Below are 72089 nucleotides of genomic sequence, written 5' to 3' on the forward strand. Positions count from 1 at the left end.
AAAGAAACAAACAAAATGGAACAAATAAGGAGGTGAAAGGTATACAAACAGTGTTAAGAGTTACAAGGTCAGAAGTGGTGCCAATAGCAACTTAATAAAAATCCCAAAAGGACAGGAAAAAGAGGCTGTAGGAGAGGAAACAATTGAAGAGCTAATAACTGAGAAATTCCCTAGTAATTAAAAATAATTATAATACAGATTGAAAGGGATCATAGAATTCCTAGCAAAGATATACAATAATATTTTTAATAAATAGAAATAAATAAATATACAAACCCACACCTAGGTATATCAGAATTTACATCAAAACCAGAAAAGTCTAAAAGTTTACAGAAGGGGAAAAAGCAAAACAAGAATCAGATGAACATCTATCTTCTCAACAGATTACTTTTAGTGGAAAATAAAGAATAACTTATATTTTCACTTTACCTGTAGGGGATAAAATAAAGATATTTTCAGTCAAAACAGTACTTAAAAGTATTCAAGCAAAAATAAAAATTAACCCAAAGGGAAGCAATGGGATATATAAATAAGTATATTAAAAGAAGTATCTAAATAAATAAATACAAAAATATATATTGATTAACTACCTGGAAATAAAATCTTAAATAATACCTATAAGAGATCTAGAGCAGGAGAAGATACCAAAAGAGCTGAAAGTCTGGGAAGGTTCTTATTCTGTCTGAGGTGAAGACATTGTTAGTGATAAGCCTAAGACATTGATAGGGGAAAATGAGTGTATGAATGGTTCTTAGTGAGTAGGAAAGACTAGCAGAAAAAATAAAAATAGAATGTATGCTTCTCACCAGTAGAAAAGAGAAAAAACTAACAAAAATTCTTGTTCTTTCAAATAGGTGACAGCAAAATAGAAAAGTCAGCACAGGAAAAGAAAAATAAGTAAGCATAGAAAATAGAAAATGCACTCTCATGCTCATAAATGTCAGAAATAAGTTTTAATACATTAATAACTATAATAAGTAGAATAATTAAACTCAGTGACTAAAATAAGGAGATTATCAGATTTTATCTTTCAAAAAGATGCATCATTGTTGTCTATAGAAGACAAAGAGGGGGAGGTGGCAGAGAGAAGTTGAAAATGAAAAGATTTTTTAAAAGATACACAAGACAGGGCTTCCCTGGTGGCGCAGTGGTTAAGAATCCGCCTGCCAATGCAGGGGACACGGGTTCGTGCCCCGGTCCGGGAAGATCCCACATACCGCGGAGCGGCTAGGCCCGTGAGCCACAACTACTGAGCCTGCGCGTCTGGAGCCTGTGCTCCGCAACGGGAGAAGCCGCGACAGTGAGAGGCTCGCGCACCGCGATGAAGAGTGGCCCCCGCTTGCTGCAACTGGAGAAAACCCTCGCACAGAAACGAAGACCCAACACAGCCAAAAATAAATAAATAAATAAATAAATTTATTAAAAAAAAAAAAAAGATACACAAGACAAACATGAAACAAACAATAACCTAAAAAAATTGAGTGGCAGTATTTGAAGTAAAAATTCTAAAATAACTCAAAGTAAGTTTTCAAATGGTAAAAGGAAAAATATTATAAGAAGGTGTGCAATCATAAACAGATATATGCCTCTTTTCTTCTTTTTCTGTTATAATTATATAACATATCAATGCAACAATGGATAGAATTACAGAAGAAAGTAGCTGAGTCTATAGTACATTATGGTTGAAGGTTTTAACACATTCATATCCAAAAATTATAGATTGGGCAGAAAAAAACCAAACATGAATAGATATTTGAACAGTCACCTCACAAAAATACAGTATATGATCCTTCTAGAGTAGGTATGAAATATTTTTTTAAAAACATGTATTAAGTGACAAAGGAAATATAAATTAATTCCAAATGATCACTATAAGACAGATTATGTTCTCAGACTTTTTTTTTAAAAATTACAGACAGCTAATAAAAATATAGCTGGATTATTTCATATGTATGGAAACTAAATTATTTTTAGATCAGCCATTAGATAAAATGGATACTGTAAAGGAGTTGTGAAATACTAGAAATGAAAAATAATGAAAGCTATATTTGATGAAGAGTAATGAAATCAATCTAAGACAAGATTGAAAAAAAAACCGGGGAAAAATTGAAAGAACACCAAAAAATAATAATACTGATTAAAAAAGATTTGTTTTTTCCTGTGAAAAGTCTAATAACACAGATAATTTTCTGGAAGGACTAATAAAAGATACAAATGAAAGAATTGTAGGGAAAATGGGGATACACTGCAGATACAGAAGTAATAAAGGCCATAAAAGCATATATGAATAACTACATGCCCATCTTTTTGAAAACCTAGATGGAAAGACTGAATTACTAGACAAACGTAAAATGCACAAATCAGCACAATAAGAAATAGAATATTTGCAAAGGAAAATAATTTTAAAATAGAACGATAAATAAAATTATTTCTCTCCCACAATACAAAAAGCAGAAAAGAGGAAATAAAACAACAAAAATTAAAAGACCCATGCCTGGATGGTTTTAAAGGTGTTTACCATATTTTCAAGGAATAGATATTTTATACATTATAAATATATAACTTACATGGACAATGGAAAAAGACAACAAAGTTGCCCAGATTTTCCAAAGAGTTGATACAAAACCCAGAAAGCACATGAGACTTCTGCTTCCAACCAAGATGAAGTGAAAGGGACTGGATTTAACCTACCCACTTGAAACAATTTTTTAAAAAGAATAAAGACAATAGTTTTTACACATTGGGCACCAGGCAACAAAGGACAGTGATCCATGAGAGAGAGGAAACAAACAACATAAACCCTGTGATTGCCCCAGATTATTACCTGGAGGTAATTTCTAGACTGCTGTGTAAAAAGGAAGAACCCTGTTGGAGTCTGTTGATCTCCTTAAGTTGAGGAGACAGAGCTGGTAGTCTGAGAGACTAGACTTCACAGGGAAAAGTACCAGACAAGATAAAGGTACACAGAGAGAGAACTCAAGAGATTGGCAGAGGGTCCCTGTGAAGACTTCAGTTGAGTATGTAGTACTCATGTATAATTTTCCTCATGTATATGAGGAAATTACCTACTGCTGGGGAAAGAACTATCCAAAGAAGCAGAGGGAACAATTCTCGAAGCTCACACAAGTCCAGAAATAGCACTTATTCGCACCAGCCAGAGTGAAAGTCTTTGTAATGCACTGGACATTTCAGTACAGTACATAGTACTCAGAACTTGTATTGTTTCAGCCCTAGACGAAAAGCTTTTCTAGCCCTGCCTAACAAAAGTTAAAAGCAAAGCCTCAAAAGGAACAAACTGTTTCCAAGTAACTCATTTGCATCCTAGAACAAAGTTTAAATATTCTTATAATAATACAAAAACTTCCAGTACCCTATAAAGGTAAAATTCTGAATATATGACAACAAATAAAAAGTTACCAAGCATGCAAAGATATGGGTAAATATGGGCCATAATATGGTGTAATATCTATCAATGGAAACTGGTTCATAAATTACACAGAACTATAGAATTAGTAAACAAAAATTTTGAAACATGTAACTATATTCTATATGCTCAAGAATATAGTGGAAAGATTAAGCATGGTATGTAGAGACAGAGAAGATTTAAAAAAAAAAAGACCCAACTTGAAATTTTAGAGATGAAAAATATAATGACTGTGATGAAAAAATACCCTGGAAGAAATGAATGCTATTTTAGACACTAAAGAAGAAAAGATTAGTGAACGTGAAGACACAGCAATAGAAACTGTCCAAAATAAAACATCTGGAGAACAAAGATTGAAAAGAAAATGACCAGAGCACCAGTAAGCAGCCTAATATACATATGATTGAAGTCCTTAAAGGAGAGGGAAATATTTGAAGAAATTATGGCTGAAATTTTTCAAAATTTGATGAAGAAAATAAACCCACATACCTAAGAAGCTAAGCAAAATAAATAAATTTGTGTTATATATAAACATATATGTATTTATATGTATACAGACACACACACACACAATGTATGGTCAAGAGGGAGAAATGAAAATATGCTGTAATAAGGTTGTTGTGTCACATGTGCTATTGTACAATATTCCCTGAAGTCATTCGCAGGGTTCCTGTAAGCCATAAACCCAAACACTGCTGTTAAAAAAACAACAAAAAAAGAGGTACAGCTAACAAGACAATACAAGAGGCAAAATGGAACCATAAATTATGCTCAGTTAGCTCAGATAAAGACAAAGAGGAAAGAGGGAACAAATAACAAATGGGAAAAACAGACCATAAATAGCAAAATGGTAGGTTTAAGCCCAACCATACCAATAATAACATTCAATGTAAATGATCTAAAAACTCTAATGAAATGACAGATTGTCAGATTGGATAAAAAATTAAGACTCACGTCATGTAGTTAAAACTTGTTTACAATTATCTGAAGCTAGACTCTAATATACACAAAAACAAAGTACTTATGCTTGGTTGTCAGGAATGCAATGACCATGTAAATCAAAGGAAGATTGTACTTGGACATTAGTTCAGAACTTTATCATGAGATGGTTGACATTTTGCAAAATAACATTATCAATAGCAACACTCTCACAGCGTTTTGAGTCACATTTTCACATACCTAATCCGTCTGCATTTGTAGCTGTTATATTCACAGTAATTCTCCAAATAGGTGCAAACATCTGATTACTTTATTTCTCTTTTGTTATAGCCAATGACCAGTCATTTACATATTGAAAACGCATCATTCTATGATTAATTACTTCTTTTTTATTTCTCCTCTATATCACACTTAGGATTTTATACAGATGTTTTAAGATTATATATATTGGTGCCTTACGTTATATAGGAATTTTATTTCAGGACAACAAATATAACATTGAAGCTCAACCATACCAAGGAGAACTTCAAAATATTAACAACACTTAAAGGAGTTGTTCCATCTATTAGAACTGGAAACCACTAGCAGAGACCAACGTCCATAAATCACAGTTAAGGCACCTGAGGCCTGGGGAGAAAAATGACTTATCCAAAGTCACACAACTAGATTCATACTCACAGTGATCATATATACTGGATTTTTCAGGACAGTGTTCCTCATTGTCCCTACAAATCATTGAAATATCTTTACGATAACTCCTAGATTATCAATTATAACCCAAAGGACTGAAAATCAGGACACATGGTCACCAGTTCTTTTCAAAAAAACTCCACAGATAAGGTCTTAAATAGTAGCTAAAGCCAACAAAACTAAACACCGTAGGAGGACAGATATTCTCCTTTGTCAGCATTAAAAAATCGGGGGGGCGGGGTAGGGGAGGGAGGAGACAGTAAGTGGGGAAAATCTTCCATAAATAAATAAATGTTTTTACTAATATACTATTTTCTATTAAAAAATAAACTTGTTTTGAAACTACAGTTTCACCAAAATATTCTGGCTAGTGAAGATAGAGAATAATAAAAAATGCAATGATTCTCAACTAAAAGTATGCCCTGCCAGGGTGAATAAATCCAAAAAGCAGTACAGGGTGATAATGAGATTTTTATCAGATTTTTTTTTTAGCAGTTACAGAAATACCAGTATAAATTCTCTTTAGTGGTTCAGTTCCTGAGTGCCCAATTTGCCAGCAGCTGTCCCCAACCCTGTGACCCCAATATGGTACCATGTCCCCAGTGGTCAAGACTGCCACCTAGTGGCAGTTTTAGCACATTGACCCTCTGCCATCAAGAAGGGGAATTCTCCCTGGAATAGACACTTATTCTGGATTTATATACCCTGTGCTGTTCACCATGCTTCTGCCAACACCATCATCCTTGAACTCACTGAATGCCTATTCACCATCAATATATCCTTCAACATTGCTTCTGACCAAGGAACTAATTTATAGTAGATGTAAGGATATACTGGTCTTATCATAGATCTCATCTCCAGAAGCAACCAACCTTATAAAACAGAAGATTAGCCCTTTGAAAATACAGTTAGAACAGCATCTTGGAGACAATTCCTTGCAAGAATGAGGTACTGTCCTAAAGCATGTGGCTAGCAATCCATAAACGGTGCTCTTTCTCTCATTTTTCTCTAAACCTAGGCAGACCTAGGTTTAGAAACCAAAACGTGAACTTGGCAGTGGCATCTCTCTGTATTCTCCTATAGCTCTGATCGATGCTGGCTTAGTAGTAATCGCCCCCACGGGGAAAATGTTGCCACCCTGGGACATAGCAAATTGTTCCACTGAATTGGAAGCTGGCGGTCTTCCAGCGTCTGGGAAATTTTTGCTTTCTCTCTTATTTTGGGTTGTAGTTGCCTACTTTGGGAGGTGGCTTTGGCTTTGAAAAGTCAAGGTAGGGACCAGAGGAAAGTAAAGAAACTAGTCTCTGCTTAAGACAGAAGAGTACTCTAGAGTTAAGGAGGAAAGATCAAAAGAACAGTCAGAATCCTTCTAGGGTTTACAACGTGGCTCAACAGAGTGGATAAGAGAGTAGAGATTCAAAGTAGAAGCTAGTCCTGGAATAAATGGTGGGCATTAAACCTGAACTTTTCCTGTACAGTGAGTGTACATATGCCTTTCTCACTATACAGATGAGCAAACTTATGCTTAAAGAAGTTAAATAACTTGTCCAAGATCAATCAGGTTCAATGCAGATGTGTCTGACTCCAGAATCCAAGGTCTTAAGGAGTAAGACATACTATTTCTGACTCAAGAGCTCTCTGGGAAAACAAACAAGTAAACAAATAGATATCTCATAGAGAGGTGATCAGTGCTCCAGAGAAATGTTTTCAGCTGCTGTTTTGCTCCACTGGGGGTTGTAGGTGAAGACCAGGATGTTTTCAAGATAACAGCATCGCTTGAAGAATGTAGGGAACCCACTGGAGAGTTCCTCTGCCAGAATTTTGCCAGGGTCAGTCTTGGTTTTGAGGACAAGCCTGAATTAAAATCATAGCTCCCAGGAAAGCAGATGAGTTTCTCCCAGGAATTCAGTATCAACTCATCCCATCCCCCTCCCACTCCTCTTTGGTAACTTCTCTAAAGGAACAGCATGGTGAACCTGAACTACGGAAGCTTTGGAAGGTGTGGAAGTTGTGGCTCTCACAAGTCAGCTATGGAGTATTTGGGGTGGATGTGCTAAAGAAAGGGAGACCAGGGAACTAAGGGACCCAATTTTGCCATAAACCCCAGAAAACACAAACCAGACAGAAATGGCAAGCCTGTCCTTAATCCACGAGTGGGAAGAAAGATCAGTGATTCACTTGCAAACCTGCTCCAACGTGTTAGAACCTTGCTGTGTTGGAACCTTCAAGCCAGGGAACTGGATTGGGGCCCTTCCTTCATTTTCTGAAGATGGGGCCCTAACTGATTTCGCCTCCCCAAGACATATGTACACTGGGCCCAGCTCATTGGTCTGACCTGTTGCCTACATTTCCCATCTGCACTTCTAGTTTCCTGTCACCTCTGGCCACTATGTATTACTCAGCATATTTTATCTTAAACACCTGGATTCCCAACTCCTCTTCTTTAACTGTGGTGACTGAACATCTCCAAACTATTACCTGGTCCTCCAGACACACCTGCTTGACTGGAAAGTTCTTCATTACTCCTAAAGCCTGCAGGAAGTGGCCAAAGTGACACATTCATTGTAGCCAATGCCACCCACCCAATGGGGACAACATGGGTTAAGCCAGAGAAGACTCTCCTACTCTGAAAACAGATCCTCTCAATGAAGCGAAATAACAAATGGAAAAGTTCCTTAAGCAGTTACCGGTATGTAACAAGTGCAAAATAGATAATGGTTCCTTTTCCCCTTATCTGTTGGTGTTTAACCTTTCAAAACAATTATTTAGAATATGGTGATATTTCTATTCTATGTCTAAAATGAAATGCGCTTTTGATACGATCCTATGAAGCCCCAGGATTGGGACAACCCGGGCTCAAATTTTTCTATGTGCATCTGGAAGACAAACTCAGAAAAATGTAGTCTGGTGAACTGCAATTCACTCTGTAGCCAGACTGTTTACACTAGAATTTGCCTAACTTTGGGCTAAATCTAGGAAATAAATGAGTCACAGTCATAGTTAAGCATGCCTGGGTAGTTCCAGATGATCCAGACAAATCATATTTTGAGATACATTGATTAAGAATTTAATCATGCAGCAGCTAAAAAGAAGGAGGTAAATCTATACCTACTAATATGAAGAGATCTCCAAAGCACTTACTTGGCTGAGTAAAAAGAAGAGTTCTAGAATGAATAGCATAGGGGCATCTGCCATTATTCTGTCTGCTCAGTAATAACAACAAAAACTTCCTGTTTGGGAGGACTTTTCTACGTTAGGGGGATACTTGGGAGGCAAAGCTCTACCTTCCACTGCGAAACTGAGAGGGGCAGGTACTCCTTCTCCCCAACCCCAGCACTAGGAAATGAGTCAGGCCTGACCGACAGGAAGTTCCCGCTTGCTTCATTTCATCTCAAGGGAGCAATGGAACGGAGGAGGGAGGGTAGAGGTCATCTGGTCCACCTCTCATTGGACTGTTCCCACAGGTTGCTAACAGATCTCCCCTTCTGGTCAGACCCCTACTCCCTCAAATCTCTTGTCACAATAGCCAGAGTGATGTAGGGAGAAGGCAAATCCAGCTGTTCCCTCCCTAGAGCCCTGCACGGCTCACCTGCACATACAGAATGCAATCCAGGCTCCCTGTTATGTACTCCACCTGCATGACCTGGTCTCTGTCCAAGCCCCCAGACCCATCTCTTACCACCACCCAGCCCACCTTCACGTGAGACCCCACCCTTGCTGAACCCTCTGGGGTTCCTCAAGCCGTCCTGCTCTCTCACCTTCCCAGGCTTTTGTCTGACTAACTCTTACTGTTCTATTCTCAGCTCACTCAGAGCTGCTCCTCCAGGAAACGTCCCATAACCATCGTCAGGGCCTCCCTGTGCCCAGCCTGCCCAGCCTCTAGATGCCTCTCCTTTCTTCCATAGTCCACTCTGCATTCTTCTGTTTCGGCATTAATCACATTTAAATTATGTAGAACTTCCCTGGCGGTACAGTGGTTAAGACTCCACACTCCCGATGCCGGGGGCATGGGTTCCGCCCCTGGTCGGGGAACTAAGATCTCACATGTTACACTGCACAGCCAAAAAAAAAAATAATAATAATAATAATAAATTATGTACAGTGTCTGTGGCTGTGTCCCCAGTGAGCAACTTGAGGACAGGAAACATGTCTTATTCATCTTGGCCTATAATAGGAAGTCTTTGTACCAGTGAATGACAAGCAAAAGACTTGGGATTTTTTCTACACTGTCTCTGTAGTGAGTTTGCTCTCCCATCCCCCGCAATGATTATTTTACCCCTTCTTCACACCTCTCGTAATCCTGACAGATTTACCCAGCTCTTCTCGTCCAGAGACTCTCACCTCTCCCTTCATAAGCAAACCAACCAGAAGTCCACCAGAAGGAAATGCCTGCCCCCATCACTGCTGAACCCCTTCACCTGTCTGCATCTCCACCCACCATCTCCTGGCTTCCTCTTGTTATACAATCGCTCCAGCCTCAAAATCCCAGCTGGTGGCGGCACCGTGTATTCTGGATCCCTCTCCTTCTCACCTTGTTGGGAACCGATCGCATCTGAATTGCCTATCACTCCTTCAAGTATCTTCAACCTGCTTTCCATCGGCATTCAAACTGGCTCTATTCTCTCCAATCTTAAAATGAAAACAAAGAAGCCAACAATAGAACTGAGAAACTTGCCTTGACCCAGAGATTACACTACTTCTCTACTTCCCTTGACAGCCCAGCCCTCTCAGCAGCCATGTGTCCTTTCAGAAAAACTGTCTTCCCAGGGCTTCTGTGACTCCACACCCCACCTTCCCACCTCCCCTTCTGCCTTTCTGGCTCTTCCTCCCCCACCTGCTTTGCTGGCTCCTCTCTTTATCTGAACATGAGTGGAGTTAATCAGGGCTGGGACCTGGGCCCTCTTCACTCCTCACTCATCATTTTCTCCTTTAGCAATCTCAAACGTCCCACAGCCCTTTATGTGCCAAAGACTCTCAAATATGTATCTCCAGCCAAGGCCTCTCTTCTGGGCTTCAGATAGGACCATCAGCTGCCTATCTGCTATCTGCTATGAGATGCTCTGTCTCATGAACATCTCAAACTTATCATGTCCAAAACTAAAGTCTTGGTCCTCCCAGCCCTGAGCCCTCAAGCAGTCCCTCCTCTGGCTTTTTCCATCTTAGTGAATGGCCCTTTCATCCAGGCAGTGGCTCGTGCCAGAAAAGTGAGAGTCATCTTGACCCTTTCCTTTCCCTCAGTGCTTAAATCCAACCAATGACCAAATCCTGCAGGTTCTACTTCCAATATAAATTTCCAGTGCATCGATCTGCACTGCCGCTGCCCTAGTCTGATGGCCGTCAGCTCTGCCCTGGGCCTGGATTCCTAGAAACTCTCCTATCTGGTCTTCCTTCTCTGCAGTCTCCAGAAAGTTTCTTTTACCAACAAACATTGAATCTTAACATTTCCCCACTTAAAACACTTTAATCACTTTCTATTGTGCTTGAGATAAAATTTAAAAACCCTTAACAAGCCCCATCAGATGTTATATGACCTGGCCCTTGCCTCACTCAGCAGCCAAAACACGTCATCCACATCTCTGGTCATGATGTCCCAGCCACAGTGGCCTTTTTTCCTTTCCTGAAAATTACCATGCACATTTCTAATCCTGCCACTGGCATGTCTTAACATGCTAATCCTATATCCCTCTATCCTTCCCCTGGCTAGTGTCTGTGAATCCTTCAGGACGAGTCCTAAATGCTCCCTCACCAAAAAAAGACTTCCCTCCTCCCCCAAGTTAAACATGATCTTAATTTTTCCTTCATATAAGTTCCATACTTTACCATTATTTATTTATTCATGTGATTACTTGTTTTTTTTGTTTTTTTTGTTTTGTTTTGTTTTTTTTTAAATTTTTATTTATTTATTTATTTATTATTCATGGTTGTGTTGGGTCTTCGTTTCTGTGCGAGGGCTTTCTCTAGTTGCGGCAAGTGGGGGCCACTCCTCATCGCGGTGCGCGGGCCTCTCATTATCGCGGCCTCTCTTGTTGCGGAGCACAGGCTCCAGACGCGCAGGCTCAGTAATTGTGGCTCACGGGCCCAGATGCTCCGCGGCATGTGGGATCTTCCCAGACCAGGGCTCGAACCCGTGTCCCCTGCATTGGCAGGCAGATTCTCAACCACTGCGCCACCAGGGAAGCCCTGATTACTTGTTGAATGACCGTAAGCTTCAAGAAAACAGGGATGAATGCTACAGCATGCAAAAACCCACAAACTGTATGTTTCCATTTATTTGAAATTTCCAGAATAGGAAAATCCCTAGAGACAGAAAGCAGATGCGTGGTTGTAAGGGGCTGGAGAAAGGGGTAACGGGGAATGACTGCTAATAGGGTTTCTTTTGGGGTGATAAAAGTGTTCTGAAATTAACTAGTGGTGATGGTTGCACAACTCTATGAATATAATAAATACCACTGAAATGTACATGTTAAACGAGTGAACTATATGGTATATAAACCTTTATATCTCAATACAGGTTCTTAACAAAATAAAAAGAACTGCCCTTGTCTTGCCCTCAAAAGCTGCAGTAAAGATATTACATCAACGCAAAGCAAAATATGGTAAGTGCTTGGAGAGAGGGCACCACCAAGTCTTTCCAGGATGCTCTGACCCACGGCTCAATCAGGGTCATCTGGACTGCTGATGCCAGGAGGGATTTCTGACTTGATTTAATCGGCCCTCTAGGCCTGACGTGGAGATAAACCTTTACTTTGGGAGAAAGAAAAAGGGATGCAAGATAATGAAGAATTTTCTTTTCACTCCCTCCTCCATTCTTCCCCTGGTCACTCCACAAATCTAGAAACCGCTTTCCCTTAAATAGATAGACGTCTCCCTGCACACACACATTCCAATGAAGCATCAGCTCGTGAAAAAGACACACAGCCCAGTGCACTGCCTCCAACCTCGATTTTTATCCCAAAGTGAAGATTGACATAGACATCAGGGGAGGCCTGGAGACTGATATCAAACAGCCAGTAACCGGAAAGGTTTCATCTCAAATCAGTCTCTGAGGGCTTGACATAAAATTGTATATGATCTTTTCCCTTCATTATAAAACTATATGTCGTTCTAGCCTTTTTCCATGCAAAAATTTATTTTAATATAATCATTATGTATATAATTTAACATGTATAACATTATAGTATAAGTACTTAACATGTTTTTGCCTACCTTCTTAAGCAATTGTACAAGTTTATGCTGTTCCATCAAAAAGATATTTAACAGTTATCTTAACTAATCCCTCATGGTAAGACATTTAAGTGGCTCCATCTTTTGCTGTTATGAAAATGCAGCAATAAACACATTTATACATAAAGCTGTTTCCATACTTAGCTTTATTTCACTGAGATAGATTCCCCAAAGGGAAATTTCTATTCTAATGTCTTTCACTTTTTTTAGTCCCTTGGCAAAGACACATTACTTTGTTTATGTTGGGTTGAGTCCTTTGATCAGATTTTACAACTGCTTGTTTCTCAAAAATGCAAAGGCAAAACTCAAAACAGTGGAAGCAATATTCACACTTTCTTGATACATTTAATACAACTAAGTGCCATAGAGGAAAAACACCCCTTTGACACTGATGTTGGACCTACCATGTGCCAAACACAGAACTAACTATTTTGGAAATATTAACTCATTTAATTCTTTCAATAGCTCTAAGAAGTAGTCACTATCATCATCCCTGTTTTGCCAGTGAGGACACCTTGCCAAGGGCACACAGGTGGTAAGTGAGGGAGCCACAGTCATGGACACTGGTGGTCTGGCTCCAGAATCTGGGTTCTCAACCAGTATGCTGAACCCAAATTTGGAGTCAGAAGATCTGGTTGGTGTTCCAGCTCCACCACTCACTGACCTATGCACAGGTCAGTAAATCACTCCTAATAGTTATATTACCTCTTTTTCAAACATATGCACACATGACTTTACATGAATGCATATGTGTTACCAGATCATGCATTCCTTTTTTTAATATAAATTTATTTATTTATTTATTTATATATATTTGGCTGCATTGGGTCTTCGTTGCTGTGCGCGGGCTTTTTCTAGTTGCGGCGAGCAGGGGCTACTCTTGGTTGCGGTGTGCGGGCTTCTCATTGCAGTGGCTTCTCTTGTTGCGGAGCACGGGCTCTAGGTGTGCAGGCTTCAGTAGTTGTGGCATGTGGGCTCAGTAGTTGTGGCTTGCAGGGTCCAGAGCACAGGCTCAGTAGTTGTTGTGCACAGGCTTCGTTGCTCTGCAGCATGTGGGATCTTCCCGGACCAGGGCTAGAACCCATGTCCCCTGCATTAGCAGGCAGATTCTTAACCATTGTGCCACCAGGGAAGTCCCAGATCATGCATTCTGAATGCAGTCTTTTTTCCTTCTCTTTAGCTTAGTTTCATTCTTCCCCTCTCCATCCCCTCTACCCTCACAGGCACTCACCCCCATCCCCATAGTCCATGTTAACAACCTAGTACTTACCCTTTCATGGTATTCTCCATACTCACATAATCATGCACACACATATACTGCACACACACTTATTTTGCGTGGATTATCATTGTTTACACAGGTCATATTTGTTTCACTCAGGACCCAATCAAGAGAACAGAAACTACTACTCTAAGATAGTTCAGACAGAGAGAATTTAATGCAGGATACTGGTCACACTGGTGATGGGAGAGCTAAGAAGCCAGGCAGGAAATGGTGAGGCAGCCCAGAGGTTGGCAAGAGCAGTGAACCACTACCAGCTCTGGGCTATAGGTGCAAAGGAAAGAGGCAGTGTTATCCCATCCCAGCAGCTATGGTCACCTGGTGGGAGCTGGCACCAGGGCAAAGCTGTCCAGTGAGACCAGAGCCATGGAGGGGAGACATTGTTGTCACCATAGTGAGGTGGCATTCCCCCATTCATTTAAGTGAATGGACATGAAGCTACTTTGTAAACCAGAAAACTGAGTAGTAGAATGTAAGCTTTATTGGAAATAGTAGGTCACTGTAAGATGGCGTGTATTCAAGAGTGAGCCAGGGAGAGAGTGAGCAGAAGAGGTTGGGGAGGGTCAACACGTGTCAGGTCATGCAGGGGGCCTTGGAGAAATTCAGCTTGTAATAATCATCATCATAAAACAGAGAAGGGAGAGAAGAAGCCCTATGGAAAGCCATGTGGGGGCCAAGACTGCAGTTGGCTCTGTAAATGCTCTCCTGAGAAAGGAGCCAGAGACTTCCTTGCAGAGGTAACCTGTTTTAAAAACCAATATGAGGTGAGAGGGAGGAGCCTCCACAATGGCACCCGCCAGCACGGGCTTAATGTGGTAGAAGGAGCTCCACTGTATGTGCTGCAGTCACCCTCCACCTCTCCAGGAGACTCTCCAAGACCAGCAGGTAAAGGAACAATGGTTTCCAGGCTGCTTAGGGTGAAGGAGGACACACAGGAGACTGATACACAGACTTCCCACTGTTCCTGTGTTCAGCTCCATACTCCACCCTTACCTTCTGAGAGTTATCCTTAAAACTATCCAAAGCAGTACTAGGAGGACACGGAATTCACGTCTCCTCACAACTAGGGCACCTACCAGGCACCGGTGGGGGACCACGGACACCTAAGGGGATGGGAGGAACCCCGAGTGACCGGCTTGCGGGATCTTGGTACCCGGGCTGGAGGTCAGGCCTGAGCTCCTGTGGTATCAATCAGAGTGAGGCCTCCCAGAGGTCCTCATCTCAGCACCAAGACCCAGCTCTATCTAACTGCCTGCAAACTCCAGTGTTGGACATCTCAGGCCAAACAACCAGTAAGACAGGAATAGAGCACCACCCATCAAAAAAAAAAAAAAATGAAACGACAAAAAAATTGTTACAGACGAAGGAGCAAGGTAAAAACCTACAAGACCAAATAAATGAAGATGAAATAGGCAACCTACCTGAAAAAGAATTCAGAGTAATGATAGTAAAGATGATCCAAAATCTCAGAAACAGAATGGAGGAAATACAAGAAACATTTAACAAGGATCTAGAAGAATTAAAGAGCAAACAAACAGTGATGAACAACACAATTACTAAAATTAAAAATACTCTAGAAGGAATCAATAACAAAATGAAATAAATAAGGAAACACAAGATTTAAATGACACATTAAACAAGATGGACTTAATTGATATTTATAGGACATTCCATCCAAAAACAACAGAATACACTTTCTTCTCAAGGGCTCATGGAACATTCTCCAGGATAGACCAAACCTGGGTCCAAATCAAGCCTTGGTAAATTTAAGAAAATTGAAATTGTATCAAGTATCTTTTCCAACCACAAGGGTATGAGACTAGATATCAATTACAGGAAAAAAAGCTGTAAAAGAATACAAACACATGGAGGCTAAACAATACACTACTAAATAACCAAGAGATCAATGAAGAAATCAAAGAGGAAATCAAAAAATACCTAGAAACAAATGACAATGAAAACACGACGACCCAAAATCTATGGGATGCAGCAAAAGCAGTTCTAAGAGGGAAGTTTATAGCAATACAATCCTACCTCAAGAAACAAGAAAAATCTCAAATAAACAACCTAACCTTACACCTAAAGCAATTAGAGAAAGAAGGAAAAAAGAACCCCAAAGTTAGCAGAAGGAAAGAAATCATAAAGATCAGATCAGAAATAAATGAAAAAGAAAGGAAGGAAACAATAGCAAAGATCAATAAAACTAAAAGCTGGCTCTTTGAGAAGATAAACAAAATTGATAAACCTTTAGCCAGACTCATCAAGAAAAAAAGGGAGAAGACTCAAATCAATAGAATTACAAAGGAAAAAGGAGAAGTAACAACTGACACTGCAGAAATACAAAGGATCCTGAGAGATTACTACAAGCAACTATATGCCAATAAAATGGACAACCTGGAAGAAATGGACAAATTCTTAGAAAAGCACAACCTTCTGAGACTGAACCAGGAAGAAATAGAAAATATGAACAGACCAATCACAAGTAATGAAATTGAAACTCTGATTAAAAATCTTCCAACAAACAAAAGTCCAGGGCCGGATGGCTTCACAGGTGAATTCTATCAAACATTTAGAGAAGAGCTAACACCCATCCTTCTCAAACTCTTCCAAAAAATTGCAGAAGAAGGAACACTCCCAAACTCATTCTACGAGGCCACCATCATCCTGATACTAAAACGAGACAATGATACTGCAAAAAAAGAAAATTACAGACCAATATCACTGATGAATATAGATGCAAAAATCCTCAACAAAATACTAGCAAACAGAATCCAACAACACATTAAAAGGATCATACACCATGATCAAGTGGGATTTATCCCAGGGATGCAAGGATTCTTCAATATATGCAAATCAGTCAATGTGATACACCATATTAACAAATTGAAGAATAAAAACCATATGATCATTTCAATAGAGGCAGAAAAATCTTTTGACAAAATTCCACACCCATTCATGATAAAAACTCTCCAGAAAGTGGGCATAGAGGGAACCTACCTCAACATAATAAACGCCATATCCGACAAACCACAGCAAACATCATTCTCAATGATGAAATACTGAAAGCATTTCCTCTAAGATCAGGAACAAGACAAGGTTGCCCACTCTCACCACTATTATTCAACATAGTTTTGGAAGTCCTAGCCATGGCAATCTGAGAAGAAAAAGAAATAAAACGAATACAAATTGGAAAAGAGGAAGTAAAACTGTCACTGTTTGCAGGTGACATGATACTATACATAGATAATCCTAAAGACGCCACCAGAAAACTACTAGAGCTCATCAATGAATTTGGTAAAGTTGCAGGATACAAAATTAATGCACAGAAATCTCTTGCATTCCTATTCACTAACAACGAAAGATCAGAAAGAGAAATTAAGGAAACAATCCCATTCACCACTGCAACAAAAAGAATAAAATACCTAGGAATAAACCTACCTAAGGAGGTAAAAGACCTGTACTCAGAAAACTATAAGACACTGATGAAAGAAATCAAAGATGACACAAACAGATGGAGAGATATACCATGTTCTTGGATTGGAAGAATCAATATTGTGAAAATGACTACACTACACAAAACAATCTACAGATTCAATGAAATCCCTATCAAATTACCAATGGCATTTTTTACAGAACTAGAACAAAAAATCTTAAAATTTGTATAGAGACACAAAAGACCCCAAATAGCCAATCTTGAGGGAAAAAAACAGAGCTGGAGGAATCAGGCTCCCTGACTTCAGACTATACTACAAAGCTGTAGTAATCAAGACAATATGGTACTGGCACAAAAACAGAAATATGGATCAATGGAACAGGATAGAAAGCCCAGAGATAAACCCACACACATAAATCACATAAAGCAGGATACTATGCAGTGGATTTATTCAATAATCTGTGTAGCCTCATAGATTCAGAACGAGACATGGAGGGAGAATTACTCCTCTAGATTTTAAAAGGGCAGGTAGATTTGATTAAATGGAGAACTTTCTTAAAGAGATAGACCCAAGATAAGAAACTTCTCCCATTATTTGTTCCAGTACAGTCTGTTTAGGCCATATGATTTTGTGTGTGAGCATAGCTATCTTAGATTTGGTACTTGGAAATAAACTTTGAGACAGAGTTTCATGCAGAAAGTTTACTGCAAATGTATTCAGGAGAGACATCTCTAAGGCAGTAGGGAAGGCAGGACTCGGCTGAGGGGGAAACCTACCTGTAAAATTGATACAGCCATTATGGAGAACAGTATGGAGGTTCCTTAAAAACTAAAAATAGAACTACCATATGACCTAGCAATTCCACTACTGGGCATATACCCTGAGAAAACCATAATTCAGAAAGAGTCATGTACCACAATGTTCATTGCAGCACTATTTACAATAGCCAGGACATTGAAGCAACCTAAGTGTCCATCGACAGATGAATGGATAAAGAAGATGTGGCACATTTATACAATGGAATATTACTCAGCCATAAAAATAAATGAAATTGAGTTATTTGTAGTGAGCTGGATGGACCTAGAGTCTGTCATACAGAGTGAAGTAAGTCAGAAAGAGAAAAACAAATACCATATGCTACCACATATATATGGAATCTAAAAAAAAAAAAAAAGGTTCTGATGAACCTGGGGCAGAACAGGAATAAAGACACAGATGTAGAGAATGGACTTGAGGACACAGGGAGGGGGAAGGGTAAACTGGGACAAAGTGAGAGAGTAACATTGACATATATACACTGTCAAATGTAAAATAGATAGCTAGTGGGAAGCAGCTGCATGGCACAGGGAGATCAGCTCGGTGCTTTGCGACCACCTAGAGGGATGGGATAGGGAGTGTGGGAGGGAGACTCAAGAGGGAGGAGATATGGGGATATACGTATATGTATAGATGATTCACTTTGTTGTACAGCAGAAACTAACACAACACTGTAAAGCAATTTTACTCCAAAAAAGATGGCATGCGTTCTAATTGCTAAAAACCTGATGAAAACACAGCCAGGTTAGAAGTTACAGTCTAACCTGAGTGGACTGACATTCTGGGCACCAGGGAAATACCCACTGACCGGTGCTTTCCCACTCAGGGACAGTAGGTCCTAAGACCTCTGTCTGACTTTTCATCCTGCTCTGCTTCCCAAGGCACTGTTTCTCCACTTAGAATAAACAACAAACAATATTGAATTCATGCTTTATAGCAACACTGTCCTACAGAACTTTCCGTAATGAAAAGTTGTTGAATATGGTAGCCACTAACCACATGTGGCTTGAGCTTTGAAATGTGGCTAGTATGACTGAGGAACTATATTTTCAATTTTATTCAACTTTAATTCATTTAAGTTTAAATTGCCCCATGTGACAAGTGGCTATGGTATTCCAAGGTGCAGCTTTAGAAACTCTCAATCATTCTCTCACAAGAGTAGTATTTGTGACCTCTGAGAATCAACTGAACCTTTTTCAAGACACGTGTACTTAACCCCACTCCAGATTTACTGAATCAGAACTGCTCGTGCTTGGACCACAATGGTCTGTGACATTCCTCGAGGCTCTAAATTCTCTATGGGAAGAAGAGATGAAAAAAGGCGGCTTGCGTTGTGTTACCTTGAAAGTTTAATACATTAGCTCACCTACTCATGAGTGGAGATTAAAATTTTTTGGAGTCATTTCTTCCCTCTTCTGGTCACCTGGCTGAGAATAACACTCTACAGCAAAAGAAATTTAAAAAGGAGCGGTGGGTTTTAATAGGGCAGCAAGCAGCCAAGAAAGTCCCAACAATTTGTCAACACCCATGCTTCCAGGGTCATTGCGTTGGGCATCTCTGGGCAGCCCAGGGCCAGCATGATTGAATTAAAACGAGAAGCCCACTGCCAATGACTTTGATCGAGGGTCACCCTGGCTGTTTGGGGGAAGTGCCAGGAGATATGGAACTCAACAGGCCCACAGTATGAAAAGGGAAGGGAGACCATGCCAAGATGGATTCGTGGCTAATGAAGCAGTCAGCTGCCCTAATTGCACGGTGGGATGGATAACAGTGCCGCTGAAAAGACAAATGATGAGGTAAAGCACTTATTAAATAAAAACACCAGGGTGAAGGTGAGGTGTTAATTTTCAAGGCAATGGACAGCTGTCGAGTCCTGTCACATAATTCCATTTCATATTAAACTTATTATGGGCACTAATGTAATAATATCAATGACACTCCTATTCCTCAACAGCCAAGAAATTGATGGTGAGCTAAAAACTTTCCAGTCCTAGAGTTAATCCATGACTTGAGGGGATAAAACTGGAATGGGGAAGATATGAAAAATTCAGAATGAGTGCTTCTAATGCTGTCTTGGGCACAATTGTTCCATGTTGCTAAGAAAGCATTAGCATGCCCTCCTCTGCTCTGGATTCTGCCAGCAGCAAACTGGGAAAACTTCCTGCCCTTCATTACAATACCTTTAATAAGTGCCAGTGTGGATGGGTGGAGTCTTAGACACTCTGCCTTTCTCCATTCCCCTTGGAGAAAGGGTACACCTAATAAACAAATTAGGATTGACAGGAACTGAAGTGAAAAGCTCACATTTCAAAGATGAACTGAGGAATTTACAGCTGTCGGGTTAAAGCTTCCTAACTCACCTCTTTTATTGTATCATAAACCTCATTTCCCCAAGTCTGAAACTGAAAACTTTGAATGTCTTTCCATTGTCTCTAAGATGAGCCTCTCCTCCTTAGCCTGACATCAAAGCCTTTATAAAATGGCCCCAACATCCCTTCCTGTCTAATGTCACTGACTTGTCCCCCTTTGTGAGCCTTCACAGAATAATAAATGGGGAAACACACTGGCTACACAGCAATGACAAGTTAACTTTTATGAACAGCTGCCTCATCTGTAAAATGGATGAAGAGCATCAAGGACATAATGGAATTATTGTGAACATTCAGTAAAGCACCTGGCATAGTGCTTGGCTTATGAAATGCAGGTCCCCTTTCTCACAAGTCAGCCTTGTCTTCTCATTATTTCTAAAACCCACCTAGTAAGTCCCTTCTTCCCTTTAGCTCATCCCTATACCCCTCCCCCACCATCGCCTCCATGCTCCTGCTAGAATCAACACCATCTCCACCTCCCCGTTCTCCACTTAGCCAATTCCACTCTCCCTGTAAGGTCCAGGCCCACTGGCCCCCTTCCATGAAATCAGATTCAGTTTCCACATTAGGAGCAGGGCTTAGGCAAAATAGCCTTAAATAGCCTTAAATAGCCTCTCCAACTCTAACATTCCATGATGCAAAGAACACATAAATTTTGCTTTGAAGGTATGATCAATTGAAGCCTTAAACTCTCAAAAAAATAGAAGATGATTTCCCCAGTTGGTGGGCAATGGGGAGAAAATGAAAATGCTTCATAAGTTCTTTAAAAATCCATATTACTGTAAATGGTCATTATTTTAAAGTCTTCTGTAACTTGGGGCTTATTTCATGCCAGATAACAGGCTCTATCATGTATGGAATTTTAAGTTTTCCTACGAAGTCAGTGATATCACCCAGCTTCAGGATGATCAGAAAACTGAGATCCAAGGTCATTCACTTAGTAAGTAGATGACATGAGATCTAGACCATGGACGGTGACCATGATCTTGTATAGAATTCTGGAATCACTCTTTCCACTATGCTTAACTTCCACAAACCCACCCATTTATCAAGTGCTTTTGTTACATACAAAATCCTTGGTTAGCTATTGGGAAAGATGGGCACGTGTGTGTGTGTGTGTATGTATATATATTTATATATTTCCTTCTCTTAAAGAGTTCAGAATCTAAAAAGAAAAATAAAACGCAGATATAAAAAGAATATAGCGAGAAGTCACAGGATGTGTCAGACTGGCATAACATTTGAAGGAATTCAAGGATATGGGAATTCCTTTCAACTAATGTGATCAAAGAGCTGTGTCCAGTGATCTAACTTTCCAAAAACTGCATCTACCCTGCTCTAGAGAAAAGAATAAAACTCTGAAAATTCTAAATTCTTCAAAACAAAAAAAAAACATCTGAAATTCATTTTTATAATTCCTTCATATTCACCCTTTGGAAATCTTGAAATCTCCTCCCCAGCAATATTTCTTCTGTTATTTCTCACTGGAAACATGCTTAAGATAGAATATTAAATCAAAGCAATAAAGATGGAATATGTGACATCAGATTAAAGTGTAAAAGCTAATCATTCATCTTAAAATGACTACTAGATACAAGAGAAGATAAAACCTTTTCCTCAAATGGACGACAAAAATTCCTATTCACATTGAAAATTATTTTTGATCTTCTTTCTTGGCACCCAGAAACTAAGATAGTAATAATTTCCCATAAAACCCTGATTTAATTATCCTTCTTTTGTAAGTTTGAAGTCCATCTTTCAGAATCCACTGTGACTTGTCAGAGTTCTCCATATGAGCCACATCTACAAGACAGCCTTGTCGCTTTACACTCACAGGCTCTGTGCAAAAGTTGCTCTCGTAGACCAGAATTGTCTGTTACAGTTAACCGAAATTTTAGATTTATTCTTCACCTTGTTATCAAATATATCCTTAGAGCTGATCAACAGCAAAACATTTTGGGAGCTGGGCCCACCGGACAGTTTGGTTGATTTTGGAAAAGAATAATAAAAGTATATAACAGTAAAAAAAATAAGAATGGGTTATACTTGTTGAGTGCTCACTGGGTCCCAGGTATGTTATAAGAACTTTACATATTTTATATTATTTCATGTTTTACATTATTTAATAGTGTTTTACAGTAGTTAATCTTCATAAGTAACCCTATGATATCAGTCATAATATTTTACTCATTATGCAAATAATGATGTTGAGACCAAGGTCTCACAGAGATTAAGGACAAAAATAGGACTTGACCCTGGAGTCCAGCTATTAACCACTGGGCACCAGAGCCAATGTCAGAGCATGAACGGAGAAGCCTTATCTGCTCAAATGTATCAAACCACGAAGACGTTTCCTCCTCTACCTCCCACCCTCCCCACCTCAGCCACAGAAACAATTTCATAAACCTTCCTGCCCGCCCCCCAGCGGGGATGGGGGAGGAAAATGGTGAGCAGGAAGTGCTGATCTGGGTGAGGATGACTGTCTTGGGAAGTCAGGGACTTGCTGTGTATGAGGTAGACATGGGGGTGGGGGGCACACATTGACTAGGCCTAGAACAGTTCCTATTGCTGGTGGGGCCTCTCTAATCTGGTCTGAATTGGCTCAGGAAGTAGAGAGGATTCAGGAACGTAGGAGCTAAAAATCTAAGGGTGCCTAGATATTATAGCCAAGTGTCCATTACTGTTGATGAGACAGTCAGACAGACAGACAAGGATGGGAATGGGAGCGATAGTGGAGCAACAGCCACATTTGCCTCCTCTTCCTCCTGAGTTTTCTGTTTCTCAGACTTCATCTGTGAGCACATGTATTCCTGTACTGGTTCTTTGGCACCCATTGTGCTTCTCCATCTCCTTCATGTACTCAGATGGTCTCTCTTCCCTCCCCCCACAGCAGGCTCTCTTGCCACTGTACCACAATGCCTCATAATTCATACCCTTATGAAGTGCCCATCACTGTGGGAGATAAATGTAAGGGACCCAATTCCTGCTCTTAAAAAACTTACAGTCTAGTGGTAGAGGCCTTACAAACAGAGTATAGGGTAGTTATGTTATACGTCACCATATCAGCCAGAATTCTTTCCATTGCAAGTGGTAGAAACCCAACTCAACATGGCCTAAATCTGGACTTCTGACACAGAACTATGAGATAATAAATTTGTGTTATTTTAAGCTGCTAAATCTTCGGTCATTTATTATGGCAACAATAGGAAATTAATCCATGCACCCAGCCAGCTCTGGAGGGGAAAAAGGTAATTTCACAAAGTCTACAAGTTCTCTGAGGAATTGGGAGAAACTACGGTACAACTAGGCCTATAGCCACAGTAGTAACTCCAGCTCCTATCATTGGTGGGGCCTCCTGGACCTGATCTAAATTGGCTCAAGAAGGAGAGAAGTTCCAGAAAGGTAGAAGCTAACAGTCTGCGGTGGTGCCTGGAGATATCAGCCAGGTGTCCATTACTGTTAGTTAAATCAGGGATTGGCGAACCACAGGCCAAATTCAGCCCGCTATCTACATCCCAAGAGCTAAGTATAGTTTTTACATTTTTAAATAGTTTTTTAAAGCAAAAGATGAATATTTTATAACGTATCAAAATTACATAGAATTCAAATTTCTGTGCCCATAAATAAAGTTTTATGGGAACACAGCCAAACGCATTCATTTATGTATTCTCTATGGCTGCCTTCATGGGACAATGGTAGAATTGAGTAGTTGCAACAGAGACCATATGGCCTGCAAAACCTAAGGTATTTATTATCTGGCCCTTTAAGGAAAAAGTTTACCAACCCGTACACTAGAGAATACTAAAATATAAATATCCCTGAGAACCTTAACACAGCTGAGCATGCATTCATTCTGATGACTGGCATGGGGAGAGGTAAAGTGTTCAGGAATGTCCAATTCTCAAACAGGGCAAGGGCTCTGAGGAATACAGGGACAGACGGCCAAGGTCTCGCTCTCCTGACTCCATAGTTGTGTCCAGGGTAGACCCAGAGATAGACCCACGTGAAGAACTGTTCCCTCAGCTCCTGCCATGAATCCCCAGAGCTATGCACAAAGACCAGGCAGAATGAACCTTCCCTTCTGGGTGGACAGGTGGTCCTTCTGATTTTTGCCACAATTTCCCCTGTGCTGAACTAAGTGGGGAGTGATGAGGGAAGCTGACTTTGCAGGGCTCAGGTGAGTCCAAACATAGTCCATAAGCAGAGGAGCAAGAATGGCACAATTTAGAGTAACCAGAGTAGAAGGTAGAAACACAGGGCTCAAGACCAAGGGCTGAGATGACCGAGAAACACCCCCTCCCCTGTCACCACCCGGAAGTAAGAGCTGGACAATTAAATGGAGGCTCTGAATGCCATTCTGACATGACAAAGTTTTCCTGAACTGATGGCTTTTTGTCCTGGAGCTGTAGTCTGGTCAGCCAGGGTGGCTTCTGAGTGTTCAAGGCACAAACCCTACAATTAAGAATTCTGCCCTATTGAAAAACAGGTTTACCTTTATCTGTGCAGGGGTCTCTGGTATCTGTCACGTGGTAGAGTTAGGACTGATATGAGGCAGGCTGCAATAGGATGACCTACCAGGTGGATCCTAATAGATATTCCCTGGGTTTCCATGGGTTTGGATTGTCTAAACATGGCTTCACTTTCTACTGCTTCTCAGACTTTCTTTCCATTTCTCCCAAAGCTAGAACGGGGACTAGCTCCTTGACAATAACTGAAAGAAAAGGATTTGTTTCTTAAAGCCTTTGAAGAGAGTAGAGGATTTGTCAAATTAGCCAACAGTCCCCAAGCAGAACAGTAGTCATGCCCAGTTTAGCTGACCTCTTAATAAATATCACCATGAAAACTACGTGCTCTGCACCACTGATCATCTTGTGTTATAACTGGCGTAAGTAGAATAATTTGGCCATGATTCAGCAGGTCACCTGGGGGACACTTCAGAGAAGATGGTGTTATTGAAGAATAGCACCCAGGTCAAAGAAAGTCCCACTCTAATCTCTCCATCAAGCCAACCCCTATCTGAAGGGTTTGATCAATTCTGTTACTTGAGAGCAAAGGGTCTGGGTCTAGAAAGAATAGCACGTGAGAATGTTTAACCTATTGAGGAGAACCCTACAGGGAGAGGTAGACGCTGACTCCAATATTTTTTAAATCTGTGATAAGAAAGGTAGACCAGTCTTATATGTGGAATCTAATCTAATCTTTCTTATCTGTGATATCTTTTCTGTGATACCACAGATAAGAAAGACCAGAGCTACCTTTCTCACAGAAACCTGGACATGTGAGAGATGGAAAGACCGTATAGTCTAACTGGGGCCCAAGAGGGGGCATTTCCAGTGATCTGGAGGAATCCAGGTCTCTGGATTCTCAGCCTGTGTTCTTCACACAGTGCCACAAGCTCCACAAGGGTTTCTCCTGTTGAGCTTCTGAGCATGTCCCAGGGCCTTGCCCATGGAGAGTGAGGCAGAGCTACCCTCTTGGCTGACTTCCATCAGTCCCAGACATCCATGTCAGGTTGACCCAGCAACTTGCCTTCCAGGGCCAGTCTGGGTAAGTATTCCCCTCAGCCATTCTCTTCACCACAGAGGAGAACAATGCTGAACATTTCTGGAACAATTTTCCTAATGAACCCACAAATTCCCCCTCCAGCACTGCAGAGAGGTCAGGCAAGATGATGATGATCCCATAACTTAGTATTAAGCATCAACGCTGCCCACACACTGAGATCAGATGGCCTCTCCCTTGCTCATGTTTGTGTTAGAATAAGAAAGATTATGTCATTTCATCCCCAGAGAGTGAATGTCACAGCTGGTGATTTTAAAAAGTAGAATTTCTTATGGGAATCCAGGAAAAGGCAGAACAAAAAAAGCACTAGACATGGGAAGGCAGAGCCTTAGGAAGCATGGAAGACTTCAGAGCAGAGAGACCTCAGTTGAAATCCTGGCTCCTCAGCACTATTTACAATGGCCAAGACATGGAAACAACCTGAATGTTCATCGACATTCAGGAACGGATAAAGAAGATGTGGTACATATGTACAATGGAATGCTACTCAGTCCTAAAAAAAAGAATGAAATAATGCCATTTGCAGCAACAGGGATAGACCTAGAGATTATCATACTAAGTGAAGTAAGACAGAAAGAGAAAGACAAATATCATATGATATCACATGTGGAATCTAAAATATGACACGGATGAACTTATCTATGAAACAGGAATAGACTCACAGATATAGAGAACAGACTTGTGGTTGCCAAGGGGGAGGGGGGTGGGGGAGGGATGAACTAGGAGTTTGGGGTTAGCAGATGCAAACTATTACATGTAGACTGGATACACAACAAGATCTTACTGTATAGCATAGGGAACTGTATTCAATACCCTGGGATAAACCATAATGGAAAAGAATATAAAAAAGAATGTATGTACATGTATAACTGAATCCCTTTCTGTAGAGCAGAAATTAACACAACATTGTAAATTAACTATACTTCAAATAAATAAATAAGTAAATCATGGCTCCCCTTTACTAACAGTAACTTGATCCTTCTTCTAAGTCTCTGCCCTTATCTGCAAGATGGGGGATAATGCCTGTACCCCAGGCTGAGAACCGAATGAGGCAATGTGTCTGCAGCACTCATTACTCTGCTCCGTGAAGGACTGTTAGTTGTGTATACATATGAAGTAGGTGGGCATAACTAGGGAACACTAGAGGCTCAGTGGGCGCTAAAGGACCTAGAGCTGCTTGCTTCCCTACTCCTGAATCAACATCAACCACATCAGGAGTGGATCACTTTGCCAAGCAGCTGTCTTCTCCCTCTCGGCTCTTCTGACATAAGAGTGGAGCTGCTTAGAAAGGGCACATCAGCAAGGCAGACGGTGTTCCCGTGAGTGAGTCAGCTGGGTTAAGGGGCTTGACTCTGACAGGGTTAAGTACACATCACTCATGCCACCCAGTGAATTCCTCCAGTCACAGAATCCACCCAACCACATAGCTGAGAGCTGCTCAGCTGGGGAGAAATAGAAGTTCTGATCCAAGATCCAAGTTGCAGAGGAAGAAATGGTGCTTTGGCCTCTGAACACTTCAAAGAAGGAAGGCTGGCCAGGTGGACAGAGCCTCTGGGTATTCAGACACCAGGGACAGCAAGAGAGAGAGAGGAAGCCAGATAACAAGAAATGAAAGAGGGATTGGAAAAAAGCAAGGGAAAGAGCCCAAAGGACACCTTAGCCCAATCTGTTCCTCTGCTAAGGGCCCTGGTGATCATCCTTTGAGGCCCAGCATTGGTGTCAGTGAGGGTTTAGATTGACCGTGAACCCCTAGATGCCCTGCAGAAGCCATAGTGAGACACTGCTGGACTGGGAAGCTTATGCAATTTCAAACAGGAAGACCCAGTTTGAGTACTGTTTCCACTTCTTGCTGGTTTTGTGACCCTGAGTAAGTCATGATCCTTCCTTTGTCCCTCAAGGTCTTTGTTTGTAAAAATGAAGGTTAGACCAGGTGGACGCAAAGCTTTCTTCAGGCTCAGATTATAAGGGTCCCTGGAGAGGGCATACAACTAGAGAGAACAGCTACCCTCCCACGTGGAGTCTGGGTGTCTTTTGTTTACATTTCTCTGGGGGAGGGGACAATGGTTTTCTCTAAAATTCTCACTGAGTCAAGAAAACGATGACGTACCTAAGAATCTTGATGGCCAAGGAACTCAGGCTATGAATTTGGTCCAGAGACTCTGTTCTGTAACAGACTCTTCAGACTCTCGGTAGAAGGAGGTCTTTGCTTCAGCTGCTCTGAGCTGTATGGGAAAGGGTGTGGGGCGGGGAGGAGTCAGGAGGGAGGGAGGTGGCTAACCCCACACACAGTCTTGCAGCTCAGGGCATCTGTGTCCCTGTGTATCTCCAACATGTGCCCGCTCCCTGCTTGCCAATTTCCATGCCTTTTAGCACAGGTTCTCAGTTCCTGGACTGTTTCACGTCCCAGCTGGTGTTCTTTTCTCCCACAAGCTGGCTCAGAACACACAGCCCTGCTGTCTGTCCACCCACTTCCCCCAAAGCTGCATTCTTTCCCCCAGCAGTGCCACGCCACCCAGCCCGGGGTTGGGGGCAGGGGGGAGGCGGCTGTGAGCCCACTGTCCCTGGGGGCCAAAGAGCGTGCAGCCAATCCTAGTTCCCTTACTCTCACTTTCACTGCACGCACGCACGCACGCACACAGGCACCAGGAGATGGGTTCACACAGCCTCCATTTCAGCCTTCCCTCTTCCCTTGACACACTTCTTTTTATCGAGATTCTTCTTCCAAATGAATTCAGTTTAGTTGTAAAACTACAGTAAAGGACTGGATGTCTCCCTTCTATATAAATGGTAAGTCAGCGCATTCACTCGACACAAATTTGTGATAAGCCTACCATGTGTCAGGCATTGGGCTGGTTGGGATGAATGCAGCGATGAATCACAGTCTAGAGAGTGTTAAGGACCAAACCACTGACAAGTGAGTCATTCAGAAACTGTTCCTTTAACAGAGTTAACCAATACATTCAAGGTAATGATCTTCTCAAGGGACTCTTGTCAGTAACTCAGTTCTGCTGCTGTCTGAATCGCCAACACGCTCTCCACGGCATTCCTGCCAAGGTTCCCTGTTCTGCCCGTCACTCTGATGTAGCAGGGGGTGTGTAATCTGAGTGTCAGGCTGTGGGATCGTGGAAGGAGCACTGGGTAGGGGTTAGGAGCCCTACAATCTAGCCCCAGCAATGCCACCTTTGTGACCTGGGTGTAGCTATGTGTGGCTATGTGACCTGGGGAGACTGGAGCCCACTGCTTCCAGTGTCCCCAGTATCTGCTGCATGCAATTCATTACAAAAAGAAAGAAAAGCAGACTGAAATCTCCAAGCAGGGGAAATGACTCTCATAGGGGAAGAGGGCCAAAGAGAGGTCTGTGGTACTCAGAGGAACCAAGGTAACTGAGGCTCCCCAGGGAGACGGATTGGGATGCAGACAAGAGCAATTAAACCAGCAGAGAAACCCTGCCTGGGTACTTGCACTGACATCAGGAATGACAGCATCGTCTCACTCCAGAAAAAGCTTTATGAGAATATGGCTTCTGAAGATAGCAGACTTGATCATTAAAGGTGTGTAGCTGTGTGTGTGTGTGTGTGTGTGTGTGTGTGTGTGTGTGTGCTTCTCCCTGACTACATCTGAGTGAAGGCTACTACCCTGTATCCAAGCCCAGATCATGCTTCCAAGGACCCTGTCTTTGCTTTCTAATTTTCCCCCAGTCTGAACTATCTTTATTTCTTCTTCCCGTTTCCTTCCTTCCTCTTCTCTTCCTCTGTTCCTTCCTCCCTCCCTTTCTCTCTCTTTGATAAGCACCCATGATTTTTTTTTTTTTTTTAAAACTCAGCATAAAATAGTACAAAGTGAAAAGTCTCCCTTTCTTCCTTCCCCCTGCCTCCTACTTCTGGAGCTCCCCTCCCCAGAAACAGTCACTATTACCATCTTTTTTTTTAAACATCTTTCTTGGGGTATAATTGCTTTACAATGGTGTGTTAGTTTCTGCTGTATAACAAAGTGAATCAGCTATACATATACATATATCCCCATATCCCCTCCCTTTTGCTTCTCCCTCCCACCCTCCCTATCCCACCCCTCTAGGTGGTCACAAAGCACCGAGCTGATCTCCCTGTGCTATGCAGCTGCTTCCTACTAGCCATCCATTTTACATTTGGTAGTGTATATATGTCAATGCCACTCTCTCACCTCTTAAATAAACTTCAAAAGGTGTTTTCTGCACAGACGGGCACTTATGTATTCATAGCACCCCTTTCATAGAAAGGTGCCGCCTCTTTGCTTCTCTAAGTTTTGTTCAGCCTCAGTGTAACTAATTTAATCAGTGTACATGTCCCCAGAAAGCTGTATAAATTAAATTCTATTGTGACAGGTGTGAACAGGAAAATAGTTATAAAAGTTATTTAAAAAGAAAAAATGTTCCAAGCCTTATTAGGCGATTTAAAACTGTAATTAAAAAAAAAAAAAACTTTGTGTTAATAAAATATTCTTCCTCCCCCTCCCCATCATTTAATCAGTTGTGTATGTACTTTGGTATTGGGGGTTTCCTTCGTTGAGCATTCCTGTGTTTGAACTGTTCTCATGATTTAAAAAATGCCTTATGACTGTTTGGATGATGTGCATTTTATAGTTTTCCATAATGCGTCGAGAGAGTCCATCAGTACTCAAACTCCAGCAGGATAGTGGTGCCCCAGAAAAGCACACTGCAAGTGACCTAAATGAGGATCAAGTTTAGACACTATTCTGAAACTGCCAGCAAGAGATTCATGGGTAATGGGTGAGTGCCTACCAGAAACCCAGCACTGCCTAAGGCTGTGTCAGAAATTCAGAAAGGTAAGGAACTTACAGACTAGGTAAAGATAAATCTTCAATCAATTTGAAGGAAATCATAAAACATGTCGGAATTACATGCTGATTTCATGCATAATTATACCAGACTTCCAGTGTAGCTGGAAATCAGAGAAGGAAGGCAGGGGAGGTCAGTATGACCAGAGGAGTGGAAAGCCTTGCTGGAGGCACTGGAAGTTGAGTGGGCCTTTAAAGGACGGGTAACCTTGGACCAGGAGAGAGGAGTGTACATTACCGCCCTAGGACTGTCATAACAAAGCACCACAAACTAGGTGGCTTAAAACAACAGAAATTTACCCTCTCACAGTGCTGGAGGCCAACATCGGAAATCAAGGTGTCGGCAGGACCATGCTCCCTCTGAAACCTGCAGGGGAGAATCCTTCCTTGCCTCTTCCCGCTCCTGGTGGTGGCCGGCAATCTTGGTGTTCATTGGCTTGTAAATGCATCACTCCAGTCTCTGCCTCTGTGATCGTGTGGCATCATCTTCTTTCTCCCTGTGTATCTCTGTTTTTACATGTCGTTTTCCCTCTCTTATAAGGACATGAGTCATATGGATGAAGGGGCTACCCTATTCCAGTGTGATCTCACCTTAACACCTGCAGGGACCCTATTTCCAAATAAGGTCACATTCTGAGGTTCTGGGGGTCAGGACTTCAACATATCTTTCACAGGGGGACACAATTCAAACCGTAACAAATGCCAAGGATTTTCCGTGTGACTCCATTTCCAGCCCACCTCACCTCCCCCCACCACCCAAAGTCAGTGTGCACTGAATTCAGCCTCTTCTTCTCAAAGGACCTCTACCCCTCCTAGTAACCCATCGACACAGCCTCACTGTAGAATTTCTCATCACCCAGAACTCCTGCTCCTGCAAAATAGCAAACTCAGATGCTCTTGTCCGAGCCTAGTTTCTTGCCCTTCTGCTGTGCCTTCTCTCTCCCTTTTTCCTCATAACACCAGTGCCTCAGTTCCTCTTCCTAGTCTGCGCCCACCTCCTGGATTCACATCCCTTTTCACCACCTTGGACCCCACTGATTCACCTGTGCTCTCATCAGTACCATCAACGTCCCTGCCTTCCTGACAGCCCATGAGCCCACACTTGAAGGAGGTCTGACTCTTCCAGCCATGGATCCATACTGCAGGAGAAAACCAAAAAAAAAGTCTTAGCCTATTTACTTTTAGTAAATAAATTCAGTCTTAGCTGTGTCTTATCTTGTGCATTCTTATTCCCACTCGATACATTTTCCTGTTTCCCACATCAGCTTCCCAAACACTTCCCACCCTCTCCAGTCCAAACCTTGTCCCCATTTCCTTTCCTCCCTCTGGAAATGACATATTTCTCTGTTATGTGGAGTAAATAGAGGTCATCAAATATAAACTTGTTTAACCTCCTCCTTCTAGAACTCAAAGTGTACACCCAGCTTTACTCTCATGTGGTCCCTCTTCTGAAGTCCCACGGCATTTTTCATAAGGAGAACGGAATTCTTGTTATTGAATCCCTCCCAAGGGCCAGGCATTATGCTAAGTGTTTTCATATATTATCTCATGTATATTTCTACTATGACACTTACATGATTCTATTTTTGCTTGTTTACTCTTCTATCTGACCCTCCAACTACAAGCTTCTTGGGAAAATCTCTTGGCCACCTCTACTCCTCATGCATTATTTCATGTAATCCTCTAAAACTTTATGAACTAAGTAGCGAACTGCTATTATCTCTGTTACAGATGAGGAAACAAGCTCACCAAGGTTAAGCCACTTGGCCAACCTTATACCACCTGGAAACAGCAGAGCCAGGATGCGGGCACGAGTCCACCCGGCCCCAAAGCCCGTGTGTCACCACCACATCACACTGAACAAGGGGAGGGGCTCGGTGCTAACGGAGGCCCAGACAGGAGAGAAAATGAGGGCTGCCTCCTGTTGGCTCCATCAGCCACCTGCATCCTCTTTAACCAGGAACCACCCTCAAGTCTGGGATAAGAAACGTCTAAGAATTATTCAAGCTCAATAAGGCACCCTTTCATTCATTCATTCAAGAGAGATTTAATGAGTGCCCCATGTGTGTCAACCTGTGCTAGAAGCTGTGAACACAAAACAGAGCTGGGCCCTGAACCCCTCCCTCTTCATTCCCCACAGGCCTTGCAGGCTAAGGACCCGCTCCAGGAAAGGCTCAATCTACCAGAAGGTGGCCGTCCCCAGACCCATGCACAGCCTGTCCACAGCCCTTCCATTTAGTTCGGGAAAATTCGGGCCCCATGGAAGGCATACATCTCTTCCTTGCAGAGGGGGTGGGGAGAGGAGACGGGGAGCCTGGGGAAAATGAGAAAAGGGTGGGTTGGACTCTAGTTTTCCCTTCCTCTCCTTGAGCAAGGCCACTTCCCACCAGTGAATTTATGGATCACAGCTAGGGTTTGGAACCACTCCTGAAATCCCTAGCTGAGGAGGCAGAATCCCACACCAGCCCTACCTGCAGCCACTCACCTGCCCCCGCTGCCCTTATGAAATGTGTACTTATCTCCCGATAGGCTTCCGCTGGTACAAGCCTTCTCAGCCTTAGCTATTGGTGTTTGGATTGGATAATTCTTTGCTGGGTGGGGCCGCCCTGTACATTGTTGGAAATTTAGCAGTATCTGCGGCTTCTACCCATGGCATCCCAGTAGCAACAACGCCACCACCCCACTTATGACCACCAAAAATGTCTTTCAGACATCGCTAAATATTCCCTCAGGGTTGGGGGGGCAAAATCAGCCCCTGTTCTAGTACATTAAAAATTGCTCAGATGGACAAAACTATAATTCAAAAAGATACATGCACCCCTATGTTCATAGCAGCAGTATTCACAATAGCCAAGACATGGAAACAACCTAAATGGCCATCGACAGATGAATGGATAAGGAAGATGTGGTACATATATACAATGGAATATGACTCAGCCATAAAAAGAATGAAACAATGCCATTTGCAGCCACATGGATGCAACTAGAGATTATTATACTAAGTGCAGTAAGTCAGGCAGAGAAAGACAAATACCATGTGATACCACTTATATGTGGAATCCAAAATATGATACAAATGAACCTACCTATGAAACAGAAACAGAATCACAGACATAGAGAGCAGACCAGTAGTTGCCAAGCGTGAGAGGGTTGGAGAGGGATGGAGTGGGAGGCTGGCGTTAGCAGATGTAAGCTTTTATATATAGAAAGGATAAACAACAAGGTCCTACTGTGTAGCATAGAGAACTATATTCAATATCCTATGATAAACCATAATGGAAAAGAAATTTGAAAAAGAATGTACATATATATGTATAACTGAATCACTTTGCTGTACAGCAGTAACTAACACAACATTATAAATCAACTATATTTCAATTTAAAAAAACAAGGTAAGATAGAAGAAGAAGAAAAAAAGATGATTAAAAAATACGGTGAGGATTGGTGCCTATGTTTTGGTTCATATTGTCACATATTATTATAATTGCCCTTTCTATGGTCCTAAACAGTAATAAAACTTCAAAATTAACAAAAAAAAAAAATTACGCAGATGACCTCCAAGGTATCAAGTGGGGACCCACATGACCTGAGTGCCACAGAGAAGCCACTCGGAGGAGGAGAGCCCAGCACGGCCAGGAATCTCCCTCAGAAGATGACCGCAGAGGTGATGGATGCAGCTGGCATCCAGACACTCAGCTCAGCTCAAACACGTCCAAGCTCAGCTCACCTGGAGACTCAGGAATGCTGAGCCATCGAAGTGTGCCCAGAGTGGCAGGGCATTTGTAGCAAGGCCCACGACAGGACAAGTTACAGGTTAATCCTCCCTGAGGTCTCAAATCTGAATGGCTCAATCATGGGCTTTTTTACCCCCGTCATTTCCTGCCAGCTACCTGGTCGCCATCACTTCCTGAAATACTTTTGTTAGAGTGTCTTCTCTTTTTCCCACACCCTCACCTATAAAATGTGAACCTCCCCAGGAGAGCACAGTAAATTCACTAACCTTTTATCTTGAAGTAACTAACAAATCCTTTGTCCTTAGGCCCTGGGGTAATTTGACACATCAGCCGGCTTTGATGGGAAGTTTTCTGTGTCTCTGGGATCTTCTCAATAAATGGCTTTGCAGCCATATCTTCTATACGCCAGGATGAAATTGGCTGAATTTAAGTGTGTCAATTTGAAGAGAGCTTTTTCATCCTAACTCAGTGAACCCCAGAACTGGGGCAGCAAAGAGAGGAGGACAGAGGAAGGGAAGAGGGAGACACTTGCCAATTTGACTTCCTACCTGCTTGTGACGAAGGCTGCTAGGGACTGTTACCTGCTAGAATGGTTTCTCAAGGAGCAATCATTCAGTAAGTATTGATCGACAATTTACTTTGTGCCAGACCCAGTAGGATTGATTGAAACCATCCTCCTTTGCAGAACTCGTGCTAAAGCAGCACTGGACTCAATGGCTCCCCAGTAAGGACTGGATCATATGCCATTGGGAGTGTCTTGCCAAGAAATGGGGTCACGTATCCTGCCCCAAATCAGTTCAGTTCTAACCAATTATTATACAGACAGGAAGGCCAGAGAGACCCTGACCCCACTGACTGCCCTGAAGAATTTCTGACCCTAAGTGGACAACAGAGACATTCTAGGAAATACCTGGTTCTTCAAGCTTTACTTCAGCTGACCCAGAGGCCCAGGCTGATGTCATGTAATTGTGTGGACCTCACCCTGGAACCCAAACCACTGGGCGAGCTGAAGTCCATCCCTCGCAGTTGTCCACAACAAGGAAATTAACTCATTTGAATTAACATTCCACTCTCTGTGTTTCTCCCCTTCCTGCATGGCTACAGATGTCCAGAAATTGGCTTGACCACTGGAAGACCTACATTCTAGTGTTTCTCAATGTGGCATCCTAACCACCTGTGTCAAAGCCACTCATGGAGTGTGCTTAAAATGTGTGTTAAAAGGGACTTCCCTGGTGGTTCAGTGGTTAAGAATCCGCCTTCCAATGCAGGGGACACAGGTTCAATCCCTGGTCGGGGAACTAAGATCCCACATGCTGCGGGGCAACTAAGTCCGCATGCTGCAACTACTGAGCCTGTGGCTGCAGCTAGAGAGAAGCCCATGCACTGCAACAAAGAGCCCGTGCACTACAATGAAAGATCCTGCATGCCACAATGAAGATCCCACGTGCCGCAACTAAGAACTTACGCAGCCAAATGAGTAAATAAAAAAATAAATATTAAAAAAAAATGTGTTAAAAAAGCAGCCCCACCCTGGTCTAGATAGATCAATCCCAAGGTGGTAAGGACCAATTATCTGATTATTTCAATCACACAGTAGGTGATTCTTACCCACACCGATTTGGGAATCGTTGGAAGGTAAAAAGAGCACAGACGCTGAGACCAGACTGACCTAGGTTCAAACCCAACCCTGCTAGTTCTGGACTGTATGACTTTAAGCTAGTTATTTAGCCTCTTCTTCATTTCTAAAATGGGGAAAATAAAGCCTTCTTCACTGGGTTTGTTATGAGAATCAATACAATAACGTGTAGAAATGGCTCAGTCCATTGTATGTGTTCAAGGATGGTAGACTGCTGTTACCGTCTCCATAGTTTTGTCGAATTTAGACAAACGATCAAACCAACTGCTGGTCCTCGGAGTGCCTGGATCTTTCTAGAACCTTCTAGCTGCACTCCTGCTGCAGATTACAACAGCCAAAACTGGGAGAACATGATCCAGGATCATTGTTCCCCTCCACTGGAATCTCTGAGGCCCTGAGGACCTAACAGAACTTTTAAGCTACCAGAACTCCCGGATGGAAAGGCAAACAGATTGCTGGGGAGAAAGATCCTGCTAATCCATCCACTCTTTTATAAACTCTCAAGCTCCAGGACTTCTAAAGGCCCTAATCTCAGCAACACACACATCAAACTGAACTGGCCTTGCCTGCAGTTCCACTGTGCCAGGACAGGTGCCTACAATGCAACTGACAGGCACGGTGTGATAAGCAAGCTATTTTCTGAGTCCGCACAAGGAATGTTTAATATCCCAGAGCTCATACAAATGGAAGAGACTGCTAAATAGCAGTGTCAGAGAGTTCTGCATAAGAGCATTATGCATTTTTCAAGGAAATTATTTTTAAAAGCTTTCCACTGACAGTTTCTTCAAAGAGAGACAATTGTTCCTTTCAGAATTTCCTGTGTTCTAACATAGATGAGCAGCTTAGACCTGCTTATAGGGTGACTAAGTGCTCCTTTATGCTCTTATTTCTACCCTGGATTATTCTAAGCCCTCAGATTCAGAGAGGAATCAAGTCCCAAGCCTGGGCGTTCAGCAGGAGGTCTCCTGATCACCAAGTTCTGAGCCGAAAGAGCAAGACTTCATTTTAAAAGGGAGGTTTCTCCAGGTAGGTATTCTTGGGACTAATCCTTATTTCATAGCCTCACCCATCACCGTCTTAATTCATCCCAGGGTCCTGCGAGTGTTAAAGTCCTGAAACAGACTGAATGTCTGTGTCCCCCCAAAACTCATACATTAAAAGAATCTTTAATGAGATGGTATTGGGAAGTGGGGCCTTTGGAGGTGATTTGGTCATGAAGGCGGAGCCCTCAAGAATGGGATTAGTGCCCTTCTAAAAGAAACCTCAAAGAGCTCCCTCACCCCTTCCACCATGTGGGGACACAGCAAGAAGAGGGGACAGGCACCTTGAACCTGGAAGAAGGCCCCCACTAGACCCTGAATCTACAGGCACCTTGATCTTTGACTTCCCCACCTCCAGAACTATGAGAAATAAATTCTGTTGTTTGTAAGCCAAACAGTCTATGGTATTTTGTGATAGCAGCCCAAACCAAGACAGGTCCTATAAGAAGTTTGCCTAGCTAGGATTTTAAAGACTTATTGAAATATCTCAGGAATTTCAAACATAAGGGACTTCATCTGTGTTTTTGATTTTTGTTTCTTAATTTGGGTGGTGGGCACATGGATACCCATTATTTTATCCTATATGTCTGAAATATTTCATTAGAAATAATGTTTCCCAAATATCATATACTATCACTTATATGTGGAATCTAGAAAAATGGTACAGATGAACTTATTTGCAAAGCAGAAATAGAGACACAGATGTAGAGAACAAACTTATGGATACCAAGAGGGGAAGCGGTGGGGTGGGATGAATTGGGAGATTGGGATTGACATACATACACTACTATGTATAAGATAGATAACTAATGAAAAGCTACTGTATAGCACAGGGAACTCTACTCAATGCTCTGTGGTGACCTAAATGGAAAGGAAATCTAAAAAATGAGGGGATATATGTATATATATAACTGATTCACTTTGCTGTACAGCAGAAACTAACACAACATTGTAAAGCAATTATACTCTAATAAAAATTAATTTAAAAAAATGTTTCCAGATATGCAATGAATATGCCCAAGAAAATGTCTTGTCAGTAGTCCCTAATATCCAAGGTATCACCAGCCTGTGACACGGATTCCTTCTCCCTCTCCTTTGATCATCCTGGCACATGGTAACTATGAATCTCTACCAGACAACATCTTTTGAGAGCAGAGACCTTTGAATTTCCAACATATTGCACAGGGATGGACATCTGGTAAGTATTATTTATTAAATTTTTTGTTCATTAAATTGAGGCCTTTAGAACCTCTTAGAACCACAGCTTTTCCCCTCTCTCTTCTCCCTAAACAGATCCACTGCATGCTGGCTGAGGCCATTCCAGTGCACATATATTTTATGACAGTGTGACAGAATCTTGAGTTGTACAATATGGATTTTATAAATTACACACATCCATGCTCATATTAATGAAGTCAGTTTGGCATGAGTTTAAAGCATAGCTAGTTTTCCAAAGCTTATTCTGTTCTCATACTCCCTTCAGTTATCCCTCTGCTTTTTTTTTCTCTAGCCTATACCCTTGAGTTATTTTTCTTCTTTCAAGGTCACCCCACTTCCATCTTCCATTTCAAAAAGCACTTGAACTCTGATCAAAGAAATGTCCTGCCTGGGCTTCCTCCTGTTCATGGCTCACAGCAGCCCCCTCCCAGCTCCCCTGAGCAGACGGTCTCACCCAGCAATTTCCTGAATTCCCCTGTCACTCCTTCTCTCTCCTTCCTTCTTCTCAGCCCATGGACTCTTGGAAAGTCCAGATTCCCTCACAATGAGACTCCCCAGAGTCACCATCTAGGCTTTACCACCCCAAGCCCTTCCTACTCCTCTGCCTTCCCTCATCCAGAACCAGAGCTCACCTCTGGGATCACACCTCCAGGTCACTGTTCCTCCTTGTACTCTGCTTTCTCCACCTGTGAGTGTAAATAAGCTGGGCCAGGAGTCTGCAGGCAAAAGGTTCTCCTGGCTTTCAGACACATCTCTGCCATGGAGCCATGATGTTCCCACCAGTCTGGTCTCCTCAAACCCAGATGTAGTCCATGATGCTCTTTGCTCTGACTTACGTGTACTTCAAATGGGAGGTGGGGGTACAGGTACAGCCTATCTTTCTGGAACCCCACAATGCTGTCAACTTCTTCCATTCAACTTGTACACAGTGAGAGTCCCTGGGCCCACAGGTACCATGAGGGTACCTGGGTAGGGATAGCTTTAATAACCACCCACCATAACCAACAGCTCTTCCTCTCTGATCTTGTTTGCCCAATGCCCCTCACCCTCTATACCCCCATACCCCCATTCCTCTCCCACATCCAACAGAATGGTCTGTGTGTCTCTTCAGCCCAAATTGTGGACAGAGTTTCTATTGTCTTTGTTTATCCAAGGGGCTACTCAGTGAATGTAAACAGATCATCGGAACTAGGAAATGTCTCCTAGCTCTGCACCACATGTATACCTGGACCAGCTGAGATACGCTATGATGCTGACATTGGCATTGTTGAAAGTGATTGCACATCATTTGTCACCTCTCACTCCCAAGACTTCAGCCAAGTAGCTGTGTTCTCCAAATCAAAAGTCATCTAAGTAAATAGGTTTTCAGCTACAGGGTGGATTAAAATCAATTTCAGAAAAATAATATCCTTAATCATCTAATACTTAGTTGACCCTAGATTGGGTGGTTTTGTTCAAGGACTAGGAATCAGAGCAAACAATTTTTCTGGAGATAAATTCACTGGTAGCTTTTCCCAATTTTGAGCTAGAGTATCTCACATTTGGTCATTTTTCATACCAAGGAGAGAAAGCAATCTCAGTAAGGGCTGAAGTCAATAGTTTTGCATCCTCCTCCTCCAAGGTGCTTGGGAAGAGTCAACACTCTTCTCAAGGCTAGATGCCCATCACTAATACTGACTCTACATCAGAACACGTCCACCTCTATGAACAATAATCCTTGTTTCCCTCCCTAAGAGCTTCGTTACTGTCAGATTGATCTTTCATTATGGCCACCTAGACATAAGAACCATAGTCAAAATCCTGACAGAAAAAGTTTAGTATCTGAATAGACAATAGCTGTATAACTAACAAATTCTTAAAATAATTAAAACAAATTCATGCAGCGTGTGTAAGGAAGAAACAATAGATTTATTTCATTATTACTAAATTCATTTATAGAACACTGAACATTAAATGGTGAATATAATATTCATTGATTAAAGATATGAATTCACCAAAAGTTTTATTGGAAGAAATTGAGAATTAGAATTGTTTATGGTATGAGAGGAACAAAGGTTAATGCCACCAGTTACTTTAACCAATTAGTATTTGGGTGACAAGAAAGGGGGGTGCTGATGTCTTAGGTTCAGTACCTAGAAGCTGACTCTGAGATGAAGATTTATTAAGAAAGTGCTCCCAGGAAAAATCAGCAAGAAGGTAGACAAAAATCTTATCTACTAAACATAGATGACTTTAAAGGTTAAAAAAAATGTGTCTTAGAGCCTTGTTATTCTCAGTGGGGTCTTTGACCAACAGCATTGGCAACACCTACAAGACTCTTAGAAATGCAGGGTCTCAGGTCCCACTCTAGACCTACTGATTCAGAATTTGAATATTGAAAATATGTCCAGGCAGTTTGAATGTACTTTAAATTTTAAGAAGCATTTCCTTATATAAAGCTGGCTTACAGCTATGATCAATCTAAAAAGAAAAAGGGATTCTAATGTCTACTGCCTAAAGATCCATTAGCCAATTCATATGTCCAATTTTTGTTTAAACTTTTGTTGTAAATAAGGAATAATTATCTGTTAAAATTTGTTTCTGCTGTTAAATGATGAACTCTGAGAGGTCAGGGACTGTAATCTATGAGATAGATAGATAGACCGATAGCTAGATAGATAGATCTCCAAGTGCACAGTTAAGGTTCAGTAAATGTACTCGAGTCTCATCTGTTGGTAGCAATATAAAGCCAGCAAAAATGAATATTTCAAAAATTTTAGCAATAACACTAATGGCTAATTCTGTAACAAACATTTATGGAATATCTATCATGTTCCAAGCATGTGCCAGACATTAGAGCGAAAAGATGAAATGAAGGAAAATAAGAGAGAAAATACAGAGGAGAAACTTATCAATAGAATAATTCAAGAAAAATTTCCAGAACTGAAAATACATTGAATTACCTGATCCAAAAGGCCCACTGAATTTCTAACACAATAGTGAAACTAGACCAGGGCACTGTGATTGAGGGAAAGGTTCTACAAGTCTCCAGAGAGAAAGGCAAGTTACATACAATGTCTAAGAGATGAGCATGGCTTCAGACTTTTCAACAGTAACACTAGAAACAAGAAGATGCTGTAGCAAAGCCTTCAAAATTATGAAGGAAAATTATCTCCAACTTAGAATTGTCTACCCAGCTAAACTATCAATCAGAAATAAATTATCAATCACATATGAAGATGGAAAATAAAGATGTTTAAATACAAGAAATGGCTTAAAAACTTTACCTCCCATGTTCTCTTCTCAAGATGTGACTAGATGGTACCAATAGAGTACCATAAAATAAATCAAGAGAGAAGTAAATGCAAGAAAGAAAGAAGTGAAGGGAATTCCCAGGAAGACAATGAAGAGAGATCCCAGAATGACTGTTGTGCATCAGACAGAGAAGGCCACAAGAGCAGATCAGAGAAGAGTGACTCAGGAGATTGACAGCACAAGGATGCCCACTGCCATCGTGCTATGCTCTTAAGAACAGAATGCCTGAATGAGTCTGGTCCAGATTCTAATCTGTACCTGTCTTGTCTTGAACATGTGCTGATGAAATCCTTGCTCTCCCCACCATACTTGCTGCCTAGCCATCCTAGGACACTCATTGTGTTCCACAGAAATGTTCTGCTTTGACCTAGGCCTGAGAGCTTAAGATAAACTCTGGAGATCTCTGAAGCAAAAATACACAGCAGCCCACTTCCCATGCCTATACTCCTGCTGGATATATAGTACCTGACCACACAAGAGCCCAACTAGGGTGAGCCTTGGGTTTCAAGGAATCTCTCACGACTTTGCTCATTCACTCTCCCAAAAGGAGCACCTATCAGCTCTCACATTTCTTAGGGAATCTGAGACTGTTCAGTCTGTCTTCTACTGAGAGCCTTCATCTGCTGCTTTTTCCTTGCACAGTTGTGTTTGTTCTTGCTACTCGGTGTGTCAAAACTAAACAATGTGTTGTTTAATAATACTTAACTAGGTGATATAATTATAAAGAAAAGCAAGGGAATGATTAACACAAAACTTAAAATAGTGGTTACCTCTAGTGGGGGGAAGGAAGGTGAATGCAATAATAAAGGGGAGTCTCTAAGACAGTGGTAATGCTGTACTTCTTAACCTGAGTGTTGGATTATTCCTTAAACTAGATATAGATATAGATATATAGATATATATATACACACTCATTATACATTTTTATACTATATTCTCTATGTATGGTATACTTCATAATAAAGCACAATTTTTTAAAAGGAAGTGGATTTGAAAAACTTTAAATAGATCAAATAAATAGGTAGAATCAGATGAAGGCAAGGGAAGATTTAAAGTTGAAGCCAGGTTCTCTGGCTTGGACAAGGGATTAAATAGTGGTACCATTTACTGAAATGGGATACAACCAGAGGAGCATATCTGAAAAAAGAAGATTGTACACAGAAGGGTGGAAGCCTTATAGAATTTCAAGGATGAGATATCTGATAGACAATAGAAATATATGGGTTCAGAACTCCAGAGAGGAGCCTGGGCTGAAGAAGTACATCTGGCAGTTGGAGGGTATAGTTGGCAGTTAAAGCTATGACACTAAATGATATTGCTGAAAGAAGCACATCAAACAAGAAGGGAAGAACCCTACGGAGAATCAAGATTTGAGAGCTGGGACTTCCTTAGCCATCCAGTGGTTAAGATTCTACCTTCCAATGTAAGAGGCTTGGGTTCAATCCCTGCTTGGGGAACTAAGATCCCACATGCCGCAGGGTGTGGCCAAAAACTAAAAAAAAAAAAAAAAAAAAGATTTGAGAGCTAATTGGAGAGACTCTGACTCAAAGTTCTTAGAGCTGACAGTGAAAGTTTATAATTTATTAATGGAGCTGTCTTGCTAAGGACATTTAGTTTGCATCTGGGTTTCATTTGGTTTGGTTTGATTAGAATACCTGCCAACACATTTGCCCCTTTGGGTCTTGGGAGGCTATAATTGATCGGTATCTAGGAGGGAGAAAAAGAGGATAAACCAGGACCTGGACTCTCTTCATAAAGATGTAATGGTTCCAAAGACCTTGAGAAGTTCAACCAGAAGTTCACTAGTAACAAATAAGTACCAGGTATAAGACCAAATGGGAAGATAGGGATCAGGGGTAAGATGAGCAAAGGGTCAAGAAGAGAAAGCTTAGAGCAGGTGTCCAAGCAGATAGACTGGGATGAGGAGATCAACAAAACAGGGTGTAAACAAGCATTGATTTGATACTAAAACCAAAGAAAGACATTACAATGAAAATGAAACTATAGAGCAATATCACTCATAAACATAGAGACAAAAATTTTTAACAAAATATAGCAATCAAAAACAATATATATTATTTTTAAAGCATAATATACCAAATATACCAAGTAGGATTTATCAAATAAAAAATTGTAAAGGAAAACTGTCTCTCTACTCATAGCATTACCAAATGTGTGGATTTCCCACACCAAGCTATTCTCCAGTTTCCTGTAGACATCAACTGGGTGTCTTACAATTTCATTCAATTCTGATACTAACTACTCAGAGTTAGTACAGACCTCACAGGTTTAAGGCTCAGTCCCACAAGACTGTCCCCCACTTCAGATGCCCATTGCATGCAGTGGATTCCCAGATTACCCACACTTCTGTTCTACTTGGCTACAAATTGGAGATTCCCATGACCCCTTCCTCAGGTTTGATAACTTGCTATAACAGCTCACAGAACTCAGAGAAACACTTAACATATGTTTACCAGTGTTTAATATAAAGGATACAAATAAACAGCCAGATGAAGATGTATACAGGGTGAGGTCCAGAAGAGTCCTGAGCAGAGGAGCTTCTGTCCCTGTGGAGCTGGGGTGGGCCACCCTCTTGTTATGTGGATGTGTTCACCAACCCAGAAGCTCTCCAAACCCTGTAGTTAAGAGTTTTTTTAATGGAGGCTTCAACATGTAGGCATGATCAATTATCAACTCAATCTCCAGCTCTTCTTCCCTCCCTGGAGGATGGGGTTTGAAGCTGCAATTTCCAAGCTTCTAATCATGGCTTGGTCTTTTTTGTGATCAGCCTCTATCCTGAAGCTATCCAGAAGCCCACCAAGAGTTACCTCACTGGAACCAAAGATGCTCCTATCACCTAGGAAATTCCAAGGGATTTAGGAGCTCCGTGTAAGATACTCCTATCACTCAGGAAATTACAAGAGTTTTTGGAGCTCTGTGTCAGGAACTAGGATCAAAGACTAAATATTAGAGCAAAAGATGCTCCTAGCACCCCTATCAATCAGGAAATTACAAGCGTTTTAGGAGCTCTGTGTTAAGAATCAAGGGCAGAGGCCTGATGTGTGTATGTGTATGTGTGTGTGTGTGTGTGTGTATAGTGTCACAAATGGCATATGATGTTCAAAAATCAATGAAATTCACCATATCAAGAAACTAAAGCATTTGTCAAAATTCCACACTCACTCATAATAAGAAGGCAGGAAGGAAGGAAGGAGGGAAGGAAGGGAGAGACGGAGGGTGGGAAGAAAGAAAGAGAGAAAGAGAGAAAGAGAGAGAGAGAAAGAGAGAAAGGAAGAAAGAAAGAAAGGAAAAGAAAGAAAGAAAGAGAAAGAAAGAAAGGAAGGAAGGAAGGAAGGAAGGAAGGAAGGAAGGAAGGAAGGAAGGAAGAAAGAAAGAAAGAAAGAAAAAAAGAAATGAGGAAAGAAAGATCTGTCTCAGCAAATTAGTAACCTGACAAATGCCATCTGAAAAAAATGTACAGCTAATATTTTACTTAGTGTCGAAAACTCAGTGCTTTCCTCCCTAATAGCAAGACAGGCAAGGATGTCCACTCTCACCACTTCTATCCCACATTGTACCTGAGACCTTAGACACTACAATAAGATAAGAAAAAAAGACATAAGCATATTGGAAAGGAGGAATTAAAAGTATCTATTTGCAAGCAGCATGATCATTTACATAGAAATTCTTAGGGAACCTAGAAAAATGAGCTGTGACAAGTGCTAAAAGGTGAATTTAGCAAGGTCTCAGGACATACGGTCACTATACAAAATTCAATGTATTCTATACACTAGCAATGAGCAATTGAAAATTAAAATTTAAAAACAATATAATATATAGTATCATCCCCAAACACAAAATATTTATGAATAAATTTAACAAAATATGTATAAGATCTGCAGCTAAAACTGATAAAGCATTGCTGAAAGAAACTAAAAAGATTTAAATAAGTGGAGAGAGATGCCATACTTAGGGATTGTAAGATTCAATACTGTTAAGGTGCCAATTCTCCACAAATTAATATACAGATTTAATGTTATCCCAATCAAAATGCTAGCAGGCATTTTATAGAAATTGACCAAGCTGATTCTAAAATGCAAAGAACCATAAATATCAAAACAATCTTTTTAAAGGAAAATTTTTTAAAGATTAGAGAATTTGTATTACCTGATACCAAGACTTACTATAAATCTACAGTACTCAAGATAGTGTGTATTGTCATGAAGTCAGATATATAGATCCATAGACCAGAATAAAGAATCCAAAAAGTAGAAACATACATATATGGTCACTTGATTTTCACAAAGGCACCAAGGAAATTCAGTGAAGGAAAGGATAGTCTTTTCAACAACTGGTGCTGAAACAATTGGATATTTATATGGATAAAAATTAACCTTAACCCTTATCTCACACCATACACAAAAGTTAATTCAAAATGTACCATACATCTAAATGTAAAAGGTAAAACTTCTAGAAGAAAACATAGCAGAAATCTCTGTGACCTTGAAGGCATCTCAGATAGGTTATGAAAAGCATAAAGCATAAAAGGAAAAAAAATGATAAAACGAACTTTATCAAATTTAAACACTTTCATTTGATGAAAGACACCACTGATAAAATGAAAAAGTAAGCCACAGACTGGGAGAAAATATTCACAATTCATACATATGCCAAAGGATGTGTATCCAGAACATATTTCAAAACTCTCAATTTGATAAGTAATAAATCAAACAATAGAATTTAGAATAGGTAAATGACACTTTACAAAATAAGTGATTTAAATAGTCAGTGACCACATGAGAAGGTGCTCAATATCAATAGTCAACTAGAAATGTAAAATAAAACCACAATGAAATACCTCTGCACACCTACTAGCACTAGAATGGTTAAAATTAAAAATATTAATAATACCAAGTGTTGGCAACAATTTGGAGCAACTAGAATTCCCACACATTGCAGGTGGAAGTGTGAAATGAGACAACCACTTTGGGAAAGTTTGGCAGTTTCTTATAAATTTAAAATATACATATTATGTGAACTATCAACTCCATTCCAAGGTATTACATAATAGCCCAAAAACTACTAATAGTGGACAATTGACTATTTCAAATCTGAATTTATTATTTTCACTAACAAAGAAATGCAATCAACATTTTTCCCTTACAATTCTAATTCATTAGAAAACTTCTAGGGCTTCCCTGGTGGTGCAGTGATTGAGAATCCGCCTGCCAATGCCGGGGACAGGGGTTCGGGCCCTGGTCTGGGAAGATCCCATATGCCGCGGAGCAACTAAGCCCGTGTGCCACAACTACTGAGTCTGCGCTCTAGAGCCTGCGAGCCACAACTCCTGAAGCCTGCACACCACAACTACCGAATCCCGCGAACCTAGAGCCCGTGCTCCGCAACAAGAGAAGCCACCGCAATGAGAAGTCCGCTCACCACAACGAAGAGTTGCCCCCACTCGGCGCAACTAGAGAAAGCCTGCGCGCAGCAACAAAGACCCAACGCAGCCAAAAATAAATAAATAAATAAATAAATCTATTTTTAAAAAAAGAAAGAAAACTTCTATGCTCCCCAGCTTCTGGTTGGATAAGGAAACACTTAGAAGACAGGGACTGTGCCTTATTTAGTTTTGGATCCTTAGTACCTAGTTTACGCCTGGCACATAGTAAATACTGAACAAATATTTGTTGGTCATGATATAATTGAGCACAATTTTAGGTCCTTCAAGGGACATGATATTACTTTAAATCACAATGTTAGCACAATTTATAACAGATGTGTTTCCGCTTCATCCTTTTCTGGGGACTCTATTGGAACCTCTCAGCATCTTCCATAGTGGTTGATGTTACCACTCTGCAGAGGTCTGGGGTCAGGATTGTGAAGACAGCTGTTCCTCTTTTTATTGCCCTGGACTAAGATTGGGCAGCGATAAATGACGAAAACACTAAGCAATATAATTCTAAAATCAGAAGGGTTCTAGATCAAGTCTCAAAGGGAGCTAGCTGACAAGTCATTCTTTCCTCTGATTTAAGGGAAATTTTACTGCCAGATGTGAGAGCCTCATGAAATAAGGAAAAAGACAATGAATTAGGTCCCTAGGTCTCCCAATCAAATCATCAATATCGAATTCAGTGGGGTCCAATAACTAGTTTAACTTGGGTATGATTCCAAGATTAATTCCAAACCACGACTGGGTAAGTAGATAATATAAAACTAAAGTGACAATAAGAATTATATTTCACTCTGAATTGACATTATTATTTTCAAGCTCAGCTCAACTGAGAAAAAAATCAAAAGTACAACATTCTAAGCAGCTTCCAGGAAAATAATATTTTAAAAAAATCCTTACGACAAAGGTGGTTTACCCCTCTGTTTCTAAGCAGGAAGTGGTTTGGAACATCAGCAGGTAAACACAATTAATTGTTCCACTCATGGCAGCTAAGAGAGTCTTCCCTTCATTATGGCTGTTCTTGTAAAGGCAATGAAAATGCCAAAGTTCAAAAAGTGTTTTAAGATAACATGCAGGCTCCAAAAGCCTGGAAAGATTAGGGATCATTATAAAATGGAAATATAAGATGGGCTATGGTTTTTCCAGTACAATCACTACATTGTTTATTCCTCTTATTTTCCAGTCTCTTTTATCATAACTGCTGTTTCTTCTCTTTGAAGAGATGTTTGGTACTTGGCAAAAATCTCCAAAGGGCCCAGAAGGTCTTTCCTGAAGACTTTGCAAGTTTTAGGCACTGGTTTCTCAAATAATTGTATCTGTTATAAAAGAAGACACAGTCATCTTAACTTTCTAGAGGTTGTCTGAAAAGTTTCAGGCACACTTAATTGACGAAAGAAAGTTGCTTTGCGAGGAAGTTGTATAGGCTGTATTTTGATATATCGGACTGATCTAGGTTCCTCTTGGAGACTGCTTTTTATTATGTGACCTTGGCCTAATGACTTAGTATCACTGAGCCTCAGTTTCCTTCTCCATAAAAATATTATTGTTGGGATTATATAATGATCTAGGTAAAATAATGATCTGTGCCTGACACATAGTTAACCCTCAATAAAGGTACACTTACGAGGATGAGGGAAGTAAACTGGTCAAAGTGTAGGGAAATGGAGGGAAATGTGGGGAAGGAGAGAAAACAGACAAAAATTGGAGAAGCCCGAGGAGGGGAAAAAGGCAAAACAAGGCACTCCACCCTAAAGTTCTAGAAATCAACTAAATATAAATATGATCTATGGCCATTTCATCAGGAGGGTACTCGTACCAAGATTTCACAAGTTATCCTTTGCTTTGTGGGTGCTCAATAATTTGACAATGACTTGTATGATCTTTGCCCATCCCTCACCTTATATTCCTTCAAAGATATTGGAGAACTGTTATTTAATGGGATAGTAGGGAAAATTGGTAAATATTTAGGGCATCAAGTTTGAAAAACTATGAAATGTCCATTCCATCAATTGACAAGTTGCCAGGTATTTGTTTCATTTGCATGGACGTCCTACCAAATGGGCAGTGTTCCTTAAGGGAAAATTTTGTCTTGTGTCCCCAGTATGTGGCACCCAGGAAGTCTCAATAAAGATTTCTTGAAATGAGTTAAGTCCAACATTCCATGGGGTTCAGTCCTGAAAAAATAAGAAAACCTTAAAAATAGGTCTTTGTCCTCCAGGAATCAATACTCTAGAGTTGGAAAGTGAGGTCAGTGCAGGCTGGATCAGTCTGGAAAGACTTTGCAAATTTCCTCTGCAGAGACTACGTGCAGAAGAATCCTTGGAGGAAATGGGGCAGCATAAGAGTCTCAGTAGAAAGTACAATTACCTCCTAATACTGACTCTCAGGAGTGAGGCTCCTGAATGAAGCAGATGTGAGAGGAAGCTTGAAAAACACTGGCCAAGAGCATCATAGGATGAGCCAAAAAAAGCTTAAAGCCTTTCTTGTCCGACTCTTTCATTTTTCAGATGAAGATGTTAAGACCTAGAAAGATGAAATGATCTCCCCAGAGTCACATAGCAAGTTCAGACCTCAGGACCCCTGACTTCGAGTTTTGCAATATTTGCTATTCCATGAAGACTTTTCTGTCTGTTAAGAAAAGCTCCAGTGATTAACTGAGTATCTGCAGCCCAGGCTCATCCAGTCCATCAGGGTGCCATCACCGGTGATTCACTGCTGTATTTCCAAACACCTTCTTTCTCTTAGCATTGGCATCAGCACTTTTGGTCCATCTATAGGAACAATGTTAATTATATTGCCATATTAATCATTTCAGCAAAAAGAAATAAAATAGAGGAATGAGTATCACTTCTTACTTTGGAAAAGAGTGTCTTAATCTTTTGTTTTGTTTTGTTATCCCTCATATACCCAAAGAGCAGCCCCCAACATCCCTCCCCAGGCTGCAGCCTTCCTCTCCCTCAACTACACGTGCACTTATATCCATGGGTTTTTGTTCCAGCTCTTTCCTTGGCCTACAGTAATCTTCCCCATCTCCCACCCCATCCCTTTCTTCATCTACTCAACCAACAAGATGTCATTTAAAAGCTTCCTCTTATGAAAGGCTTCTCAGATTACTCAAAATCATAACAAATGGTTCTTGTCTCTGAGACCCCAGACCCCAGAAGTGCAGCCTCTGCCTCTATTTCAGGTCTTAGATCCTCAACTTAGATATCATTCCTATCACCCTCTAGATTTCAAGTCTCCAGGAAGCAGAGATAAGATGCATCCTTTTTCAGTGTTTCACAAAATATCACAGAGGAGATGTTGAGTATATGTCTGCTCAATAAAGAGATAAATGAAATATCTCTTCCAATTTGCATATTTCAGAATATTTAGTATGCCTGAGGAACTATATAAATTATCATATTTTAATAATTTCACTAGTGAAGGGTAGTTATAGGGTGATAACAGAATCCAACTCAAAAATAAATTTATTATTACTTCAGGAAATAATACTAATGAGTTTAAGTAAGGAAATAAATTTTTAAGAAAGGTTAACTAGGCCAACAGAGCATCTGGGATTTGAGGTTCTCTGGCAAAGTGATCCATGATCCCTCATGATAAAGAAAAATAATGCAGAAAGTCCACCCTGACAGCACTGCACAACTGTACAGTCAGGGATCCATAGCATCAGAGAAGGAATGGAGGCGGGGGATGACTATTGGAATTTTTACTTCAGGTTATACAGGTCAGTGTTTTGAGAATATTTTCTTCAATGTTTTTATCTCCACTTCCTTCCAAATAAAGTTTAAGGACACTAAAAGTAATATCACAAGGAAGTAGGGTGCATAGTAGGGCAATAATACTATTTTTCAAATTTGTGTCTTTGTGTATGAAGGATGAAGAAAAAATAGCACAATGGGCACCTTCCACAGAAACAACTTTTGCCAAGACATGGGTATTAGAGGAAAAGAACAGCATCCAAAAATAATGCCAAACACCTATGATCACTACAAATAATTAGCAGGAGCGATGAAGATGATCCATCAGAAGTAAAGTCATCGAGACTTCCCTGGTGGTCCAGCGGTTAAGACTCCACGCTGCCAATGCAGGGGGCCCAGGTTCGATCCCTGGTCAGGGAACTAGATCCCACAAGCCACACCTAAAGATCCTGTATGCCACAACTGAAAAAAGAAGATCCTGCATGCCACAACGAAAGATCCTGCACACCGCAAAGACCCGGTGCAGCCAAATAAATAAATATTAAAAAAAAAAAAAAAAGAACTAAAGTCATCAATGTCTCTAAGAGTGTTGAACACTTGGAGATTTGGAGGGAAACTAAAGACAAATGGCCTCTCAGGTAATGACAAATTATTCATTTAACAAATATTTATTAAGCATCAAATGAGTGTAAGGCACAGAAAGATGAATTACTAAAAGATTTATCCTTAAAGATCTCACAGCCTATAAGGGAAAGAAAACATTACCATGCATACTATGTTACAGCTCAACAACTCTTGATTAAGCAGTTACTATGTCTTAAAATTCTCCTGAATATTAAGGCTGGCTACATAACAGTAGATGATCGCTACTCCCAAAGCACATATAATCTAGGTAGGGAGACAGGCAATGCATATGAAACAATTTGTGAACCATATAAAACATTTATAAGTAAGTATTTTAATCTGGCAGTATGGCAAGTAATTTTGAGAATGGAGACTACTTATAGCTTAAGATAATCAGGAGAGGCTCGAGGGAATAGAGGAAACCAAGAAACTGAGGTAAGCCTTGAAAGATGACCTGGAATCAAGATCCATGGGAGGATGGAGTGAGGGGGTTTAGGGTCAAGAACACGACATGTAGAGAAGACAGTCATGTGACTGAGTTGAGAGTAAGAAGTTTGCTCATGATTAAGTAATAAAAGTTACATTTCAAGACACTGTAAGGGAAGATTTTTAAATGTCTAGAATCGCGTTCTAGAACTATGTGTCCTAAAAATGTGTTTGTCACCTGTTGGCATGTGGCACTGTATCAACCTTGTACAAAACCAGTTTGATCCACTTAACCTTTGAGGCTAGGTCCACAAACTAGGATGCATGCCAAGCCTCCCTCCTCCAAGTGAGGGTTTCAAATCCTTTATCTAACTCCAGAAACCTAGGATTTCAAGAACACAATGATCAAGCCAGAGCAGAGGAAAATGTAAAGTGTAAACATGGCAAGGTAGATAGATGCTGAAATCATGAGTAGCCCCATCCACGGCATGCTTAGAAGTGACTCGGGAAAGCACTTTTCCCCCATTTCTTAGTGACTATACAGCTTTGAAAATGAGGTCTTTCTGCCTTGTTTTTCACAATACAGAGAAGAGAAATATTCAACTCTTTTGCAAAGTGGAAAAAGAATACGCTTACATTTTTTCCCATCCAACAATAACTTAGAGGCAGCTGGTGAGATTTTCTTTCCTTCCCTGTGCTCCCAGAAGCCATCCATTCTCTACCAGGCAGGGTCCAGCCATGAAAATTTCCACCCAATTTACAGTTTTTCAGACAGCTCGGAGAGGGATGAAAATGGCTTAGTAATGGGAGTTGCCATAAAACTTATAATTATAGAATTGCTACAGTGAACACCATAATGGAGTGTTTGTTTAAATCAAATATCTGTTGACTCTCTTCAAAGATAAATGATGTATTCTATATCCCATTTTCTCCAAATGTACTAAGACAGCCTTTTTGCACAAGAGTGGTTCTTCCATCTTTCTTCCACACACCAGCTGCGCTGGCTGCGGCAAGTAACTTTGCCTCACTCAGGAAAATAGACAGACGCTGAGCACAGCCCCAAATCTAAGCTCAGCACTAGCCAGTAACACAATCAATTAAAACACTCTCATAAGACCTTCAAGGTGACTGGGCATCTTATCTAATAGAGATGCCAAGGGCAGTCCAGGGAAAAAACCAGTCTTGCCCTGTGTGACCTTGAGATAATCTGACATTTCTCTGCCTTAGTTGCTGCATCTGTCAAGTCAATTCATAGAATTACTGTATCTCCAAGATCCTCTAACGTTCTACAGTTCTACCTAAGAAGGAAAACTAGGATTAGAATTAAGCTCATACTCAAGTCCTTAAACAAAGTTGGCTCCTCAGAGTTTATCCCGTAACGAACCTGCACCAAAGTCCTTGATGGAGAATTTCATGAGATGACAAAGGGATTTCCTCTCAAAATCTCTCCTCTCCTCTCTCTCCCCTGTTCTGTATCCTAGCTAATGGTGGGAAATATGCTTTGAAGCTCAAAGACACTTATGGAAAGAGGAAGAATCATTTTCCTTCTCTTTCCTATTGTTAGCCAACTATTCACTGTTCCCACAGGATAAGAGATGTTGAGAGGATTCATTAGTTAATCTTCGTGAAGTGCTTTGCAGATGAGGAATGCTATGCATAGTGTTAAGGAGCAATTAATATTGGCCCAATTTCACACCAAAGAATAAAAGTCCCAGAATAAGAACACATCGCAAGATTTAAAATACCTGAGAGCAGTAAAAGAAAGGGGGCCGTGACAGAGAGGGACGATTCTATTTCGCTTAGTTTGGAAAGCAGGGAAACCCAACCAGGAAAGACAGGACACAAAGATCCAAAACAAAGCACTTGAAAGTACATGTGCTTTGAAAGAGAAAATGGGAAAAGTAAGGAGTAAGGTGTCTGAAGCCTACAGATTAAAAACTCCATCATACGAAGGAGAGAGACCTGGGAGGCCGGCTCTTTTATGGGGGCTATGGGAAAGAACAGCTCTGTGTTCTACCCTCTAAAGCCTTCTGGAAATCTCTCCTTCAAGGAGCAATCTGCTGCCACAGACCAGCAACACTGTAAACTGCAACTAAAAAGGATATTTCTACAATGCACTCATTACTCAAGTCTCGGGAAGAAATCCTAGCCCATTTAGAACCAAGAAACTCAGGTTGCCCCCTCCTGTCGAGAGAGGACGACTTTTCTTTTCTGCACAGCAAAGAGTTAAAGCCTGAACAAAGTACAGCCGAGAACTGAGGTATTTATCCTACGAATTCAGACCAAAAGCAATAAAATACTGGCTTTGTTCCTGGAGATTTAGGAAAAAGCCTGGGGCTAGCGCTGTTCCTTGGGATGGGAGATGCAGCTCCCCATGCCTCGACATCCCATGGATTTTCAAACACCTAAGCTAAATTTTTACCACCTAAGCTAAAATCCTGCTCAAGGCTGCCGATAAACCTATAGAGAACCCAGAGCTGGCAGCACGCTCAGACACCGAGAATCACCCTTCACAGCGGCCTCCGCTATTCTGGACCCTTGTTTTGCTAAGGAGGCTGTAAATCTCTACTTCCTCAATACATTACATCTAGTATGTGTGGATGGTCCACAGAGAGTTCCTAATTAGACACTCTGTGAATGGCTAGTGCCTGTCAATCAACTAAAGTTCAGCCATGATGAGACAAAAAAGAGCCTGTGTAGACACATCAACACGTAAGATGAATTGGATGATTTAACGACTGACTGTCCCCTTTGCAGGACACACACTGAAGGACTGTTGGTATTTGGGGTTGGAGGCAACAGAGCTTAAATGCAAGTGCCCCCGTCTTGACTTCTAGTTTTTTAACCTTGGAGAAGTTATTCAATCATCCGAAAAACATAAGGTTCTCATCTACAAAGTAGAAATTATAATAATATTTACCTCATGGAGTTGTGATTACATAGAATTTGGCATGAAAAAGCACTTAGGCCCAATCCTTGCACTCAATAAATGTTTATTTTTATTAGTAATTGGATTTTTAAATTTTATTGTTAATTCTATCTATATTAAGGACAAAATACTATGAAAATTTATTACAATCCCCTTAGTGACATCTGTTTTTATTTTTCCATATTCCCTTCCCATGTTTTATCCTTGTATAGATGTGTAATATATATATTACACATCTATAATTATACTATGGATATAACTTTTTCTTTTATTTTGTAACTTAAATTATGCCATAAACACTTTCTATCCTGTTCCATAGTTTCTGTAGTTAGAGTGTGTAAAGCCTCCATGATGATCATCAAATTGGCAAACCACAGGTTACTAAAAAGTCCTTCCACTGGAGAATGGTGATGGTGTGGTAAAGAAAACACTGAACTTGGAGCTAAAGACCTGGATTTCCCATTTCCTCTTCCAAAGCACATGCACATCCAAGTGCTTTGTTGTGGATCTTTTTGACCAGCGTCCTATCTTTCTGGGTTAGCTTTCCCTGCTTTCCAAACGAAGCAAAACTTTCCCAAATCTCCCTCTCATTCTCACTGTGCAACCTTAAAGAAACCGCACCATCTCTCTAAGCCTGTTCCCTCATTTCTAAAATAAGGAGGAAAAATAAAACCACCTGTCCTGGAGGGTTGTTGTGAAGATGAAATAAGATAATAGGTGTGAAAAGGACTTATACACTGTAAGTGAAAAAAAAAAAAACCTGTATGTTAAACAAAAAACCACAGCAATATGTTTTATAACTTTCTTTTTCTTTTAAATGATTTCCTTGGTATCATTTCCCAAGGAGGACTGTGTCCAAGAGTTTGTCTGTTGTTATGACTCATGGTAATACCTATTATTATAAGCTAAATTGCTTAAATTGAAAGCAAATGGATAAAAGTATGCTCAGTCCATTACTCCAGTATTCTAAACAACTACATCCCAAACACAGAGATATGTGTGCATATGCATAAAATACATGTGTGCATGTGTGTGGATATATACGCATGTATATGCATATACATAACATATAATAGTATGTTTTGAGCAGTGTCAAGTTTGATACTAGAGAGTTGGAGATGAAAACAGGAATGTAAATAAAAACATTTCTGTGCCCTTTATTCTTATTTTATCAACATCCACTCAAAATCATGGCATTTTAAAAATATGGGAAATCCAGCTTTTGCCATCCATGAAGAAAAGCCTTTGATTGTGAGGTGAATACATACATACTTGCCCTGGCCCATGTTCCTCCGTCCCATCTGCAGAACCTCCACAATGGACAGGACAGGCACCCACAAGGGAGAAGGGAAAGGAGAAACTTCCAAGGACAGGCTTTGGAGTAGGAGCCTTGGACAGAGTCCCTTAGACAGGATGGAAATGAAGAAAAATGAGGCTGTGCCAGCCAAGCCCATCTGTGGTCCGAAGTGCTACTGCTAAAGGCATCTCTCGTTCTAAGCTTCTCCATCTTTTTAAACCCTCACCCCACCCCCGCCGCCTTAGTGAAAGCTTGTTTGGAAATGTTCAGGCTCCTCTCGGGGTTGGGGAGCTAAGAGGGAACAGGGCTGTGTCTTCCCTCTGCAAGGCCAGATCAGCGGGGTCTGTTTGCCCCTAGTAGCCAGATGTGTAATGGTGGTCACAGGGCAAGGGTTTGTCAAGACCTGGTGGACATCCAGGAGGACAAACATGTGAGGCCAGTGTCCTCTTTGCGTTGGGACGCAGTAGCAGACAGGCAGCACCCACATCCACTGGAAGACTGAGCTCAGGGATTCTCGTCTAAGCCACTCCATCACACACATACACTAAGTCACAAGGGCAGAGCACCAACACCAAACCACAGTGACCTCGGGCCTCCAGAACAATTTTTCAATCTGGGCCTCATTTCTTTACCTACATACACCCTACTTTACTCACTTTGTGGAGTTTAGCAGTAGCATAGGGCATCCTCCTAATGAAGAGGAAGGTCCATGAATCTCAGCTCTATTCGAGAAACTTCGGGCAAGTTCGTCAACTCTCCTGACCCTTGGTTTGCCTCATTTATAAAAAGGGGCAAATTCAAACCTCCCTCATCAGATGCTCAAAGTCCCCTTAAACAATCAGAGTTATGTTGCCAAACACATTTTCTAAAACCAGCACTTAGAGCCCAAGAATATAGTGCCTGCTTTATATCACCACTTAAAAGATCTGCATGCTCAGACATATTAAGAAAATAGCATAGTAACAGAATTTGGGCTTTTATTGTTCTTTCCATGAAATCCCTGATTTAATTTAGTCACATCGTGGACCCAAAGAGTCAAGCTCTGGTCTCAATTACTGAAATACAACTCTCAAATGGAGAAGAACAATCTCCTGAAACATAGTTGGGCTCCAGAATGCAACAGCCCAGAAAGTCATCTCACCATGTGTACAAAAACAAAAAAAAAACAGAGAGAGGATGAAGAAATTGCTCTAAACTGATCATTTTCCAGAGAATGGCTGCAGCAAAATCACAAGAAGAGTTTTTAGGACCAATTTCCTATCCTATACTGCAGATCATTTCAGTTCAGTGGAGAGTTATCAGAATCCGTATCCCCCTACATCCTTTCTCTTAATCCCAGACATAAATAAGTATATAAGGAGGATGCTACAAATAAATGGTGAGCTATAGTTCATTTAGAGTATAATGGAGATCTACAGTCCATTTCCCAGGTTAATATCCTTGAACCATCTGCACACTGTAGAAAACTCTCCGTTCCCCCTCTCTTGGTTCCTCTCGTGTTATTATTAAAACATCGTACAAATGGCTCAGTCAAATTGTGTAACCGAAAACTGTGGGTAGAAGAGAAAATTCTGGTCTGTAAGATATGAGGGAAGACATTGGGAGGGCATTTGAATTTCCTGAAAAATTTATGTCAACCCTTCCAATTTCCCTCTCCTCCTTTCCCCTTGTCTCTTCTCCCTTCTTCCTTCCTTGAATACGGATGTGCTGACTGGAGCTGCAGCAGCCCTCATGTAACCATGAGGAAAAAGGCAAGAAAACTACAGACACACAGCCCTAACATAATAGAGTCACTGAACTAAAGCTGGCAATCACTACCTCTCAAATTCTTGTTATGTGAAAAATAAATAGATCTCCATTTGCTTAAGTCCCTGTGTTTGAGTGTCCCATTTTATTAAATTGGATGGCACCCAAACAGATATACATGACGTTTCTTTCCCTGTAAATGGTTTTGCAGCAGATGTTCTCCTTCACAACTCCATGGGACCGGCTTCCACTCTGACACAGGCTCCTAATTACACCAGGTCTCAGAGCATGACAGCAGCTACCTCTCAGTACCTCCCGGGCTCCTTGGATCCTTACCATCTACAAACATTTGTGACTTAAAGAACTGTAAACTCACCGGCTGATAACCTAGGTCTATTCAAGTTAGATTAGAAACAAAGCAGTCAAAACAGTATCAGGAGCCTACTAGATAAGCATTCTTTAGAGTAAAACAAGTATCATCAATTTATCCATAGAAAAGAGACAAAGGCAAAGAAGAGAGAATGATAAAGAGTAACAGAAATAACTATCAAACCTCTATGTCTTCATAATTAATAGGTAGCTGAATACAATCATGCTCTTTATAAAGTTGATGGGAAAAGTTCAACAGAGACAGCATTTGAAGATATACCTTCATAACTGTTTTTGGTTATTTCTTTACTACATGAGTGCCCCTAGGACCACTAGCACTTCCTTCCACCTCTTCTCTCTCCCTTGCCTCCTCCGGGAAGAGTATATAGAATATACTCTAGAATACTAGAATGCTCCAGAATAGTCTAGAATATAATATACTCCAGAATATAATATAAAACCCCAGAGCCTGAGTTGGGAAGAACTTTAGTGGTCTTTTAATCCAAACTTTAAGAATCCCCTATAAGCCCCTCTTGACATGTGGTCACTCTGCCTTTGTTTGAAAACTCCTGCCTACTGCCCTCATGGCAGCCAAATTCCACTGTTTCACAGCTTTCCTTCCTGGAAAAAATTTCCTTGAATCAAAGTCTCAAGGAGGCAGTTTCTTGTAACTGTCTCCAACCTTTCTTAACAGCCACTCTACTGACATGGAATAAGCCTAACCCCTTTATTGTGTGACAGGTCTTCACAGGAGCTTTGAAAATCATTGCTTGATGTCCCTTTTCCCTTCAATTCTATAATGAAGAATAGAGATGGAGATCTCTGGGAGATTTTCGCTGAAATATAGCTTTAGGAATGCACCATATAGTATGATCAAGGTACAATTAGAGTACTTTGTGCAAGTTCACCCCATGCACGCTTCTGTCTGGGGTATATCACCATTGTAAAATCACGGGCTTGATTTGTTTGAAATAGAGGAACAAATTTTTTCTACAGATAAATCTATTCGTACTTAACATACTAATTAAAAATCACTACAAATACATGAGTCTATACACTTGATAAAATTTCAAGGAATTAAACACACACACAAATGAGTGAATATTAAAACTGGTGAAACATAAGGCATATAAAGTATACAAATGTCAATTTCTGCTTTCAATATGTACTGTAGTTATGTAGGATGTTACCATTGGAAAAATCTAGATGAAAATGTACATGGGACCTCTCTGTATTCTTTTTGGAAATTTCTCTAAGTCTATAATTATTTCAAAATTTAGAGTTTAAAAAAAAATGTTGATAGGGAAAGGATTCAAGATGGCAGAAGAGTAAGATGTGGAGATCACCTTCCTCCCCACAGATACATCAGAAATACATCTACATGTGGAACAACTCCTACAAAACACCTACTGAACACTGGCAGAAGACCTCAGACCTCCCAAAAGGCAAGAAACTCCTCACGTACCTGGGTAGGGCGAAAGAAAAAAGAAAAAACAGAGACAAAAGAATATGGATGGGACCTGCACCAGTGGGAGGGAGCTGTGAAGGAGGAAAGGTTTCCACACACTAGGAAGCCCCTTCGCGAGTGGACACTGCGGGGGGCAGGGGGGGGAAGCTTCGGAGCCACGGAGGAGAGCGCAGCCACAGGGGTGCGGAGGGCAAAGCAGAGAGATTCCCGCACAGAGGATCGCTGCCAACCAGCACTCACCAGCCCGAGAGGCCTGTCTGCTCACCCGCCGGGGCGGGCGGGGGCTGGGAGCTGAGGCTCGGGCTTCGGTCGGATCGCAGGGAGAGGACTGGGGTTGGTGGCGTGAACACAGCCTGAAGGGGCTAGTGCGCCACAGCTAGCCGGGAGGGAGTCCGGGAAAAGGTCTGGAGCTGCCGAAGAGGCACGAGACTTTTTCTTGCCTCTTTGTTTCCTGGCGTGCGAGGAGAGGGGATTCAGAGCGCCACTTGGACGAACTCCAGAGACGGGCGCGAGCCGCGGCTATCAGCGCGGACCCCAGAGACGGGCATGAGACGCTAAGGCTGCTGCTGCCGCCACCAAGAAGCCTGTGTGCGAGCACAGGTCACTCTCCACACCGCCCCTCCCGGGAGCCTGTGCAGCCCGCCACGGCCAGGGTCCCGTGATCCAGGGACAACTTCCCCCGGAGAACACACGGTGGCCTGAGGTGCAATGTCACGCCGGACTCTGCCGCCGCAGGCTCGCCCCGCATCCGTACCCCTCCCTCCCCCGGGCCTGAGTGAGCCAGAGCCCCCGAAGCAGCTGCTCCTTTAACCCCGTTCTGTCTGAGCGAAGAACAGACGCCCTCAGGCGACCTACACGCAGAGGCGGGTCCAAATCCAAAGCTGAACCCCAGGAGCTGTACGAACAAAGAAGAGAAAGGGAAATCTCTCCCAGCAGCCTCAGAAGCAGCGGATTAAATCTCCACAGTCAACTTGACGTACCTGCATCTGTGGAATACCTGAATAGACAAAGAATCAACCCAAAATTGAGGAGGTGGACTTTGGGAGCAACGATATATATATATTTTTTTTTTCCCTTTTTCTCTTTTTGTGAGTGTGTATGTGTATGCTTCTCTGCGTGATTTTGTCTATATAGCTTTGCTTTTACCATTTGTCCTGGGGTTCTGTCTGTCCGTTTTTTTTTTTTTTTAGCATAGTTTTTAGAGCTTGTTATCATTGGCGGACTTGTTTTTTGGTTTGGTTGCTCTCTTCTTTATTTCTTTCTTTCTTCTTATTACTTTATAAATTTTTTAATAATTATTTTTTTTTATTTTAATAACTTTATTTTATTTTATTTTATCTTTTTTTTCTTTCTTTCTTTTTTTCTCCCTTTTATTCTGAGCCATGTGGATAACAGGCTCTTGGTTCTCCGGCCAGGCATCAGGCCTGTGCCTCTGAGGTGGGAGAGCCAAGTTCAGGACATTGGTCCACCAGAGACCTCCCGGCTCCAGGTAATATCAAACAGCGAAAATCTCCCAGAGATCTCCATCTCAACACCAAGACCAAGCTCTACTTAATGACCAGCAAGCTACAGTGCTGGACACCCTATGCCAAACAACTAGCAAGACAGAAACACAACCCCACCCATTAGCAGAGAGGCTGCCTAAAATCATAATAAGGTCACAGACACCCCAAAACACACCACCAGACATGGACCTGCCCACCAGAAAGACAAGATCCAGCCTCATCCACCAGAACACAGGCACTAGTCCCCTCCACCAGGAAGCCTACACAACACGCTGAACCAACCTTAGCTACTGGGGGCAGACACCAAAAACAACGGGAACTACAAACCTGCAGCCTGCGAAATGGAGACCCCAAACACAGTAAGCTAAGCAAAATGAGAAGACAGAGAAACACACAGCAGATGAAGGAGCAACGTAAAAACCCACCAGACCTAACAAATGAAGAGGAAATAGGCAGGCTACCTGAAAAAAAATTGAGAATAATGGTAGTAAAGATGATCCAAAATTGTGGAAATAGAATGGAGAAAATACAAGAAACGTTTAACAAGGACCTAGAAGAACTAAAGAGCAAACAAACAATGATGAACAACACAAAAAATGAAATTAAAAATTCTCTAGAAGGGATCAATAGCAGAAAAACTGAGGCAGATGAACGGATAACTGACCTGGAAGATAAAATACTGGAAATAACTACTGCAGAGCAGAATAAAGAAAAAAGAATGAAAAGAATTGAGGACAGTCTTAGAGACCTCTGGGACAACATTAAACACTTCAACATTTGAATTATAGGGGTCCCAGAAGAAGAAGAGGAAAAGAAAGAGACTGAGAAAATATTTGAAGAAATTATAGTTGAAAACTTTGCTAATATGGGAAAGGAAATAACTAAGTCCAGGAAGCACAGAGAGTCCCATACAGGATAAATCAGAGGAGAAACACACCAAGACACATATTAATCAAACTATCAAAAATTAAATACAAAGAAAAAATATTAAAAGCAGCAAGGGAAAAACAACAAATAACATACAAGGGAATCCCCATAAGTTTAACAGCTGATCTTTCAGCAGAAACTCTGTAACCCAGAAGGGAGTGGCAGGACATATTTAAAGTGATGAAGGGGAAAAACCTACAATCAATATTACTCTACCCAGCAAGGATCTCATTCGGATTTGACAGAGAAATTAAAATCTTTACAGACAAGCAAAAGCTAAGAGAATTCAGCTTTACAACAAATGCAAAAGGAACTTCTCTAGGCAGGAAACACAAGAGAAGGAAAACACCTACAATAACAAACCCAAAAAAATTAAGAAAATGGTAATAGGAACATACATATCGATAATTACCTTAAATGTAAATGGACTAAATGCTCCAACCAAAAGACAAAGACTGGCTGAATGGACACAAAAACAAGACCCATATATATGCTGTCTATAAGAAACCCACTTCAGACCTAGGGACACATACAGACTGAAAGTGAGGGGATGGAAAAAGATATTCCATGCAAATGGAAATCAAAAGAAAGCTGGAGTAGCAATTCACATATCAGACAAAATAGACTTTAAAACAAAGACTATTACAAGAGACAAAGAGGGACACTATATAATGATCAAGGGATCAATCCAAGAAGAAGATATAACAATTGTAAATATTTATGCACCCAACATAGGAGCACCTCAATACATAAGGCAAATACTAACAGCCATAAAAGGGGAAATCGACAGCAACACAATCATAGTAGGGGACTTTAACACCCCACTTTCACCAATGGACAGATCATCCAAAATGAAAATAAATAAGGAAACACAAGCTTTAAATGATACATTAAACAAGATGGACTTAATTGACATTTATAGGACATTCCATCCAAAAACAACAGAATACACTTTCTTCTCAAGTGCTCATGGAACATTCTCCAGGATAGACCACATCTTGGGTCATAAATCAAGCCTTGGTAAATTTAAGAAAATTGAAATCATATCAAGTATCTTTTCCGAACACAATGCTATGAGACTAGATATCAGTTACGGGAAAAAAATCTGTAAAAAATATAAACAAATGGAGGCTAAACAATACAATACTTAATAACCAAGAGATCACTGAAGAAATCAAAGAGGAAATCAAAAAATACCTAGAAACAAATGACAATGAAAACACGACAACCCAAAACCTATGGGATGCAGCAAAAGCAGTTCTAAGAAAGAAGGTTATAGCAATACAATCGTACCTTAAGGAACAAGAAACATCTCAAATTAACAACCTAACCTTACACGTAAAACAATTAGAGAAAGAAGAACAAAAAGCCCCCAAAGTTAGCAGAAGGAAAGAAATCATAAAGATCAGATCAGAAATAAATGAAAAAGAAATAAAGGAAAAATTGCAAAGATCAATAAAACTAAAAGCTGGTTCTTTGAGAAGATAAACAAAATTGATAAACCATTAACCAGACTTATCAAGAAAAAAAGGGAGAAGACAAATCAGTAGAATTAGAAATGAAAAAGGAGAAGTAACAACTGACACTGCAGAAATACAAAGGATCATGAGAGATTACTACAAGCAACTATATGCCAATAAAATGGACAACCTGGAAGAAATGGACACATTCTTAGAAACACACAACCTTCCGAGACTGAACCAGGAAAAAATAGAAAATATGAACAGACCAATCACAAGCACTGAAATTGAAGCTGTGATTTAAAATCTTCCAATAAACAAAAGCCCAGGACCAGATGGCTTCACAGGTGAATTCTATCAAACATTTAGAGAAGAGTTAATACCTATCTTTCTCAAACTCTTCCAAAATATAGCAGAGGGAGGAAAACACCCAAACTCATTCTACGAGGCCACCATCACCCTGATACCAAAACCAGACAAAGATGTCACAAAGAAAGAAAACTACAGGCCAATATCACTGATGAACATAGATGCAAAAATCCTCAACAAAATACTAGCAAACAGAATCCAACAGCACATTAAAAGGATCATACACCATGATCAAGTGGGGTTTATCCCAGGAATGCAAGGATTCTTCAATATACGCAAATCAATCAATGTGATACACCATAGTAACAAACTGACGGAGAAAAACCATATGATCATTTCAATAGATGCAGAGAAAGCTTTTGACAAAATTCAACACCCATTTATGATAAAAACCCTCCAGAAAGTAGGCAGAGAGGGAACTTAACTCAACATAATAAAGGCCATATATGACAAACCCACAGCCAACACTGTCCTCAATTGTGAAAAGCTAAAACCATTTCCACTAAGATCAGGAACAAGACAAGGTTGCCCACTCTCACCACTATTATTCAACACAGTTTTGGAAGTTTTAGCCACAGCAATCAGAGAAGAAAAAGAAATAAAAGGAATCCAAATCGGAAAAGAAGAAGTAAAGCTGTCACTGTTTGCAGATGACATGATACTATACATAGAGAAGCCTAAAGATGCTACCAGAAAACTACTAGAGCTAATCAATGAATTTGGTAAAGTAGCAGGATACAAAAATTAATGCAAAGGAATCTCTTGCATTCCTATACACTAATGATGAAAAATCTGAAAGTGAAATTAAGAGAACACTCCCATTTACCATTGCAACAAAAAGAATAAAATATCTAGGAATAAACACTTAAGGAGACAAAAGACCTGTATGCAGAAAACTATAAGACACTGATGAAAGAAATTAAAGATGATACAAACAGATGGAGAGATATACCATGTTCTTGGATTGGAAGAATCAACTTGTGAAAATGACTCTACTACCCAAAGCAATCTACAGATTCAATGCAATCCCTGTCAAACTACCAATGGCACTTTTCACTGAACTAGAACAAAAACTTTCACAATTTGAATGGAAACACAAAAGACCCTGAATAGCCAAAGCAATCTTGAGAAAGAAAAACGGAGCTGGAGGAATCAGGCTCCCTGAGTTCAGACTATACTACAAAGCTACAGTAATCAAGACAGTATGGTACTGGCACAAAAACAGAAATATAGATCAGTGGAACAGGATAGAAAGCAAAGAGATAAACCCACGCACCTATGGTCACTTTATCTTTGATAAAGGAAGCAAGAATACACAATGGAGAAAAGACAGCCTCTTCAATAAGTGGTGCTGGGAAAACTGGACAGCTACATGTAAAAGAATGAAATTAGAACACTCTCTAACACCACACACAAAAATAAACTCAAAATGGATTCAAGACCTAAATGTAAGACCAGACACTATCAAACTCTTAGGGGAAAACATAGGCAGAACACTCTGTGACATAAATCACAGCAAGATCCTTTTTGACCCAACTCCTAGAGAAATGGAAGTACAAACAAAAATAAACAAATGGGTCCTAATGAAACTTAAAAGCTTTTGCACAGCAAAGGAAACCATAAACAAGACAAAACTACAACCCTCAGCATGGGAGAAAATATTTGCAAATGAAGCAATTGACAAAGGCTTAATCTACAACATTTACAAGCAGCTCATGCAGCTCAATATCAAAAATACAAAAAACCCAATCCAAAAATGGGCAGAAGACCTAAATAGACATTTCTCCAAAGAAGATATACAGATTTCCGACAAACACATGAAAGAATGCTCAACATCATTAATCACTAGAGAAATGCAAATCAAAACTACAATGAGATATCATCTCACACCAGTCACAATGGCCATCATCAACAAATCTACAAACAATAAATGCTGGAGAGGGTGTGGGGAAAAGGGAACACTCTTGCACTGTTGGTGGGAATGTAAATGGATACAGCCACTATGGAGAACAGTATGCAGGTTCCTTAAAAAACTAAAAATAGAACTACCATAAGACCCAGCAATCCCACTACTGGGCATATACCCTGAGAAAACCTTAATTCAAAAAGAGTCATGTACCACAATGTTCATTGCAGCTCTATTTACAGTAACCAGGACATGGAAGCAACCTAAGTGTCCATCGACAGATGAATGGATAAAGAAGATGTGGCACATATATACAATGGAATATTACTCAGGCATAAAAAGAAACGAAATTGAGTTATTTGTAGTGAGGTGGATGGACCTAGAGTCTGTCATACAGAGTGAAGTAAGTCAGAAAGAGAAAAACAAATACCGTATGCTACCACATATATATGGAATCTAAAAATAATTAAATAAATTAAAAAGTGGTCATGAAGAACCTAGGGTCAAGACAGGAATAAATACGCAGACCTACAAGAGAATGGACTTGAGGACACGGGGAGGGGGAAGGGTAAGCTGGGACAAAGTGAGAGAGTGGCATGGACATATATACACTACCAAATGTAAAATAGATAGCTAGTGGGAAGCAGCCACATAGCACAGGGAGATCAGCTCAGTGCTTTGTGACCACCTAGAGGGGTGGGATAGGGAGGGTGGGAGGAAGGGAGATGGAAGAGGGAAGAAATATAGGGATAAATGTATATGTATAGCTGATTCACTTTGTTATAAAGCAGAAACTAACACACCATTGTAAAGCGATTGTACTCCAATAAAGATGTTAAATATATATATATATAACCCAAAATAAAGGAAGCTGCAACAACAACAACAAAAAAATGTTGAATAGTCCAGAAAGAACCTAAGACCACCCTGACCTTTTTGGTATTCCTAGTACACCATTAACTCACACTGAGCTGTGTCACTGTTGTGATATTATTTACGTGAGTATCTGGTATCTCGGCCTTTCCCATCTGTCCTTGTATACTCGAACTTTTAGAAAAATACAAATCTTTGATTTATCTCTTTTACATTTGTTGCGTTAGTTTTAAACTCATTGTTCTGGCCTGTCAAGATCTTCTTGAATCTTGACTTTGTTATCCATGAATTTAAATATCCCATCTTGACTTTTCTTCTGTGTGAAATATGAGAATTATGTCTTCATCAAGGCCAAGGGAATCCAAGCTGACATGGGTCCATTAATCAGCACTCTTCATTCAGTAAACTATAAAGGCACTTTGATGTATACATCATCCAACGCTCGTTTTTCCATTCTGTCCACAAGGATATCATGGCAAATTTTATAAAACATGGATGAAGTCCTTATTTAAGGGGTTTTGTAGAGTTTCCCTAACCTACTGTTATAGAAGCGCCATTTGCATTTTTAAAACCATGAGCTCAAAAAAAAAAAAAAAAAACCATGAGCTCAGAGACCATAAAAGAAAAGGACAATAAACTTGACTACGTATTTTTTTTAAATCAATGTGGCAAAAGAAAAAACCATTAAGCAAATTTAGAGGACAAATCAAAAACTGGAAAAATATTTGCAACATACAATGAACAAAGGATAATTTAACTTATAAATATCATTCAAATCAATAATAAAAGGTTAAGCAACATATTAAAAATGAACAAAGGCTATGAAGAGGAGTTCATTAAAAGAAAAGTATGAATGGTGAACAGAATTTTGGAACAATGCTTAAGCTTATTAATGAATAAATGCAAATAAAACACAAGAATATGATGGGTTTTTTCCCCTATTAGATTGTCAATTTTTTTAATGCTAAAACCTAATAGAGGCAATGATGTGGGAAAAAACAAGCATTCTCATGTCCTGTTCAAGTGAGAATAAAGTGACAGAATCATATTGGAGGGCATTTTGAAATATTAAAATGCATGTACATTTTGATTAACTTTACTTATAGGAATTTATCTTATGGATATACTTGGAAGTACATATAAAATACATGTACAACATTATTTATTGCATCATTGCTAGCAATACATTAAAAAACAAACATAAATAATATCAATTTTTTTAAAATATCTCTAAACAGTAAAAGATATGAAGGAAGGCTATACAGCCATTAAAGATGAGGTAACACTATGAGTGTTACCATGGAAAGATCTCTAAGATATACAATTAATTTTTTTAAGGCAAAGTACAGAATAGTGTACCTGTAGAAAGAGAGCAATCCATTTACATGTAAATTTCCTTTTCCAAAGATGCTCAACATCGCTAATTATGAGAGAAATGCAAAACAAAACTACAGTGAAGTATCACCTCACACCAGTCAGAATGGTTATCATCAAAAAAGTCTACAAATAATAAATGGGTGTGAGAAAAAGTGAACCTTCTACACAGCTGAGGGGAATGTAAACTGGTACAGCCACTGCGGAGAACAGTATGGAGGTTCCTTAAAAAACTAAAAATGGAGCTACATATGATCCTGCAATCTTACTCCCAGGCATATATTCGAAGAAAACCATAATTTGAAAAGACACATGCACGCCAATGTTCATTGCAGCACTATTTACAATAGCCAAGGCATGGAAGCAACTTAAATGTGCATCAACAAAGGAATGGATAAAGAAGATGTGGTACATATATACAATGAAATATTACTCAGCCATAAAAAAGAATGAAATAATACCATTTGCAGCAACATGGATAGACCTAGAGATTATCATACTAAGTGAAGTAAGTCAGACAGAGGAAGACAAATATATGATATCACTTATATGTGGAATCTAAAATATGATACAAATGAACTTATTCACAAAACAGAAATAGACTCACAAACATAGAAAACAAACTTATGCTTACCAAAGGGGAAAGGGTGGAGAAGGACAAATTAGGAGTTTGGGATTAACATATACAAATTACTGTGTATAAAATAGATAAACAACAAGGTCCTACTGTATAGCACAGGGAACTATATTCAATATATTGTAATAACCTATATGGGAAAGGAATCTGGAAAACTATATATACATATACACACACACACATACACATACACACATATATATACATATCTGAATCACTGGGCTGTATACCTGAACTAATGCAACACTGTAAATCAACTCTACTTCAATTAAAAGTTAATTATTTTTTTTAAGAAGCAAAAGAAATAAAATAAATTTTCTTTTCCACAGGAATACACAAAACCTTTAAGAAAGTCAATGGGTGAGGGAGGGGAGTTCAGTTATCTTACAGTGGGATTACGGGCCATCTTTGCTTTCTCTTTTACATTTTTCTGTATTTAAACATAAGGAACTTTCTTTAAAAGCAGAAATGAAACAGCACAAAGATGATTTGGTATAATCCAGCTCTTTACAGCTCAGCTGTTTTCCTTGTTAAGTGTTCACACCCCACCCACCTAATAAAGCATTCTAAATTTTTGCCAGAAATCAATGTCAAGTTAACCAAACTGTAGTTGTCAGGAGCCATCTAATTCTGATTTTTAAAAAACTAGAAAGACTTTATTTGCCAAAATATGATTCTCTACGGTTTCTTGGAGCACCAACAGTAGTCTGTAATGATAACGATAAATTCTTTCAATATGCTAGAAGAATGATTCTGAAACTTTTGGGGTCTCAAATCCTTTTGAAAATCTGATAAAAGCCATTTTCCTCCCCCTGCCCGGCCAATGCACATTGAAAAAAATATTTGTGTCTTATACCAGAGGGTTAAGGGACCCACTGAAGTCCATCCATGGAGTCCAGGTTATGAATTCCCTCATGTCAGAATCACCTGGAAGGCTTATTAAAACACAGGCCCAGAGTGCCTGAGTCAGTAGGTCTAGAGTAGACACAAGAATTTCCAATTCTGAGAAATTCGCAGGAAATTCTGCTGCTGCTGGTCTGGGGACCACACTTTGGGAACCACTACTTGAGGATATAATCCACCTGGCCCTGGAGGTTTGAATATAATTGAAAACTACTAGGAGATGTCCTTACTACTTTCTCAATTCACTAAGCTTTCACTTTTCTTTTAATCCTATTTGTCCATCCCTTTATGATTTGGCCACTAGTCTCCACATCAGGGCAACACTGGATATTATAATGTTACCTGGCCCAAAACGTGTTCATCCTTGATTCTTCATCAGGCTCCACAAACTATAAGCTATTTTTCTTATTCTCAGCATTTTTCACAGGCTCCACTTATTTTCCTCATTAGCCCTCCTGATACTTTTCTCACACACCATTTTTTTATATTTACCTTTGGTGGTCATTTGTCCCCATATTTTATATATTTGGGGGTGAAGAGGGTATATTTTTCCATCAAAACTCACCAGAGAGCTGCCTGAGTAGGCTTTTTTATCGTCACTAGAATAATTTTTTTACCTTGAACCACTGCCGTTTTAGAGTCTCAAGCCTTGGGCTTATTTTTATTTTCCCCTTGAACACTGCTTTTTAAAATTCTGGAGTATATGCAGAGCTAACCCAACAGTCCAGTTAGCAACAGCTAACTTGGCAGTTGCAGACTTCACAATGGCATTTTTCCCCTGGGTTTCCAGCTATTTCCCTAACCAGCAAGCCCCTCTTTAGTGAGAACTAGGTCAGTCCAGCAATCCCTTCATTGCCTTCTCTCTCTTCTTGGAGATGACACTGTCCTTAATGAGGCCCCATCAAGAACTGATCATGGAGAATTTGGGGGAACGGCCTGACCAACACGAATTCCCCATTATGCCTGTGTGTCCCTGTGATGGTTTTATGACCTACTTTAGGAAAGCATCACCATATCCTCTGGTGCCCACATGGGTCCATCTGTAAAATACTTCAAACAATACCTCAAAACAAAACCAGACTCTCATACATTTAAGAGAGGAAGTTGGATGAGAAAAGTGTCACTCAGCTAGAAGAATGAGTGGAGCAGGACCTGGGACATCAACAGAGCAACCCGAGCCTGTGAGGTCGGTCAGTCTAGAGACACACAGACCCATAGGCCCTTTCTTCATCCAGGTCTGCATTAGTTGCCTACTGCTCCAGTAGTAAATTACTACAAACTTAGAGGCTTAAAAACATGCATTTATTATCTTAATAGTTCTGGGAGTCAGACTTTGTCTAAAATCAGGGTGTCAGCTGGGCTGCATTCCTTCTAGAAGCCTCAGGGGAAATTGGTTTCCTTGCCTTTTCCAGTATCTAGAGGCCTCCCGCATTTCTTGGCTCATGACCTCCTCCTCACATCACTCTGACCCCTGCTTCCCTCATCCCATCTCCTTCTCTCCTTCGACCCTCCTGCCTTCCTCTTGTAAGGACCTTTACAATGACACTGGGCTCACCTGGATAATCCAGGTGACTCTCTCTATCTCACAATCCTTAAATTAATCACATCTATAAAGTCTTTGTTTTTGCCACCTAAATTAGCATATCCACAGGGCCAAGGATTAGGATATGGACATCTTGGGGGGCCATTGTTTAGCCTGCCACAGGCCCCAGAGTGAGATGCTATGACTCAGAAGATATAAGTGTCCCCTTGTAAGAAGGGTAAAGACTCAGGGCAAGGATAAAACAGAAGAGAATTTTCTAGCTGGAAGAGATCATCAGGATTCCACACATACACATACATATACCCTCAATTGTGGCTCAGAGAGGTTAAATGACTTTCCTAAAATCACACAGTTAGATAGTGCCAGATCTGAAAACCATACATTTCCTGACTGAAACTAATTGGCATTTTAACATAGGCCATGTGCTCCCATATTCCAGAACAAGATGCTGGACCATCCATGCAGGACATACAAAGGAAATGAACAAAAACAAGTTCTGCCACAACCTAGCGCTGGAGAATTCACTGGAGGTGTGAATTTCTTATATAGAGAGTGTTGCAGTTGATGTACTGTGTATTCACACACACACACACACACACACACACACACACACTTATGGGAAGGGGGTAGGGCTTTCCACCTGGGAAAGGGAGGACCTTTAAAGAATAATCCAAGAGGTTGACAGGTGTTTCCCATGGCTTGGGAGACACAGGGACCAGAATACAATTTGAATCCTACAAAGTCTGAAGGAGTGAAGTTGTGGAGATGTGCAAACAGGGTCACACTGGGGAAAACTTGCTCTTTTAGGGTTTGTCTGGGCAGGGAGGCATGCATGCTCTCATGGACCAGGAGTGGTCTCCTGAAGAGAAAAGTCAGACTAGGTCCTCAGGAGAGAGATTCCTCTATGGATGGGCTAAAAGATCCCAACAGAGCAGCACATCACCAGAACCCAAGGGGATGGCACCTGAGGGAGACAGGAGTCAAACAGAGAAAGAATAGCCAAAATGTAGTGGCTTCAAACAGCAAACTCTATTATCTGACGCTGTTTCTGAGGGTCAGGAAACTGGGAGAAGCTTAACTGGATG

Source organism: Eubalaena glacialis, chromosome 15 (genome assembly GCF_028564815.1).
Source record: "Eubalaena glacialis isolate mEubGla1 chromosome 15, mEubGla1.1.hap2.+ XY, whole genome shotgun sequence".
Classification (NCBI taxonomy): domain Eukaryota; kingdom Metazoa; phylum Chordata; class Mammalia; order Artiodactyla; family Balaenidae; genus Eubalaena; species Eubalaena glacialis.